Source organism: Papaver somniferum, chromosome 11 (genome assembly GCF_003573695.1).
Source record: "Papaver somniferum cultivar HN1 chromosome 11, ASM357369v1, whole genome shotgun sequence".
Classification (NCBI taxonomy): Eukaryota; Viridiplantae; Streptophyta; class Magnoliopsida; order Ranunculales; family Papaveraceae; genus Papaver; species Papaver somniferum.
In genome coordinates, this window is record NC_039368.1 from 80,268,923 (window position 1) to 80,341,011 (window position 72,089).

A 72,089-nucleotide genomic window follows, 5' to 3' on the forward strand; every position below is an offset into this window, starting at 1 on the left:
AGTTAATTGTTTTTCTGTTTAAGAAAATCCTGAGTTTATATTATATACATTTGTTGCTTATTCTTAACAAAATTTAGGTTCAATTGATATTTATTACATGATATGTGTGTGGATGTGTGTTTCAATTGGTTCCTGTTAAGAAAAACTATTGTTTATTACTATTGTTGTCCTGCTTTATTGTGTGGTATCAATCGTTTAGGCTTACAAAATTTCGGTACAATTGATGTGTGTGTGATTCAATTGGTTCCGGTTAAGAAAAACTATTGTTATCTTGCTTTTGTATGGTATCAACTGTTTAGGCTTACAAAATTACGGTGCTTTTAATGTCTATATTGTTTCAATTGCTTCTGGTTGAGGTGAACAATTATGCAAGTTGATTTATTTTGGTTTGTATGAATTATTTATGTATTAACGAAATAATATGTGTACGGGATGAGTTTTTTAGTCCAATTCGATTCTTGATAAGAAACTAAGTTAATTCTGATATTAGTTTGTCTTTATCAAAGTGAGGTTTTAGTTATTCAAGTATAATCGAATGCCTAAACAAGGAAATGCTAGTTAACTAACCTAGTGTTTGTCTTGTTTAAAATTGAAAGGTCTAAGTTTATGGATAATTTGAACCTGATGAGAAAAATAGAGTTTATCTTTATTTTGGTCTTATAAAATTAAGCGGTTGTTTTTGAACAATCGGTTTAGCAAAGAGACTAATGTGATTAGTTGTTTTTGGTTTTCTAAACTAAATGGGAAAAATTGTTTCGGAAAATTGTTTCCTTGGTAACATATCAAAATAAGACTACTTGTAGTTTCAGTTTTGATAGTGGTTATCATAACATGATGTGTGGAACCTTCGTGCCTAACTCTACAGGTTTGCAAGTCTATTCTGAGATTTGTAAGATTCTTTTCGTGTTGTCTTTTATTTTTTCGTTTCTTTGTCATTTTTTTGAAAAAAGGGGGAGAAATATATGGAGTAAACATGTGGTGCTGGTATTGATTTTACATTGATTGGCATCGCTAGGGAAAAGAACATTGGTACTTGAATGTTTTATCTAACGAAAGAGTGAAAGCACAGACTAAGGGGGAGTAACATGTCATATAGATTGGGTATAACAAAGACATGCGGATTGAATATATACCTATCTTCCTTAGGGGGAGTATTTCCTTTGTTATTATAATGTCAACATCGGCATTTTCAAGGATTGAATGTAAGCAGTTTTACTGTGTTGTTGAATCGGGAATCAAGCAGAGTGTAATGAATTCTTGTAATTTGTTTATCCATATGATGTAAGAGTTTTGTCACTAAAATTGAAAAGGGGGGAGATTATTAGAGCATTGCTCGGTTGAACCCACCAAGTGTTGGTATGTCAAGTTTCGTTGTCATATTTTAGTGAATCGAAACTCATGTTAAGAGTCGCTTGATTATGTACTAGAGTTAAACTTCGTATAGGTTAGCTTGAAAGTATTAGGATATGAGACATTACAAGTATTACGAAGTCTTGAAGATGTGAAGAAGCAAGGAGCTACAACGACAACAATCATCCTTCCACTTGAGGATAGTGATATTTGACTTGAACTGTTTCATTCTCTAACGTATCTTTCAAGTCGTGCATATTGAACACATAACTAGGAAGCATATATGAACTCTAGATAGACATGGTATTAGGGAACACAATACGAGGTTTATTGCTTTACCATTAAACTTTGTAGATAAGATATCGCCATAATCATTTGGATGCTATTGTGATTATGTATGGGTATGAGGTGAGGATTTCATCCTAGGGAACAATGTTTACATGTGTTCTAAGGGAGTAAGTTCATAAACTTGTTTGCGAACCGAAAAGGAAATTGCCAGGAGTTATTGGTTTTGTTATTCATTGCATATCTTATGAACAACCAATATGTGTGATAGAGTATAGCCGCTCACAACTTGTTTTGTTCTTGGTAGAAATATTCACAAAGTGCTGACTTATGTATTGGTATATCTTTTATTAGTAAAACCAATCTTAAGTAATCACCTGTGGTATGATCGTATTATGTATGACCTTGGGGAAAAGGAACCGATCCTTGTAAGGGGTGCAATACATCAAGGGGAACCAATCCTTGTATGGGGTGCAACAAGGTTTATAGCAGAAAGGGGATCCGATCCTATGGACATATGCAATACATATAAGTTAGATACCATATGTATGTGGGGAATCGATCTTAATACCTAGTCAACCGAATCTTTGGGAAGCTAGTGTGACTATGCGTAGTACTTACATGGAGGTAGAACTGAAACTTGTTTTGGTAGAACCGCTAAACCCATGATTGTGATTGAATGTTGGTTTGATCAATCACATAGTTCTTGAAAGTCAAATGAGTCAGTTATAAACTTGTTTGGAAGTGTGGAAAATCGGTTTCAAAGTTGTAAGTGTGAAAGAGAACTTACAAAGTAAAGATGTCGACAAACTTTGAACACGTGCTGTGAATGTTTATTTCTATAATTGTTCAAAGATGTTCCATAACGGCTAAGAGAAGAGAATCCCAGGATCGAAACATAAGTAAGTTAAGAATCTTTTAATTAAGGTTATTAATTTCATTTTGTAGGGAAATTACAGAATTAGTAATGTGCATTTACTAATTAGATTTTCCGAGAGATTTCGATCGTTATTTTTGGACAGAGCATTTCCAGGAATTATGGAAACCGAATTTGTGCTTTAATGAATATCTTGAGAATATTTTCGGATTTGGAAATTCCTTGGTGTCCAAACTTCCTTGTCTATAAATACACGAAGTTTTCCTTTCTAGCAAACTAATCCTTCATAACAACAAATGTACTCTTTTGTTGTTGTTACTAGTGTAGCCACCTATCGGAGAGGAGATTAATCTAATTAGGTGAAATCTCTTACGACCGCTTAGTTTAAAGTCTTCTTTAGGACTAGCGCGACCCGTTGGTGGGAAACTAGATAATTCCGGTTTATCTTTGTTTTCGATTGATTTGATTGACTAAAGGTGGTTGAAATATGATTGCACCTAGTTTGTTTATTCTTGAGAATCTTCTCTTCTGATATAAGATTCACTCAAACTAGTTCAGAGTTTCGACAGGGATCTTTAGACTATTGTTAGTTCTAAAGACGATCTTGTGATAATTCATTGTTAACATACTCCGTTCTGTGCGTGATTGATCACAAGAGATTCAAGTGATTGTGTGCGGGTTTTTATTGAAGATTTAAAAATACTTGAAGACAAAGAAGATATTGAAGATCTGACTTGGGTTTTACAATCTTTGGTGTGCACAATACTTGTTTCGGTAAAATATGATCCAATTAATAATCGGTTTATCTTTGTGGTAGATTGGATTGATTAATTGAGTAGATCGGCATCACCACGGTTCTTCGGATTAAAGGTGTTGTTGGTTTAATCTTAATCGATTACCTTTGGATGATTGAACATAAGATAGATTTAGACCTGACGAAGGAGTTTATGTTGAGATAAACGGAAGAGCCTTTGTCCGACTCATATCACTTGGTTGAATAGAGTTGATACTAAACAGATTTCTTGTTCCATTACTGTTTGGAATATGAAACAAAGGAATTGATCCAAGTACGTGACTTATTTATAAGTTGGAGGCGTGACAATACAGACGGAACTAGGTGAACTATATGGTTAGTTACTTGTTCTCAATTATACGAAGTTAGTGTAATTTTGTGTAGCGGCTTAATCCTGAGAGTATTCAATTCTGGACTAAGTCCCAGGGTTTTTCTGCATTTGCAGTTTTCCTCTTCAACAAAATCTTGTTGTGTCATTTACTTTTATTTTCCGCATTATAATTGTTTTATTATAATTAAAGTAAATTACACAAACGTTAATTCCCATTTCCTTGATAAGCAATCCTATTGTGTTTGGTTAAGTCTGAACCTTTGTATCAAGTAAATATACTTCGTTGTTGTATTGTCTCGATCTCGCATCCATAGACGATCACACGAAGTGTGAACCGATTAGTTGTATTGTATCGACTCATTCCATAAACAATCACTTTCGGAGAAAGGACTTATAGGTAGGAAAAGTTTTAGCTTGAGGTATATTTGGGTACCCTCGCCTTTTCAGGTACGGTATTAAGTTTCATACTTCGACCGTCTATTACCCTCAGGGGAATGGACATACGGAAGATACCAACAAAACATTGTTGAGAATATTAATCTGGACGGTACATGATCATCACAGAAGCTGGCATGACCAGCTATGGCTCGCACTCTAGGCATACCGCATTTCTAAAAGGAGTTTAACTGGGGCATCACCTTATTCCTTGGTATATAGGGAGGACGGAATACTACCAGTAGAGATCGATATTACTTCAACACGATTAGCCATGGCTAGTCTTACCACTCCGAGCGAGGTTAGTTGATTTTCCCATCTTGATACCTTGGAGGAGCAAAGAGCTAAGGCCGAAGGATTTGCGGACAAGTATAGGCAAAGGACAGCGAGATACTATAACCAGAAGGTAAAGGAACAAAGTTTCTCAGAAAATGATATAGTCATGAAAATTGACCTGCACGTTCAACGAGATGCAAAGGCCAGAAAGTTTGCCCCGAACTGGGAGGGGCCCTATATGATTAGCGAAGATGCGGAAAGTGGTACTACTATCTCAAGCGGATGAGAAGATACCGGATCAACACCCCTATCAATGGTAAATGGTTAAAGCCTATTATGCACAATAACTAAATGTATGTTGGATGACTGATTATCAATAATATAAGTACTCTTATCTTAATTATGTGTCAAAATAAATAGCCCCAAGTCTGGCTAGGTTATGTGCAAGACCAATGAAGTGCCCAATAGTCCCGAGTCTGGCTAGGTTCCGTGCACGACCAATGAAGTGCACCAATAATACCGAGTCTGGCTAGGGTCAGTGCACGACCAATGAAGTGCACCAATAGCTCCGAGTCTGGCTATGTTCTGTGCATGACCAATGAAGTGCACTAGTAGCCTCGAGTACGGCTTGGCTATGAGCACAACCCATAAAATGAGTATTAGTCCTGACTATGACTAGACTTTGTGCAATGAAATGCACGATAGACCCAATCATGGCTAGAATGAATAAAGCATCGAGTATATATGAGTATAGCACAATATACCAATGAAGCGCACTAGTAGCCTCGAGTACGGATTGGCTATGAGCACAACCCATAAAATGAGTATTAGTCCTGACTATGACTAGACTTTGTGCAATGAAATACACGATAGACCCAAGCATGGATAGAATGAATAAAGCATCGAGTATATATGAGCATAGCTAGATTGAATAAAAGCCCCGAGTGTGAAAATCTTGGGTAATGATATTGCATAGTAAAGCACCAAGAGTCAACTCGGGTCAATAAGATCGATATATTCATTATAGGTGAACACACTCGGGACAATACATGTGAAGATAAAACAAAGTATTACACAGATAAAAGCTTAATCAGATACTTAAAACTTAAAGAAATGAAGCCAATACTGAAGGTACATGTCTTAACCGTCTGCATGCAATAGCTAACTCATTTTCTCGATACTCCATCCGGGCACGAGCATCATAAAATATTTCAGATGCCTCGACAGAGGCCATAGACTTCTCTACTGAAGGGTCGACCCGATAAGCACTCAGCCGATCTACATATAAATCCATTGCATGAAAGTATTGTGTCTGACTCGCCTCAAACATATCCCCACAATCGTGTACAAGTCGAGCATTCCCAACAACGGTGGCCTGCAACAACTCCATTTTTTGGTTTCTAAGGAACAAAGATAATGCATCGATTAATTCTTCCATGATTTAGAGTTATTCCTATTTGATAATTACAAAGAAGTATATATATACTTTAAAAAAAATTGTATGATGGAAATCCTCTTAAGAACGCTCAGCTATAAATGAACGGAAATGGGCTATGTCTTGATCCAAATCCCGCATCATTAAAATCACTTCACCATATTGAGTAGTATATATGGTATAAGCACTGTACACCTACTCAAACACTTGATGAACCTTCCGCATAACATCATCAGAAGCACGGGCTTCCCGCGCCATAACGAGTGTTTCCTTATGTTCCTCATAAGCTTTACGCGCCTTATCCAGAGCGATCAATCGATGAGTCTGTAACATCCCCACTTCATCGTTCAACACCAATAAACGAGCCAATTCCGCCTTCTTGTCGGTAGAATGAACAAGGGAGGATACGACACATAAAGTCAAAATACACCCGCGTAAATTAGGACTTATCTGTTGAGTGATAAAATAACGGAAGTCAAATATTCCTCGATCAATATCAGTCATCATAATTATCGAATCTTGGAATAATCGCTCAACCTTGTTTCGAGCGGAAATAGTATCGTCTAGCACGCGCTGCACTTCTAGAGTCACTCTTCTGGATGCTCGCATCTTCTGAGTTATTGAGTACGTCTCATACTGTTCATCAAATTGTGCACGGGTGGCTACTCTATTCGCCATCCTGACTTCTCTAAGCATTTCCACTTCAGCCTTTACCAATAGCAAACGAGTTAATTCATAATATTTCTCAAAAGGAATGACCAATGCTGGCACAGGATCCAATGCCAAAACATAACCATGTAAACGTGACAATTTGCAACAAAGATACTGAAGAAAATATGAAAGATACTAAATAAAGTACCATGTCTACCCCAATTTATAGGAATAAAATGCTAATACCACATTAACTACTTCTCAACCGTAATAACAGACAATAATAAATACAAATAACCAGATGACAAAACATCTCACAAACCGAATAAAAATAAAATCCAACCATCAGAGTACTTTTCCAAACCAAACCAAAAAACAAAGAGAAAAAAAGTCATTGTTCAAAGACCACTCATAAATCAAGTAATATTGGTTAATATCCAAAGCAGCAAGCTTTGCTCTCTTTATGATAACGCGCGCGTGGACTTCTTCAGTAGCAGTTCGGGCAGCCTTCAGCTCCGCAGTAGCTCGACCAACATCCGCCATCAGTTGATCATACACCTGCTTTTTAACACGGGAAATATTGAGCAAACGCGCGTACTCTTGATCTAGTTCTTCGATATCGCGGGGCATCATATGGCGTGCGCTGTATCTCTTTTTCGCCACGACCAGTAAATCTTTTAGCCACTGAATTGGAAATTGAAGAATCAGATAGTCTGACTAAGGCTCTCCCACCGCCTCAACATAGTTGGGTTGATAGGAGCCTCCTTCGCATGAGCAAGGCCATCCTCTATGTCAAAAAAATCCTCATTCGTCACGATCAAATAACTAGCATGCATCCCTTCATGAACGCACATATTACCGAATTTCTCTATTATGCTCTGATAGTTAGCGACTTTGGCAGAAGAAACCCTGAACCCGTGCACCAATTCGAAACGACCGTCAATACCAACATTCTCCGCCTCAATGACACGAGGGTATCAGAATTGAGGGTCTTCCGGAGTAGTCATACCAAATCATAATTCAGGCATTGTGATTAGTTATACCAAGATACATAACAAAGTTACGATCGGTTCTACCATCTCACACATATTGGTAATCCAACTATTTTCCATGAATATCCATGCCAATAATCCTAACGATTTCCATTTAGATACATGAATGTACTTCCTTTAAGAAAATGTAAAACATTGTTTCCTAGGATGAAATCTTCTCCATAACCCATTCACATAATCATAACAGTATATACAAGATTATGTCGATGTCATATCTATGAAGTTCAAAAGATAAGCGTTATACTTCGTAGTCTAATTCCCTAATACTGTGATCATACAAATATGACCATATCACATCACTAGAGTATCATACAATATGTACCAATATATACAGCTTCGCAGTTATGTTTTCAATATAGCACGACTTGAAAGGTACGTTAATAATGAAATAGTTCAAGTCAATATTACCAACCTCAAGAGGAAGGATGATGTCGTCGTTGTATTTCGCTTCTTCTTCACATTCTTCAGGTCTCCAGAGTAATACTTGTATGTATCAACATTCCTAAACTTTCTAGTCTAACCTAGACGAAGTTGACTTTAGTATATAATCAAGCGACTTTAGATGAGTTTTGACACACTAAAATATGGAAACCAAACTTGACATACGAACACTTGGTGATTTCAATCGAATTATGCTCTAACGGTATATACTTCCTTGAAACATTGATTATGAAAGAATTATCTAGTTTCTAATATGACAACTAGTATGTTATGTTTTAAATATGAACGACTTGAAAGAAACGTAAATCCAAATGGAAACAAGTATGTATTACTAACCTCGAACAGAAGGATGATGTGTACGTTGATGCCGATATGTTTTCAGGTTCTTCAGAGTAACACGAGTTTGTCTCAACATTTCTAATGTTCCTAGGACCTAACAAAGTTGACTTTAGTAATTTAATCAAGTAGCTTCGAGTTTTGGAGCTAGATTATGACAACCAGACTTGACATACCAACGCTTCGTGGGTTCAACAGAGCAACGCTCCAACAAGCAAGGATTCTAAGTTTAATACAACATTATATTAACATTAATACAACATTGTTTTTGAGAACCATTCACAGTAATTTAAAAATGCATCTTAGCAGAAGTTTATTTGATTTTATGATCATAGGATTTAGGATTTCAAAAATGGCTTCACTTCTATCCATGTCTAGGAATAAAGCCATATGTTTTCTTTTTGCAAAAAAAAATTTAGCAACAGTCCACAGCAAATTAAAATTTTTGAAACAACGGATTTCCATTAATAATCGTTGCTAAAATATGCAACATGGTGTTTAGTAAAGAGTGATTGTTGTTGCAAGCTCATGCAACACAATAAAAAACCATTGCCCAGTTTTTGTGTAATATAAGTGCTGAGAATAATAGATAAAAATTGGGTAAGAAAAACATTTTTGAAAGAATCTAGAACACAAAACAAGGTTTGGACAAGTTAGGCATGATAAAGAGTGGCCAAGATTTGTCGAAGGAGAAGATAAATCCATGATCACGATTTATTCAAATTAAACATTATAAGTGTTACAATTAATTCCTCGTATTATAAATTTTTCATTTCATCATAAATATTTCCTTAATTAATTTATCATATCATATTTCCATCAATAAATTAAATAAAAGGTATTAATTATTCCTAAAACAAAGAAAAATATGGGTTTTACAAAGAAAACCAAACACTTATGGGGCAATCCGAGAATTGAACTCGGGACCTCTCGCACCCCAGCGAGAATCATACTACTAGACCAATTTCCCGTTTGTAAAAATTATTTCAATGTATAATAGTGGTGGTAGTAGTAATGGGTGGTGAAAGCTATGGAGGGTGTTGGTGAGTGGAGGTGGTAACAATGGTGGTGGTGGAAGAAATTGTGGAGGTGGATGGTTTTAATGGTGGTGGGTGTTTATTTTAAGTTTATTTTTCCTGAAGCAAAAAATAAAATAAAAATGACGGGTAACATTGTATTGTGAAAGATGTGGTTGATTGTTTTTGACAGGATTAATAAAGATAGTTACTAAATGATACCAAACCATATATAACAAAATAATTATGAACAATAGATCAAATGGTGCCCCTGCTATCTTTGGTAACTGTTCATGTGAATCATTGTTTTTAGTGTTAAAATAAAATAAAAAAATTGTAATACAAAAGAGAATATAGCAAAAAAAAAACATTAGAGAATAAATTAATTGACGACCTAAGTTTGTTCAACTTTATACATGACATTTGCGATTAATCGCCCAATATCCTTCACGGGATGCGGTTGTTTTGTAGTTATGACGGGCATTCGTGAATAGTAATATACTATGTTAATTTTGTGCCGCCACAAAACGGGTAACACTATAAAGTATAAGATGTGGTTGATCGTCTTAATGCTAAGATAAACTCGATTAAAATACATGACAATTTAAATAAAAAACACTGGGATGTCACGTTATATAACAACTACTCTAAATTACATATTTAGTATCAAGATTTCGCCTTTCAATAGATAAATCTATGGCTGTATTGAGATCCCGTAAGTAGTGCTTAAGTTGGCGATTGGATTTCTAAATGATGATGAATACAATGAAACGCCCCCTCTTGGTTTCTCCAAGAAAAACCGAAACCTTCTCAAAAAAATAAAATAATCAATCGAACAACAGTTAGATGGAGCGCCATCACTACCACTATAAACTTCTCTGAACTGCTACATATCCAATGAACATTCCACATATTAATTTGGTGATTTCGTTCTATCGTAATTATTGATAAGGCATGCTATTAAAACTCTAATGGCGATTTTTGAAGGTATTTTCATATTATGGAATTCTCTTATAAGTGTTGTTTTATGCAAGTATTGGTTCAACTTGGGTTCTTCTATGTTTTTTTATTAACTTGATGATTTTTTGAATTTGAATACATGTTTAGATAACATAATTTTATACCTTTAAGGTATTCTCTTTGTAACACCATCGCTATCCTCTTCTTTTTACCCATTGGCACTCTATAATGATCCCGGGATTGTAGACATTATTTGATCAATGTTGGGGTATTTGTTTAATATCAAGGCTGGTTAAACCTTATGTATTTTCTACAAATTGAAGGTGATAGAAGTTTGTGTCGGATTTTTCTCCGAAACGAATGATATTTCTTCAAAAGGTTAGTTGAATGTATATCGACACAGACATCAATATGACTATATATGTTCTTTAGTGTTCCAAATTACTTGAGTAAAACTATACATGAGAACGCCACTCATGCACTACTTAGCATAGTTGATGCAAAAAAAAAAAAAAATTATCCATGAATTTGTTCAATTTTCTGTCATCATTTTATGTTATCATTATGATTGAGGAATTATCTTGCAAATGTTCTGATTTATTTTTAGAAGTTTATTTTTCATCATGTATATCTCAGTCTTCCAATATCCAAGAGTTCTCCAATTTTATAAAACTATCACATTTGCACAAAAAGAATAGTCTATATTAGGGAAAATATTATGGTTCTTTTCTTCATATCGTAGAGCCGTAGTTATCAGTGATTTTGGAACCCGTGAATTCATAAATGTCATGGAATTGGGTTGGCGGATTAGGCATATTTATTGTTAGAGAAAATATTTTCTTTGAAATTTAAAATTACGTTGGATGAGATAGTAAACGTGATAATATCTATTTTATTTTATTTTTAATTTTCATGTTGGGACGACATTGTTACTCTGGCTGAATACTAAATAGATATAACATGCTTAAGAAAAACAAAAAAGTAACTAATCATTTTCCTGGCCGAAACCTTTTTGAATATCAAATCTATTTTTCATGGAAAAATAAAATAAGCCGAACGCAAATAATGTCGAATTAGATAAAAAGGCACCCCGTGCCGTTACGGCTAGATAAAGCCACTATTGATTATTATCTTAATAATGTTTATACATATTAAAGAGGGAGGTGCAGATTACGGTGAATCAATGCAAATGACTAATACTGGGTGGTACTAAATATAGTAAAAAAAAGTGTAAGCCAAACAAGAAAAATCAGATAAGATAATAAATTATGTTATTCATTATCTCTTTTAAAAAAATCCAAATAAAGTTCGGTAGAAAAAAAATCTTGATTATAATCCGTCAAAAGAATATACTAAGGGTCCAAAAAATTATCTCCAAACCCAATCGGTCGAAACTTAAATTGGTGAGGGCAAGATTTAAACATAGGATCCTGTTAATAGTAACGCTCAGAAATAAATTTTGTTTTTAAAATAATTATTTTAGAAATTTTTATGAGAACTCAATTTTGTGCATATTTTTTTAAAGAGAGTCAATTTGACATTCTGAGTTGATTAGTTAAGTATTTCAGAGCTAGTCTCACTGACACATGTGCTATAAATCATGTCCCTCGATACGTTACTCTCAAATTTAAAACGGTGATGAGATTGAAATATCACATGAACAATCGATAGAGAGTGTACATAAAATCATACTTCCCTTTTCAAGCGTTTTATTTTCTGTTTTTGTATTATGTGTGGAAAATTTTAAGAGATCATTTAATATTATACAGGTAAAGTAGTAATGACTACTTCCCAAAAAATAGTCATAGTAATAGAAACCTAATGGCTATTCTTTTATAAGAATAATGTTCAATTGCATGGGTATTGGAATTAGTATTAACTTAGACTTTGTTAATTAATGCACATGAATTACCATATATAGAAGCTACTAAGTTTTCGTCCTTTTTACTCCAAATTTAAGATGCATGGTTATTGTTAAGTCCAGTTTAATAGAGAGTTTGATGATACTTGTTCTATGTTAGAGTGTGTTATCCAAATATGGAGCAGGTGAAAAATATAATAGTATATCAGATGAAGAAAACATGGAAATTGAAAAATAACTCAGCGTCCTCAACAAACCACCAACCAAGCGGATAATCGTAAGATAATTGCTCCTCATCTCCATGAAATAATCTTGTTTGCATAATGTGAGTTTAAAAACCATCAGAGAAAATTGCGTTTAGAAAAACAACTGTGCATATGTATTTTTTAATCTTCCAATTTCTATTTTTTAACTATTTCTTTTCCTTTATATATTAGAGTAAAATGGATGACATAATTGTAGACTGCATCGACATCTATAAACAACCTGTTTTTGACCATCCATTACTTAAAGATCATAAGATTTAGGTAGTCCATACATATGTAATGATATAATTAACTAAACATCATACTACATATACAATTATCTCTTAGTGCATTATTATTAGCCATTTATATATGAAAAAAAAGATCACCACCCACTAAGTTTCCGATGATGGCATCATATTTGTCGAACCAAAATTTGTTGCGTAGAAGTGGTTTAGAGAAATGAAATAAGTAGAATATAGATCTACAACCTCATTTTGTGCATTATTAATACTGTTTAATAGTAATTATGGATATATACATGCAGGTGGAACCAAGTTATTTTACTGGTGAAGAAACACAGGTAACATAGATTCATTTGACACAAAGGTTTCTTCGACACAAATTAATGAGACTCACGAAAAAAAATTAGGTGCCCAATAGGCAGAGTCCCTAATCGAAGGACCACAAAGCGAGAACTAATCTTTTCTCATTTTCTAAAAAAAGAAAATTAAACAAAATCATACAAACACTTATCCACATAGTTCCATGTATCATCATGCAAGTAATAATTCTTTGACCCTTTTATGTTAAACTTTTTCGTAAAACATGAACTGATAGGTTGTCTTTTAGAAAAATGGAAACCAATAACTTCTCTTTTTTGTTTTATTTATCATCTTGATCTAGTATGTATTGGCAGAAACATCTTATCGTGAAGAAAAGGTATATTATGAAACCATCGCCAGATTTGGAATACATAATCCATCTATAACTCCAGACCAATTTAATACATCTCAAATGTGGATTCAGAATGGCTCCCAGGAGAAATCAATAGCATAGAAACCGGATGGGCTGGAAGTACTTGTAAACGCCCCAATTTTACATAAGCTCGCCGCAAAATCGTATGCGAAATGGTCTAACGTCTCAAGCCCAAACTTTTATCAGTAGGAGCAAACTACCTTAAGTCCATTAAGACCCAAACTAAGAATGATTTTTTAGGGACCATCGTTTTCTTGAGGTGACCATGATTTTATTAGGGCACCTTCCTTATAGTTATATGGGGTGTCCTAAAGTGTTGAAATGACTAACATATTCTTAACCTAATTTAATTTAAAACCAACCTAATAACCACATATATATATAACCACCACCTCCTCCCACCACCACCGCCGATTACCACCACCTCCGGTTATCACCACCACCAACCACCGATTACCACCACCACCTCCTCCCATCACCACTGCCCACTACCGCCGATTACCATCACCACCACCTACGATTATCACCACCACCAACCACCGATTACCACCACCATCTCTGATTACCACCACCACCAACCACCACCGCCGATTACCACCACCACCTCCTCCGATTATCACCACTGCCAACCACCTATTACCACCACCACCTCCGATTACCACCACCACCTCTATATATATAACTTAATTTAAAACATTAACAAAGATATTCTCACAAACCCATTACTTGTCATTCGTTTTTGGTGGAATAAATGAGAAGTAATCATCAAAATGAGTTGAAAATGGAAGTTGCAGAGAGATTTAATGGAGGGTTTTTTTCCAGAAAAAAGTTCGGTTACGTCGCAAAAAACAAGTCTCAGCTGAACTTTTAGTTCGGTTACGTCGCAAAACATTCGGTTTAGTTGCAAAAAGTTCGGTTATCACGAATTAATTTTTTCTTAACCGAACTCGGAGTTCGATTGATTCGAAAAAAATACTTTTAACCGAACTCCTTGTATTAGAACAACACAAGTCCATAAGTTCGGTTCCTTCGCAAAATAAGGATATCACCGAACTTTAAATTCGGTTGGTAGAGCAATTTGATATGTAACCGAACACACAAGATGTACCCATATAAATTGCTAAGTTCAAAGTTCGGTTACCTACCATTTTATACTAGGTAACCGAATATAGCACTGTAATTTTGGGTTTTTTTTTTATCGGTGAGTTCGGTTAGATACGCTTTTGGATAAAATTTTGCGATCCAACCGAACCTCTTACACTTGGAATAATTTTTTTTTAACGTAAAGTTCGGTTGGATAGTTGGTTGGTATGAACTTTGCGTACCAACCGAACTATGTACAGTTGGTAAAATTTTATTTTCACGTAAAGTTCGGTTAGTTATTATTTGCAAAGCAACCGAACTTCTAGACCCTAAAGTTCGGTTACATTGCGGGCAAACCGAACATTACACTGTATGACCAAAATCTCCATTAACGAGCGAGTTCGGTAACCTGCGTGTTTGGAAAACGTAACCGAACTACATTTTCAGGTGTGTTCGGTTACATGTTCTTGACATATGGTAACCGAACTGGCCCAAATCTACATAAAAAATTTCATTTTTTTGAATGTTTGGAGCAATTAAACCAACATTATCTAAGTCTGAAGCATACCTGATAACCCAAATGCTCTTCCTCCGGTTGTGGTTGAACTCATTTTTTTTTTATTTTCCATGTTTTTCTTCTTCATCTTCTCTAACTTTACTCTCTCAATAATTCTACTTAATTATTTCACTAATGATTTCACTAATCATTACCCAACATTAATTAGAAAGGTAGTTTAGGTATTAATATAAATATCAAGATAAGAGATGACCTAGATTTACTTCTAAATGTCTTACTAAAAATAGAACCATGGTCCCAAAAAAAATCATGGTCCCAAAAAATCGTTCCAAACTAATGTCTACTGCCTATGCTTACGAAGTCCACATTATCCAAAATCCGTTCATTTCCTATATACCAGAACTTAAGTTAGCCGTCCACTATGTAGCAATGTGTGCAAAATGACGACACATTTAGCTTTGTTTCCAAGATTTCCCTATTCTCAAAGATTTTAGAATTAATTGATATCTTTTGTAACGGTAATGCTATTCCCCACTCTTTTTGGCACTCTATTCACCACTCACGCTGAGCTGTCAGCCCAGTATACAAACCAGGTCAATTTTATTTCTTTAATGTTTTTATCTCTCTATCCTTCCCTTTTATCGACGAAATGAAAAAAACTTTCACTTCCTCTATAATTCATTCTCCTTCTTCATCTTTCTTATCAACTGGTTTGTGTTCTGACTTCTGAGAACCTTTTCATGTTGTTCTCAAATCTTTGAATTTTAAAGAATTGTTAGTGAGAGAAATAATTTTCAGTGATTTTTTTTTTTCTTTGGAAGTGTGTAGCCATCTGAAAACCGGTGGTGATGAAGCATTATATGATTATTTTTCAAAAAAATTCTTTCACATCCGTGGTGGTAATTTTATACAACCTGCAGCATCACTACAGCAACATTCATCATCAATTGATTCTTTTTCTAACCTTCTCACTGCTGATAGTGATTATCAACATAAACAAATTCATTCACACCGGCACTATTATGATCATCAGATCAAAATTAAAACTCATCATCTTTATCTTAGCCATACATTTATAAAACCCATATTCTTTGATTCCAAAATTGGAGACGAGTAATTTTAGATCTAATGATTGATTTTTTAATTCAAACAAAGTTTCTATATGATGTGTCACTTTCCATGATTATCTTGATACAATGATTAGGTTTGAGCTTTTTTTCTCAATTAATTGTCATTGTTAGTCTGTTAATCAAATAGGAAAAGGGCAGTGTTTTGATTTTAGAGAGGTTCTTGATGTTGTTGCTTTTGTATTGCTAGAGAATTATCCATTGATGTTAAAACCCATTGCTTTTCTATGGGTTTGAAATTTTGAGGATGTTTTGATAGAAGTGTCTGATGGAGGTGACAGAGAAAAAAATATTAGGAAAGGGGAAGAACTGATGAAGAAGAAGAGGAATAACACGATCCGGGAATAGCAAATAAAGATAGAAAGAATCACGTGACTGATTTTTTTTAATTTTTTTTAATTTTGTGTGTTAAAGTAGTTGTCCTCTCGCTTCGGTAAACTGGATACTGGGCTGACAGCTCAGCGTGAGTGGTGAATAGAGTGCTAAGAAGAGCTAGGAATAGCATTACCGTTACCGCTTTTGTAATCTTAAAAAATAAAATCAAATAATAATTAAGATCTTTACTGAATAGAAATAATAATAATTAAATTAGTAGACTATTTAAACATCTATATTAGAGACAGGAGCGATGAGAGAGGAGGGAGCGGCGGCGGAGTTGTGAAAATTATTCAACTTGAAAGAAAAAGTTTTGAGATTTCTGTGGAATCTTTTGGTGACAAAAATTTGATTAAGATATTAGAGAGAGGATGGGGGATTGAGAGTGTGGATTGCGGTACCTAAGAGATTAGTAATCTGGTTGATCTCTCTGTTGAAATCTTTTCACAAAGGGAAGAACAACGCTAATCATGTTGGAAATGAATTTTGGGTTAATGGCTAAATGGGTATTGAAAATGTTTTGAAAATGGGTATTGGAATGACTAAACAGGCTCACAATCACTCAAGTTGGTGTTTAACTAAAACTCAATACCAAAAGTAAGACTAAAAACCAAAAAAATTTGGTATTCTGGATGTTCAAGCGCAGTGGTAGAACACCAAATTTGGTGAAGCGTAACTTATACACATGCCCGATGTCAGACGAAAATTATATTCACGTTTGTTGATTAGGCGGCTTTATATTATGCGTTTGAGTGAAACGTAGGTATAATGCGCGTTTGATTGAGGCGTAGGTATAATTAACGCCGGATATGGGACGGGGATGGAAAGTGCGTCTACAGGGACGGGGATTAAAAGTGCGTCCCATTCATACGGAGATATAAAGTGCGTATGTTTCGGGCGTTAATGGCTTATGCGTCTGGGTGAGACGTTTATACAAGATGCGTTTGATTGGGGCGTTTATAGAAGGAGCGTCTGAATGGGGAGTGCATTGAAGAAGCGTCTGTGTGGGGCGTGCATTAAAGAGGCGTCTGGTTGGGACGTTTTTAATAAGTGCGTCTGGTTAGGACGTTGTTAATAAGTGCGTCTAGTTGGGACGTTGTTAATAAGTGCGTTTCGATGGGGCGTGCACAGAAATAGCGTTTGTGTGGGGCGCTTTTAGAAAGAGCGTCTGAATATATACTTCTTTTATCCTCTTCTCCTCCTCTTTTTACATAACCTACGTTTTTACAGAAGAAAAAAAAACGACGAAACCTAAGTAAAAATCTAGGGCAATACCTAAATCTCATGTGACGGCCATTTGATTGGGTGCGGAGAAACGAGTTCTTGTGAAAGAAACGACTAATCTTATTCGTTAATCGGGTGCGGGCAAATTTGATTGAAGATTAAAGGTATGGTTTGTTTTGGGGTAATCTGTTTTTGGTTGGATAATTTGATTAAAGATTAAAGTTACGATTAATTAGGCTGTGTTTGGGTGGAATCGGTGGATTGCATGTTGATTTCATTAAGCATACCGTGAGGTTACTGTTTGTTTGATTATGTACTGTTTATTTGATTACTGTTTGTTTGATTACTGTTTGTTTGATTAGTTTGTTTGTTTGATTAGTTATATACTTCCGCATCATCATCTAATAGCGAAATAACACACTGTAACATGATTGATAGAATACAATAATTCTAATTTATCACCTGTAGTAGTTCACTCAAATCCATTAAACATGTATTGTTGTTGCTCACACAAGGGGAGATACAAAATTTTAAACAGTTCTGTGATATAGACGGTGTATGTAGTGAGATTCAAACTCGTTTAATGTAATTTTCGTATTTATTTACTTTAAAAATTTTGATCTTCTATACTGTAAGTAAATAAAAAATAATCTTTACTGTAAATTTTTTTGATCTTCTATACTGTAAATTTTGATCTTCTATAATATAGAATAGAACTTCTTATGGATGCTGTAAACTCAGAAAAAACAATTACTAACTTGTATTTATATCGTGCTCAGATGTTGAGCAGAATAACGTCGAGATTTGCACAAGGAAAAAGATGAATAATAAGAAACGCAAAGGTAAAGGTCCAATGGAGCCTGAAATAGACCCTAATGTTGGAGATTTGGAAGTTCCAGATACCGGGTTCGATGAAGATAGCGAAGATGAAACAACACCGTCCGTGGTATCCCTAGATAACTACAATTGCCTGGAAGATAGTGACAAACACGCTTCTACAGATATTACATATTCAAGCGATCCAAAATTCAGGTACCAACATCGTGGTTCACTCTTTTCGGTCATTGTTTATTATAAGGAGATAACAAAACATAGTCCAAAAATTAAATACATTATCGACAAGGCAGGATGGGGACGTTTATTAGCCATGGAAATAGGAGAAGCATCACCCAGTGATTGATTATCTTGTTGAACGTTGGTGGGATACAACGCATACTTTTCACTTCCCTTTTGGTGAAATGGGATTCACGCCGCTTGATTGGGTAGTGTTGACAGGATTGAGTATTGGAATTGGGGATGATGTTCCGTATAACCCAGTCAAGTACAAATTTGATTATGTCCGTGAGCATGTTTTTCCAGAAATAGAAGAACCCTTAGATTATGAAGATCCCCCAATCTCTGGAAAAAAACGCCCCCCGGCACAGTGGATTTCAGATGCAATCACAATTAAATTTTTGACTACGTATTTCAAAGAAGATATCTTGGTTGCAGCTAATTTGGATGACAAACTTGCAGAAAAAGTGGCGAGGGCCTTTTTTATGTATGTTTTGGGAAATTTTTTCTTTTCCAATGCAAAGAACTACATTGATGCGGCTTGGTTAGCTGCTTTTGAGGATCTAAATGCAGTTGATATGTATGACTGGGGTGGTCCTGCTTTTGCAAAATTGTATGTGGCACTCAACGCATCTGGTAGGGGACAGAAGTCATTAACTGGGCCGTTCCAAATATTAGAGGTAAATTATTATTTATTTTTATTTCATTTAAATGTATTTTTTGGCAGTTGATTTATTTGGTTGGTTATGATGGAGTAGTTTTGGGGATATGAATATCTGGGCATATGTAGACCGTGCGACCCAACTAGTGAAGAAAAATGGCCAAGAACTTCCCGGTGGAAAGCGAAGAAAAAGACTATCGATATTGTTCACTGTAGGAATGCGCTTAATCAGTTGACTGCAGACATCGTGACATGGAGACCGTGGGAATCCGCCATTGGTGTTCTTGACTCTGATGTTGGTCGCAGGGCTGTGGAGCTTTCAAACAAAAGGGTTATATTTACTTGGATTGGCAAGGTCAGTTAGTACTTTGTTTTTATATGAACATTATTACTTCAAAGTTATCATTTTATCCTAAGTTGAAGAACTTATTTTCTCTGATTACTGGTAATTTGACAGAATATGTGGTACCTAGGAGAACGATCTTGGAGGCAAAATCATCCTACTTTTGGAATTCCTAGAAATCCACCATTTAAAATTGGCGAGGTCAGTCATGAGAAAGCAAAACTTGTGAAAGAAGCTGGATGGGTAGATGCAAATATGTTTGTGAAAGCTGTTTCATATAATATGTATCTGCGATATTGGCGACATGTAACTAACTTCCATCAATTCGTGACCAAAGTCGATTGGGTAGTTGAATTACACGGGGTTGATGGTGACCGTGTTAAACACCTTATTCAACGACCTGCTCAGCATGTACCTATTCCACCACCACAACAATTATCATACGTAAGTACATCCCGTCATTATATTAAAATATATGGTAATCTCATTTCTTAATTATTTTTTTTTAAACGACAGCCTGAAGCTTATAATCTAGTTCAAGAACATGCCGATTTTAATCGTGCGTTTCGCGAGTTTGTATTATATGAAACGGAAGACAGGATGATACGTTTAAAGGCAAAAGATGAAGTAATACGAGGCCTTGCAGCTCGTAACAATTACCTGGAGGATCAGATGCAATTCCGTATGCAACAAACGCCGCGTCCCCCTATTGGATTCGGCAGTTTTTCTGAAACTATCCCACCAGCGGTGTGGGCTCCAGTGAGTCAAGCATCAACAATGTCGTCTGTTAACCCCCATCCGAGAATGACGTTTATCCCACCACGGCAAACACCATCGCATACTCCTACTGATGAATAAGTAACTTTTTAGCCTCCACTTTGGATACGTACTTTATAACCTCCGTTTTCAGTAAGTCTACAATATCCTATCTTATCTCTATATAGGGTTACTTTTTAGCCTCCATTTTCAGACTCCATTTTCATTCTGACATGTTGATTTCTTTTCAGCCTCCGTTTCGGTACTTGTAGTTTAATTAGTGTTATTTCTTTTTAAGCCTTCATTTTCAATCGGTCAGTGTCGCTTCTTTTTAGCTATAGTCTTAGTCTTTGCAGTGTCAATTCTTTTCACTCGCATTTTCAATCTGCAATGCCATAAGTGTCTATCATGTGTCTATAAAACCAATACTACATATCTCGGTGAATACAAACCAACACTGCAAATATTCTTCTTCTTCGAACTCTCCCAATCACTTCTCAAACTATACATTCCAATGGAATACTGTGACAATAACGCTGAATCTTCTTCTTCTTCGGACTCCGAATTTTCTTCTACTTCTTCTTCTGCGATCTCTGATAACAGCTTTTACTCATCAGATGAAGATGCGGTTGCATTGAGCCGAAATAATCTAGCAGTTAGTTTGGGAACTGCCATTACAAGTATGACATGGTCTCATACTCGTATAAAAATACCAAGAAATCGTGAAGCCGGAGATATACTTCTCTGGAATGACTACTTTTCTGACAACCCCACCTACCCAGCTAACATATTTCGTAGGAGATTCAGAATGCGGCGAGAATTGTTCAACCGAATATTGGCAGATGTGGTGTCTAGAAATCCTTATTTTGCTCAAAAAAGAGATGCTTGTGGCATTCTTGGATTATCCCCTCATCAGAAAGTAACTGCAGCAATCCGAATGTTAGCTTATGGATGTGCAGCAGATGCAATAGATGAGTATTTACGCATTGGAGAAACCACCGTTTTAGAAGCAACCCGTCGGTTTTGCAAGACGATTGTGGTATTATATGGGAAAGAATATTTACGCTCACCAACTGCGGGTGATGTTGAACTGTTGCTAAAAGAAAACAAAGACAGGGGATTTCCTGGGATGCTGGGGAGCGTGGATTGTATGCATTGGAAATGGGATAGATGTCCGTCAGCAGAATCAGGAGTATACACCGCGTATAAAGGGAGTGAAAGTATTGTGCTAGAGGCAGTGGTGTCACATGATCTCTGGTTTTGGCATGCGTTTTTTGGTATGCCCGGCTCCTGCAATGATATTAATGTAATGAATCGTTCTTATATTTTTCGAAAACTTATCAACGGGAAAACACCACCGGTGAACTTTGAAGTAAACGGGCATGCATATGATATGGGATATTATCTCGGTGATGGCATTTATCCACAGATTGCTACTATTGTGATGGCCATTAAACAACCAGATACACCGAAAAAATATAAATTTTCATCGATGCAAGAGGGAGCACGGAAAGATGTAGAGCGTGGATTTGGTGTACTGCAACAACAATTTGCCATTGTCAAACAACCTGCACGAATGTGGAACCCGGATGTGCTTGCCTATATAATGAAAACGGTTATTATTTTACATAATATGATAGTGGAGGATGAGCGTCTTCCCGGTGATTGGCCACATGAATATGACTCACGTAGCAGGTCGGCACCGGTGAATATATCGAGGGTAGGTACTGAGGAACTTTCCAGAATGAGAGCTGCACATCGGCGTCATGCTATACACAATAAAGAAACACATTTTCGCTTGCGTCAAGATTTAATCGAACGCATATGGTCAAATTTTGGAGATAATTATTAAGTTGGGATGGAAATATGTTGTATCGTATTTCTTCATCGGAAAATATGTTGTAACGTTGCTTACTAATGTACTATTTATCATATAAAAATTAAAATTCACTAAAATTGACTAAAACTCACTAATTTTTTTATTAATGATAAATATTAAGGTTCAACTAATTCGGTCATGCTTTAAGATTGGTTTCTTTTGCGTTGTAGTATTTCCATCTTTCGAAGTTCGAAGTACTCTCTTGTTACAGTGTCCAATGTAGAGACATCCTTCAACATTATGGCCAAGTCATCGTCCGCTTCTTTCTTTAAATCGAGTTTTTCTTGCCTAGCTTGTTTCGCCGCAAACTTTGCCGCAGACTTAGCTTGTATTGCTTCAAACTCAGCTTGTCTCTGTCCCATCTTCATTAGTGATTGTGCTTTGTAATGTTCATTGAAACTTTGATGCTCCTTAATTATATCCTCTAGCATTTCCTCCTGGGCATTGGATTTTGCTCTCCCTGTTTTCTTTAGTTGTTTCGATGCTTTCTTCCCCAACTGACGCTTACGTGTGTTCTCTATATCTCCAATATCTAGATCATCACTGGACTCGCCTGGAATTGTTTCCTCAATATCAGCGTTTTCCTCACCACTCTGAGAATCTTCCATTTCTTGGCCTGAATCAAACACAAACGTCGACCGTCCTGAATATTTGATACTATCTTTTAGAATTTCGTAGCACTCTTCGTGCTTAAATTTTTTGTTACCATTACTTTCTTTGAATCGCTTTCTTATCTCTTCAACCTGTTATTATTTTCAATACTCATCAGTTCCAATTACATGTATATAATTATTAAGGGTGCAAAAATTGACGATTACTTACCCTCAAGACTTCATTCCATCCGCTATGATATTCACCATCAACTTCCAACACTTTTGCAGAATAAAGTGAAACCTGTCTACTGATTCCCTGAAATCGACTCTGGATAGAAGTCCAAGTACGTTTTGGTTTACAAGGCAGGGCTTCTTCCAACTTATCTTTGATCCGACTCCATAATACTCTTTCTGGTTGATCGGTTCCGGTAGCAGAATCTTGAGATATGGCTAAATGGATTCTACATATCATTGTATCTTCTTCTGTTGTAAAATTGGGACCTCGTGGTGCCATATTTCTATATTTCTTGAAATAGAAATTATAAATGATAAGATTATGCAGAAATAAGTTTGTCAAATGCTATATATAGATATACGAAAGAGCCGTTGCAATCTATCAAACGGTCGGAAAATCAGAAAACCAAAATCAGAATTCCAAAATATAACCGTTGGCGCACGTAATACATGCGCCTGGTAACAGACGCTCGTAATACATGCGCTCCGAACAAACGCTCATAATACGAGCGTCCGTCCCAGACGCTCGTAAAACATGCGCCCACTCCAGACGTTCCTAATATATGCGCCCATCCCAGACGCTTCTAAAACATGCGCCCACTCCATACGGTCGTAATATATGCGCCTCACTCATACGCCCATAAAACATGCGTCTCACTCATACGCCCATAAAACATGCGTCTCACACAGACGTTAATAATACGTCCGTCTCCCGCATACGGTCATAATACATGCTCCCGGACCAGGCGCTTTTAGTAACTGCGTCCAAACCAGGCGTTTTTAATAACTGCGTCTGCTATGGGGCGTAGGTTTTATCTACGTATGGCCCGGCGGTGTTTATAATAACGCCTAACTCAAACGCTCTATATACATCCGCCCCATTATCATACGTTATTTATACGTACGCCCGATGTGGAGCGTCCACTATACTTCCGTCTGAAATCATACGCCCACTATACTTCCGTCCCACTATTAATCATTTTAGTCTGGGTTGGCGACCACATTTGGTCGCAAACCCTAATTAACTGGACTAAATATGGTTTTAGTCAGTACCACTGCGGCTGAATTTGGGACCAAATTTGGGTATAGTCCCCAAATTTGGTCATGACTGTGGTTGCTCTTAGCCATACATTTATAAAACCCATATTCTTTGATTCCAAAATTGGAGACGAGTAATTTTAGATCTAATGATTGATTTTTTAATTCAAACAAAGTTTCTATATGATGTGTCACTTTCCATGATTATCTTGATACAATGATTAGGTTTGAGCTTTTTTTCTCAATTAATTGTCATTGTTAGTCTGTTAATCAAATAGGAAAAGGGCAGTGTTTTGATTTTAGAGAGGTTCTTGATGTTGTTGCTTTTGCATTGCTAGAGAATTATCCATTGATGTTAAAACCCATTGCTTTTCTATGGGTTTGAAATTTTGAGGATGTTTTGATAGAAGTGTCTGATGGAGGTGACAGAGAAAAAAATATTAGGAAAGGGGAAGAACTGATGAAGAAGAAGAGGAATAACACGATCCGGGAATAGCAAATAAAGATAGAAAGAATCACGTGACTGATTTTTTTAATTTTTTTTAATTTTGTGTGTTAAAGTAGTTGTCCTCTCACTTCGGTAAACTGGATACTGGGCTGACAGCTCAGCATGAGTGGTGAATAGAGTGCTAAGAAGAGCTAGGAATAGCATTACCGTTACCGCTTTTGTAATCTTAAAAAATAAAATCAAATAATAATTAAGATCTTTACTGAATAGAAATAATAATAATTAAATTAGTAGACTATTTAAACATCTATATTAGAGACAGGAGCGATGAGAGAGGAGGGAGCGGCGGCGGAGTTGTGAAAATTATTCAACTTGAAAGAAAAAGTTTTGAGATTTCTGTGGAATCTTTTGGTGACAAAAATTTGATTAAGATATTAGAGAGAGGATGGGGGATTGAGAGTGTGGATTGCGGTACCTAAGAGATTAGTAATCTGGTTGATCTCTCTGTTGAAATCTTTTCACAAAGGGAAGAACAATGCTAATCATGTTGGAAATGAATTTTGGGTTAATGGCTAAATGGGTATTGAAAATGTTTTGAAAATGGGTATTGGAATGACTAAACAGGCTCACAATCACTCAAGTTGGTGTTTAACTAAAACTCAATTTTATTGCACTCAATCTTGGTCGTACACAGACCTTTACAAAAGATTCCTACTCCTTACACTCAGCTATCTATACCTCACTTTGGTTAGCCGCTCTATTACACAAGTAGTCGCTCAACTACTCACTCCACCTATACCATTCTATAGGCATTCACTCGATTACACTTTCAATTGGTACCTCAACTGCCCTATATATAGGGAGTAACAACCGACTCTAACTATTCTAGCCATGTCTAGAACATTCACTAGTCATACCCATTTTACAACCGACTTTGACTCATCTAGATATTTCTTCTCTACCGTACAGACTCTAGATATTTCTAGGTGCCAAGCTAACCGACTTCAATCCCTTGTTTTACAAGGACTCTAGACCTTTCTACTAGTTACGAGACTTCTTCATATCTCTATCGTATTTTCTTAGATAATACAAATCAAGTTTACTATTCCAACACATCCCCTTAAACTTGATTTGTAGTAACTCCAAGAATTTCTCGTAATTTGACGAAGACCTCGTGTTTTAGAGGTTTTGTGAATATGTCCGCAACTTGGTCTTGAGACTTTGTATATTTCAGTTGTACCTTATTCTCCGATATGCACTCTCGGATAAAATGGTACCGTGTGTCGATGTGCTTGCTGCGGTCGTGGAACACTGGATTCTTTGCTAAAGCTATTGCTGACTTGTTGTCCACAAATATTGTAGTCGGTTCTTCCTGCTCCATTTTAAGTTCCTTCATTAAACTCCTTAGCCATATCGCATGACAAACACACGATGCTGCTGCGACGTACTCAGCTTCACAAGTGGAAAGTGTGACGATCGATTGCTTCTTCGAACTCCAAGTGAAGCCCGTATCTCCGAGGAAAAATACAAAACCAGTAGTACTTTTCCTTTCATCTAAGTCTGCGGCCCAATCACTATCACTATATCCAACGAGTTTGTACTTGTCTGATGACGAGTAAAATAAACCGAAATCAAGCGTACCTTTTAAGTAGTGCAGAATTCTCTTGGCAGTCTTCATATGGGTAACCGTAGGTGCTTCCATGTAGCGACTAATCAGTCCTACTTCATAGAGAATATCTGGCCTTGTACAAGTTAAGTATCTCAAGCTTCCAACAAGGCTCTTGTAAAGAGTCGGATTGACCTTCTCGCCTTCATCGATCTTTGATAGCTTGATTCCGCATTCCACGGGAGTAATTGCCGGATTACACTCCTCCATTTTAAATCTCTTAAGGATTTCCTTCGCATATCCTTCTTGAGATATAAATATTCCATTTTCTTGTTGTTTTACTTCAATCCCGAGATAGTATGACATAAGACCAATGTCCGTCATCTCAAATTCTCTCGTCATCGTTTTCTTGAACTCCTCGAACATTGTCAGATTATTGCCAGTAAAGATCAAATCATCCACATATAGGCAGACGAGCAACATATCTCCCTTTTCATCCACCTTCACATAGAGAGCATGTTCATGCGGGCATTTCTTAAAATTATTTTCATGGAAGTACTTGTCGATTCTGCTATACCATGCTCTCGGCGCTTGTTTTAGGCCGTATAAAGCCTTTTTCAACTTCAGGACTTTATTTTCTTGTCCTTTTACTTCGTACCCCGTCGGCTGCTCGACATATACCGTCTCTTCAAGATTCCCATTTAGAAAGGCTGACTTGACGTCCATTTGATGAACTTTGCATCTATTTTGGGCAGCTAAAGAGATAATTAATCTTATAGTTTCAAGACGAGCAACAGGAGCAAATACCTCATCATAGTCGATGCCCTCTCTTTGTTTGTAGCCTTTTACTACCAATCTTTCCTTGTATCTTTCAACCTCCCCTTTAGCGTTTTTCTTGGCTTTGTACACCCATTTCACTCCAATTTCTCTTTCTCTTTTCGGAAGTGTTACAAGCTCCCAGGTGTTATTTTTCTCAATAGCCTGGATTTCTTCATCCATCGCCTTTCTCCATTTCTCGCTTTTGACTACTTCTTCGAAATTTATTGGTTCACTTTCTGCAAAGAGACAAAAAAGAGATATATTGTCTCCATAGATGTCATTTAAACTCCTCGTCCGTAAAGGCCTTTCGCTAGAACTTTCATCTGCTGATAATGGATCATCATGATGTACTGCTGGAGGTGATGGTGGTGGTGAAGTAGCTGGAGATTCTGGTACTGGTGGTTGTTGTTCTTCTTCTTCTACGATAGGGAGAAAATTGTAATCCTTTTCTTGAACACCGAAATCCCAGACGCCTTCTTCATCGAACTCCACATCTCTGCTTGTGATGACCTTTCTATTGATTGGATTGTACAACTTGTATCCCTTGGATCGAGAGTCATAACCGATAAATATGTACTTGGCACTCCTGTAATCCAGCTTCGTTCTCAGCTGACTCGGCACATGAGCATATGCGATACTTCCGAATATTCGTAAGTGTGAGACGCCGGGTTTCACTCCGCTCCATGCTTCTAAAGGAGTCATGTTCCACACGCTTTTTGTGGGACATCGGTTTATCAGATAAACCGCACAGTCAACCGCTTCATCCCAAAATTCCCTGGGCACTCTCTTTGTCTTCAACATACTCCGGGCCATATTGAGAATTGTCCTGTTTCTCCTTTCGGAAACTCCATTTTGTTGAGGTGTATATGGAACCGTAAGAGGCCGACGGATTCCATTGTCTTCACAGTAAGACTCGAACTCCTTCGAGGTAAATTCACCTCCTCTGTCTGATCTCATAGCCACAATTTCGAAGCCGCTTTCTTTCTCCACAATGGATTTAAATTTCTTGAAATTGGAGAAAACCTCCGATTTTTGTTTCAAGAAATAAACCCATGTTTTTCGACTAAAATCGTCGACAAATATGAGGAAATAGTTATTTCCACCATACGAGCTTGGCTTTATTGGTCCACAAACGACCGTGTGAACTAACTCCAGTGGCTTTGTGGCTCTCGTCAGTGTTTCCTTAGAAAAACTTTTTCTGAAATGTTTTCCAAGTAAACATCCTTCGCACAATTGATCCGGGTGGTCTATTCTTGGCAAACCTCTAACCATATTTTGTTTGGACAGTAACTTTAATCCTCCAAAATTTAGATGTCTATATCTAAGATGCCAGAGCCATGACGAGTCTTTCACATAAGCAGTCAGACATCTCGCGACGTCATTTTGAATGTTCAGATAGAACATCCTATTTCCCGTCATTGGCACTTTGGCAATTAGTTTTCCTCTCCTATCTCTTATGAAAAGACTAAGGTTTTCCATGTTCATCCTATATCCCTTTTCTAAGAGTTGTCCCAAACTTAATATATTCATTTTTATGTTAGGGACATAATAAACATTAGAAATAAATTGATGGCTTCCATTTTTTAATCGAATCAAAATTTTGCCAAGACCACTCACCGGAGTTTTCTCTCCATTTCCGAACGTCACATTGCCAGAAACTGATTCATCAAGCTCCACGAATTTCTCCTTCGTGCCGCACATATGGTTGCTTGCTCCCGTATCAAGCACCCATGTACAGTTTTCATCATCGTCACCTCCTTTTCATGCCACCAACAAGGTCTGGTCTTCTTGATTTTCTTTACTAGCGTAGTTTTCTCTCTCCTCGACATTATTTGAAGAAGATCGACAGTCCGAAGCATAATGACCAAGCTTATGACAGTTATAACATTCGACTTGAGATTTGTCATACCTTGGCCTATTATTGTTGCGCCATGAATTATTTCCTCTGCCACGACCTCTTGTGGAGCTCGACCTCTGGACCCTCTGATCATCGTTATTTTGCTTGCCTCTTCCTCTTCCGCCGTAGTAGCCGCGTCCTCTTCGTCTAGAATTACTACTAGAGCTCTCTCCTTTGTCTTTTAAAGTAAGCTTAGTTTGTAGAACTTGTTCTACCGCTCCCTCTTTATTTCTGTTTCTCATTCTTTCTTCATGGGCTTGAAGAGATCCCATGAGCTCATCCACGGTCATGGATTCGACATCTTTCGACTCCTCAATTGCAACGACGATATAATCGAATTTTGGAACAAGTGACCGTAGTATTTTTTCGATCACACGACTATCACCCATGACCTCGCCATTTCTTCTTAGTTGATTAACAACAACTAAAACTCTTGAAAAATAATCCGATATTAATTCGGACTCTTTCATGAAGAGAGATTCGAACTCACCTCTTAGAGTTTGCAACCGCACCTTCTTTACTTTGTCCACGCCTTTGAATGAATTTTGCAAAATCTCCCATGCTTGCTTTGCATTAATAGCTCTCGATATCTTCTCGAACGACGACTCATCCATTCCTTGATAGATGAGGTAGAGAGCCTTCTTGTCTCTTTTTCTTGAAATGCGTAGCGCATCTTTTTCATTTTGCGGAAGCGCCGCTTCATCATCCGGTTCAACATAACCTTTCTCTACAATTTCCCATGCATCTTGCGATCCTAATAACGCCTTCATTTGGATACTCCAATTTTCATAGTTATCTTTGGTGAGTTTAGGTACATGAAACGGAAACATTCACTAGCCATTAGAATCTTATGGCTCTGATACCACTTTGTTGGGAATGAATTTTGGGTTAATGGCTAAATGAGTATTGAAAATGTTTTGAAAATGGGTATTGGAATGACTAAACAGGCTCACAATCACTCAAGTTGGTGTTTAACTAAAACTCAATTTTATTGCACTCAATCTTGGTCGTACACAGACCTTTACAAAAGATTTCTACTCCTTACACTCAGCTATCTATACCTCACTTTGGTTAGCCGCTCTATTACACAAGTAGTCGCTCAACTACTCACTCCACCTATACCACTCTATAGGCATTCACTCGATTACACTTTCAATTGGTACCTCAACTGCCCTATATATAGGGAGTAACAACCGACTCTAACTATTCTAGCCATGTCTAGAACATTCACTAGTCATACCCATTTTACAACCGACTTTGACTCATCTAGATATTTCTTCTCTACCGTACAGACTCTAGATATTTCTAGGTGCCAAGCAAACCGACTTCAATCCCTTGTTTTACAAGGACTCTAGACCTTTCTACTAATTACGAGACTTCTCCATATCTCTATCGTATTTTCTTAGATAATACAAATCAAGTTTACTATTCCAACAACCAAAAAACAGAACAGGATAACAAATGGAACAAGATAGAACTGGACCGAACTGGACGGACCATATTGAACCGAACCTGGTGGACTGGACTGGACCGACCGAACCGGGTGGACTGACCGAACCGAACCGGGTAGACTGGACCGACCGAACCCGTTAGGATGGACCAAAACAGAACAGGGTGTACTGGATCGGAACAGGATTGGACCAAACGGGACCCGACGGGAAACTTTCATTAAGATCTAGAGTCGTGCTATCACGCGAATGCTCGCGTGATAGTTTAAATGAACTCGCATATAGGAACCGTTAGATGCACATCAAAACTGTTGATCCGTAAATCACGGAAACTATATTATTTTCTATACATTTTATTATTTAAAAACCCACAAACTTTATATTTATTTTACATTCAGCCCTTGCACATTAGAAACAACTAACTATTATTCATTCATGGAGGTCAGAAACAACAAAAAGATACAAATATCTCCCCTTCCTATCATGAAGTTCAAAATGAATTATACAAATTTTCCAAGAATACCGAGTTAAATAAGGTGGTATGCTTTTCATTTATAGGATTTAAAAGTTTTGATCAGAACATGCATGATTATTTTTTCAAATCACGACCTGTATCTTAATGAAATAGTTTATCGATTCAACACCCAGTCTTCTCAAATCGATTTGGTACCCAGTCTTCTCAACACATCCAAATAATCATAAAGCTTGTTCAGGTTTGCAATTATAATTGTGGATTTTATTTTTCAGTGATTTCGTTGATTTTAATTATGGTTGAGATTGTGTTTCTTTATCTTGAATGGAAGATGATAGGCAGTTGGGGACTCTGGACATGAACAGAAGAATTATAAACCAAATAAGGGGTTCGAGAGCACAATGATTAGAAACCTTTTCTTTTTTTCTTTTGTGGTGGTGGAAATATTAGATTTCCATGAAAGTTCTTCACTTGCAGATGATGTTGAACGAGAAAGAGATTCATATTAGCTAACAGCCTAACACCTAGCACGGAGGACTGAATACAAAATTTATGTAGAGTTTATGGTTGCTATAAAAACTAAAATATAAAAAGAATAATAAAGTTTCATTGTTTCGGAATCACCAACTGTTGTACAGATCGAACGGCTCCAATACGCGACTTCATTATAGCTATCACGCGGATGCGCGCGTGACAACAGGATTCTTAAGATCTTCCTAGATTTACGTGGACAGACAGACCGTTTTTTTTCAGCAAGTTTTCTCTCGCGCATTAAGGCGGACTGATTTTTCCTCACACGATACAATAAAATCCATTCGTCGTCCTCATAAATCTATTCTATTATATAAATCCAACTCCCCTTACTGTAGGGGAGTGAAGCTACAAAATTTTGGACTACTTTGCCCCTGTTTTTATTTATCATACATACACAATAGACATGTCTGTTAGGGCAGAATAGTAAATAAAGCTACAAATTCACAGTATTACACATTTACTCCTGACAATATATTTCGAAGGTACATTTGTATAAAAACATAAGGGCATTACAGTAATTTAAGGCTACTAAAAAGGAATCCTTCCATCCTCACTGCAAAATTATGATCAGAAATTTCTCAAGTTCATCTTCTCTTCGCCAACACAAATCATCCCCAATTTGTGAAAATAACATATCTATATTGGTTCAATCGAAGCCTTCCACATCTCTATTGATCCCTTTTTTTACAGATCGAATTATAAATCCCTCATTTCAAAATAACAAATGTTGGTGGTTAAGATTTTAATGAAAGAAATGGAGCCGTGTACTAGAGGGAGCGCATAGAAGAAAAATCACGACTAAAGTAGAGGAGGAAGGAAAAACAAAAAGGAAGAAGAAAGTGGTGGAAGTGTGCAGCAGAGGAAGGAGGCAGATAAGAACGAAGAAGATGAAAAATGTGACAATATTTAAGTTTTTAGGGTTATTGTACCAATTAATGGGCAGGATCAAACATAAGTATTAAAATGCACGGCCAAGATAAATTCATATATAGCACGTGCAAAGCACATGCAGTGAATTCTTGTTTAATTAAAAAAGAAAAAAAAATATCAATCATCAGATCATCACGGATTCATAAGCATATCAATCAAACATGTGATAAGAATAAAATAACAGAAAAAATATAGCTATCGATCAATCGAAAAAAATTAATCTATCTACACATCAATCATACTATTTTGACAACAGATTATGAAGTAAAGTAATAATGTACAATATCAAAAGAAGAAGACTATTGTTGGATAATTTTCAACATAGAAATCACTAACAAGTTGGTTAGGATAAGAATAGGAAATACATGAAGTTCTAAGAATTAGGAGCTAGCTAGTTCTAAGATAAGGAAAGACATGTAATAAGGGAATATAACTTAGAAAAGGAATTCATACTTCTATGTATATATGATCACCAAAGTTGTGGTTGATCATATGAGCAAGATTAGAACTTGTGTTTAGTTTTGAGAGATTTTCTAAACATCAATAAAGAGAGTTGTCTTTATATAAGCTAAGATTGATCTTGCAGTTGCCATTAATTGGTATCAGAGCTTGTCCACACCGAGCCATGGGAGACGAGAGCACCATCATATGTGCAAAAGATTTCACGCGACCATCAATACAAGTTCCAATCCTCAACGCCACAAACTACACAGTATGGGCCATGAGAGTGAAGGTACTGATGAAAATCTACAAAGTTTGGGAGACAATTGATCATGGTACATTGGACCCAGACAAAAACAATGTTGCCATTGGATTACTCTTTCAAGCAATACCAGAATGTCTTGTTATACAAGTTGGTGAACAGGAAACTTCAAAGAAAATTTGGGATGCAATAAAGGCACGTAATCTCGGAGCTGATCGAGTTAAAGAAGCCCGTCTGCAAACCTTAATGTCTGAATTTGAAAGAGTGAAAATGAAAGAAACAGATACCATTGATACTCTTGCTGGAAAGCTAACAGAGATAGCCTCAAAAGCTGCGTCACTTGGACAATCCATTTATGAAGATAAACTGGTAAAGAAGTTTCTCAATAGTTTACCAAGATCCAAGTATATTCATATCATAGCTTCTCTCGAACAAGTCTTAGATTTAAAGAAGACTAGCTATGAAGATATAATTGGAAGATTGAAAGCATATGACGAGAGAATCCTTGATGAAGAAAACAATGGAGAAACTCAAGGAAAACTCTTGTACACAAACTCTTACCAACAAAACTCTGCGACAATAGGAAGAGGTCGTGGAAGAGGTGGTAGAGTAAATAGAGGCCGAGGAAGGGGAGGAAGGTTTAACTCACAAGATAGAACAACAAGTCAGAATGATCAAAACCAAGGGAAAGAAAAGAAGGATAGATCAAACATTATTTGTTACAGATGTGATAAACCAGGATACTTCTCCTCTGTATGCCCTGAAAGAATACAAAAGATGGAAGAAGCAAACAAGGATGAAACAACGGAAGCGGATACATCCCTTTACATGCACGAAGTGGTATTCTTAAACGAAGAGAAGTTAATACCAAAGAACTATGAAACAAAGAAAGGTGAAGAAGGAATTTGGTATTTATATAATGGAGCCAACAATCACATGACTGGTAAGAGACACTACTTTTCTGAACTCAATGAGAAAATAAAAGGACAAGTGAAGTTTGGGGATGGATCTTCTGTAGAATTTGAAGGGAAAGGATCAATTCTCTTTCAGAGCAAGACCGGAGAACAGAAGCTTGTCACAAACATCTACTTCATCCCAAACTTACAAATCAACATTCTAAGTTTAGGACAAGCTACAGAAGTTGGATGTGATATTAGAATGCGACAAGACTATCTAACAGTTCATGATCCAAGTGGAAGACTTTTGGTTAGAGTCTCGCGATCAAAGAATAGACTCTACAAGATAAGTCTCATGATTGGAAGGCCATTGTGTCTGAATATGAGACTGGAAGATCAGACATGGAAGTGGCACGCAAGGTTAGGACACATAAGTTTCAGAACCTTAAAAACTATGTCTCAGAACAAGATGGTTCGAGGGAAAGATCTGAAAGACATGACTCCATATGAAAGTTTGCGAAAGAGAAAACCAAACATAGATCATTTAAGAGTGTTTGGTTGCAGAGCATACGCAAAAGTCGATTCTGCAACTGTTAAGAAGCTGGATGATCGATCACAGGCCCTTGTGCATCTAGGAATTGAGCCTGGATCCAAAGCTTACAGATTATTCAATCCAACAACGAAAAGACTAATAGTGAGTCGAGATGTGGTATTCGATGAAAAAGCAAACTGGAACTGGAAATAAATAAATGATGGACCAAGTAGGGATCCAGGAATGTTTCACATGAGATGGGGTCAAGTAATTGATGAATGCGAAGGACCCATAATCATCAATACCAATGGAAACAATGATGTTAATCAAGAAGAAGAAGAAGAGAATAATGAAAACACTGAGAATAACGAAGAAGAAGAAGAGGAGATCGATGAAATAACTCAACCCATTCCACTGTGAAAATCAACAAGACAGATACAAAAGCCACAGTATCTGGAGGATTATGTTCTTCAAGCTGCAGAAGAGTGTGAGATTATGCTACTTTCTGTTAATGATGAACCAAGGAATTTTCAGGAAGCAAAGGTCTCGACTAAATGGACACAAGCATGTAGAGAAGAAATTATTTCAATCAACAGAAACAAGACTTGGTTTCTAGTTGATAAGCCAGGTGGGGTAAAAGTGATTGGCCTCAAGTGGATCTTCAAGGTTAAAAGAAATGCTGATGGAACTATTAACAAATATAAGGCAAGACTTGTAGCCAAGGGATACGTTCAAGAATCAAGCATAGACTTTGATGAAGTTTTCGCACCAGTTGCTAGACTAGAGAAAATTCGTCTCTTAATAGCAGAAGCTGCATCAAACTCATGGAAATTCACCACTTAGACGTTAAGACAACATTCTTACATGGTGAATTGCGAGAAGATGTGTATGTTGAACAACCAGAAGGTTTTGAAGTAAAAGGACAAGAGCATAAGGTTTATAAGTTATCAAAATCTCTATATGGTCTAAGACAAGCTCCTCGATCCTGGAATACAAAGTTAGATCAACTCTTAAGAGAAATCAGATTTGTTAAGTGCTCTAAAGAAACATCAGTATACAGAAGAGAAGAAAAGGGAACGCTTCTTGTGATTGCAGTCTATGTAGATGATCTATTTTTGACTGGCAACTCCCTTAAGGTGATTAATGAGTTCAAGAGAGAAATGTCATCAAAGTTTGAGATGTCAGACCTCGGAAAACTCACTTATTACCTTGGCATAGAAGTCCATCAAGGAGTAGATGGGATTCAGATTAAACAAGAAGCTTATGCAAGGAGAATTCTGAAAGAAGCAGGACTTGAAACTTGTAATCCAACTAAGATACCAATGGAGTTTGGACTTAAAGTTTCAAAGGCACAAGAAGAAGCAGAGATTGATTCAACGAGTTATAGAAGAAATGTTGGATGCTTAAGATACTTATTACACACAAGACCATATTTGGCTTTCTCTGTGGGAGTAGCAAGCCGTTATATGCAGAGTCCACGCAAGTCTCATGGTGATGTAATAAAGTAGATATTGAGATATCTAAGAGGAACAATCAGCTGTGGATTGAAGTATGGTCGAGGAGGATCAAAAGGAATTGTTGGGTATAGTGACAACAGTCATAATATTGACCAAGATGATGGAAAAGGTACAACTGGTCATATATTTTATCAAGGTGAAGCACCTATTACATGGTGCTCACAGAAGCAAGACACAGTAGCTCTGTCATCCTGTGAAGCTGAGTTCATGGCCGCAACAGAAGAAGCTAAACAATCAATATGGATTCAAGAACTGTTGGGTGAAATCAAAGGAAGAGAACCTGAAAAAGTTTTCATCAAGATTGATAATAAGTCTGCAATTGCACTCACTAAAAATCCAGTGTTTCATGGGAAGACGAAACACATTCACAAAAGGTATCATTTCATACGAGAATGTATCGAGAAGGATATCATCAACGTTGAACACATACCAGGAACTGAGCAGAAAGCAGATATATTGACAAAGGCATTAGCTCGGATCAAGTTTGAAAAAATGAGACAACTGATTGGAGTACAAGATATGTCATGGGTAAGGTTGAAGCTTAACGGGGAGAATGTTGGATAATCTTCAACATAGAAATCACTAACAAGTTGGTTAGGATAAGAATAGGAAATACATGAAGTTCTAAGAATTATGAGCTAGCTAGTTCTAAGATAAGGAAAGACATGTAATAAGGGAATAAAACTTAGAAAAGGAATTCATAGTTCTATATATATATGATCACCAAAGTTGTGGTTGATCATATGAGCAAGATTAGAGCTTGTGATTAGTTTTGAGAGATTTTCTAAACATCAATAAAGAGAGTTGTCTTTATATAAGCTAAGATTGATCTTGCAGTTGCCATTAACTATATGAGGACAAACCCTAGTGAATAGTGATGGGTGATGGCTTACTAATTGATACGGTAATATGTTTCAGAGAAGCATACGAAAAAAATAATCATACCCAATCAAACATATCACGTCACTCGAGATACATGGGATCGATTAGCATAGATGTGTAAATTAACTAAACAAATCATGAAGAAAAAATGTACAAACAATACCCAAACAGAAGAAAATCATACCCAATCAGATTATACAGGACAGGACATGGTTTTAGGTTTTTTTTTGGAAACCTTATGTGAAATGAGGTTGCATATTATCAAAGAGAAATAAATATATTTGATTAAGATATACCTTTTAAAATTTTAACGGTGATCGAGAATAAAACCTTTTTTCTTTGCGGAAGCAGCTGAGCTTGTGCTCTTAGGATCTCGCATTTGATTTAGAAAAAAATAAATCAACAAATCCAATTGAGCTCCGGGTATAGCTTAGTGGTTTTGATGGAAAAGTTAAAAAAGAACAATCATCGATTCCAACTTTAGCTTCACGTTAGAACTCGCGTTGATGACGTGTTTTAGGTGAATTAGAGGCGAAACAGGGAAAGATAAGAGGAAGGTAAAGAACAATATTATTAGGAGATCAGATAAGAATGATTACATAATTTCTTTTATATACAACCCTAGGAATCTAGTTGGACCGCACATCCAATGGGCCGTAGGCCCTGTAACATAGAGGACAATCTTCGGATTGGACGGGTTAGGTGCCTCACACCTTCCTAACCCGTATCTTGATTCCCAGAGCTTTATCTGTAAATTGGACCAGTTCTTCTTTTGGGTCCCAACTCCCTAAGTTGGTTGGAGGCTTCTGCAATAATTATTCCAAGTGTATTTTTCCATTTTAGATATTTTAGAAATCTTAACGGATTTTGACGGTATCTACAGTGGCGACTTCACTAGGGACTTTGAGAATCTAACTCGAAAAATAATTGAGATTTTAGGGTTTTCTGACACTACTCGGTATTTGCACACACACGTGCACGCATCCATGTCATCTTGCATTTTCATTTAGCATCGTCCGAAGTCCGAATCTTAGGAAAATCCATGGCTAGTAAGCGGAACGCACTGGGCGTTATCATCCTAACCACCAAAAGCCTTAGCTTAGTACCAAATAAGACTAGTTTCGACTACGTCTGAGGTATATTTTTCTTAGGTATCCTAAGCCTATCCGAGAATTAGTTGAACCTGCATGCACTTGCATTAATTAATTGTATTCATTGTTGCACAAAATCCGAGACATAAGCACCCCATGTTACCAAATATTCTTTTTTTGTTTTATTGAAAAACAGGAACTGGAAAGTTTGCACAGAACATGAACGCATAATCTGAAATGGCAGGCGACACTGGGGCATTGGCCTGGTTGTGCGAACAATTGCAAAAGATGTTGGATACCAAGTTCACCGAATTGAAAGCAGAGATGAAAGCCGAGACCAGGAAGTTGACTCTCGAAACCATTACTGGAAAACATGATGGGTCTGAAATGGAGGATGATAAAAGTAACCATAATAGTAATGAAGATGTTAAAGTGGATAATTTTGAAGAGGACATTTTTGAAATGGAAGAAACCACAACACGAGAAAGGCAATTAGCTCAGAGACTTAAAAAAATCGAAAGGACCCTACAGAAAATGGATGTGGGTATAGTAGGTATATATGGGCTATATCCTTATCGCGATATTCGTTTGCCTCTTGGTTTCAAATTTTCGGATATGGATAGATATGAACAAACTGGGTGCCCGAAAACTCATATTTTTATGTATGTTAGGTACTGAAACCATTGGGTATTGGTGATGGGTTGTTAATACAGTTGTTTCAGAGAAGTTTGACCGGAGCGTCCTTAAAGTGGCTGATGAAGACAGACCCAATTCTAGTTTCGACTTGGCAGGATATGGTTGATATGTTTGTGAGGCGGTTTATGCTGGTTACTGAAATTCAGTTTACTCAGAAACACTTAGAGGCGGTCAGACAAGAGCCAAATGAGTCATTTACAAAATTCTTTCCACGTTGGAGGACTAAGTCATTAGAACTCGATGAGAAATTAACTGAAGAATAGATGGCAGATATTATAATGAATTGTTTGAACCATGAATATTGGAATCGGATGATATCATCTTACCATTCAACATTACACTCTTTATGGAAGGCGGGTTCACAGATTGAAAATGCATTGGACACAGGTAGAATGACAAGGTTGACCAACCCGAAGGATTCTAATTGGAATAATTGAGGAAGGGACACATTTACAGCTGAAAATCAAGTGAATATTGTGCCAGTTTCATCAGTAATTGCAATACCCATAGGACCACACCAGGGGCAGAGCCAGAGTTGGAATCAAGGAATATATGAATGTCCTCAGAGGAATTTTTCAGAGTAAAAGCACCCATTACACTATCATCAAAGGGAACCGATGGTCAATTTTGTCTTGGCAGAAAACCATACAAATGTAGACGACTCAATCTACAAGAAAGAATCTGCTGTCAATCGACTTGTTCACATTAGTGAGCTCTTCGCAGATCATGACAAACTGTGAATTCATTTAATTCAATTAATCGCCCTGTTTTTATATCTGAATTAATGGCAGATTATTATGGAGTTGAGCAACCAGGGAAAGTGCCAAATTTCAACAAATTCCCAGCAGAGCCTGTGCATATCTCTGACCTTCTACCAAAGAGGGAAGCACCCATTAAGCCTTTCATATTTCAGAGATCTTGTATTATCCCGTTCAACCACCTGCTAGTCCAGTCTACCTCTCAGATGTCTTGCTCGATCCGGTACATCCAACAAATAAATCTTCGCATAGGTGAGTGGATCCGTTCAAAAGTGGGGGTGGTGATGAAGTTCAAAATGTAGCAAGAAGCAGACCCATTTACAAGCCACCTCATCTCAGGGATAAAAATACAATGCCTCCTACACAACCATCACCCAGGTTAAAGTGTACAAGACAATATGATAAACAAAATGTGGTAAGAACAATAGATGTTGAGTCAGGTAAGTCTCTAACTCATTCTACTGAGTTAATATAACTAATTAAGGGTCTTGAATCACCTGAATTTGTAAATAAGTCTTCTTTTATTTCCAATTTTCAAAATATTTCAAATAATCCAAAAAAATTTAAAAAACTAAAAAACCAAAAAGATATGTTTTGAAGAACAATATACTTGGTATAAATAAAGTGTTTGGGAATACTGGCAAACTGTGGGGACTGTGGAACCACCAAAAAGAAAAACCGGAAGTGACTAAAGAAGTAAACTTTGTCAATCGGAGAAAGGAGGATCAATTTTTAAGGGAACCTCAGAGAAAAAAGATGGATACAGTGCAAGAATGTGCCAACACAAAAGAAAAAAGTAGTGAATTTAGTAGAAGAGAAACCGTTGCAGTTAATCCCACAATGGATATTGAAAACCTATGATAAGAAGGAAGAGAGATACAAAATACACAAACATGAGATTTTTCTACCATATAAAGGCAAGACGACGAATCCTTTATCTAGGTAAACGACTTCTTAGAAGGACGTATTATTAAATTTGATAAATGATGGAGCAACTAATCAGAAGGCAAAGAATGATTTTTCCAACATAAAGAAGTAAGTGAATGATTTGCCCAACAGAAGGTTCAAGAAGGAAACTAATCGAAAGACAATGAATAATTTTCTCAGCACATAGTTCAAGAAAGATATTAATTAGAAGACAACAAATGATTTTCCCAACAAAATGTTTAAAAAAGCAATTAATCAGAAGGCAATGAGTGATTTTCCTAGCATAAAATTTAAAAAAACAACTAATTAGAGGAAAATGGATGATTTTCCCAGCATAAGGTTTAAAATGCAATTAATCAGAAGGTAATGAATGATTTTTATGACATACGGTTCAAGAAGATGAAGCAAGCAGAATTTCGAGAAGATCCAAAAATCATACAGAATAGAAGAATTGTTCAACCTATTGATCGGGGCAGCCAATATGATCCAGGCCCAGCAAGTGTTACTCGACCCAAGAAATACCATACCTGGTGCTCAAATCTATCCAAGGGTGGCGAACGCTCATAAATCTTAAGGAAATTTTTTAGAAGTCCAATATATATCTCTCTAAAGAAAATTAGGTAGGAAATAACTAGGAGCAGAGTCGTCATCATGTTTGGCTCCTTTAGTCAATACAAAAAAAATAAGGAATTATTATTTTCAGTATAGTGTCAAAAAAAGGGCAAAGTCATCATTATGTTAGGCCCTTCACAAAAAAAAAAGGCAAAGTTGTCTAAACAATGGTGATCACGCATTTCATTATGTTAGTGAGGTTGGTATTAAGTTTCGTCATGATCTTGTTAGAGATACTTTTGCGGATATTTGTTATCGTGATAGTGTACCTTCTAAGTGGAAGCAGCTTTGGGGTTCCTTTTTGGTGATGGTGGTAAAGCTAGGCCGGCAGATATCTTGGTTTACAATTGGGAAGAGGGTCGTGATACTTGTTTTGATGTGACTGGGGTTTCTTCCTTTGCTGGAGGTGGTGTGCAAGCGTTTACACCGGGACTTGCCTTGGCTAAAGCTATTGAGCGCAAGCGTGTTAAATATCTTGAAGTAATGCTAATGGTTATAGTTTTGACACCCTAACTTTTACTACTTTTGGTGAACTTGGTATTGAAACTATCGAGTTTTTGAAAAGGTTGAAGAACTACATAACTAGGCATGATGCAAATGTAAAAGTTGGTAATTTTCTTTTCGTTAGATTAGGTATAGCTATTCAAAAAATGTTGTAGCCCAACTTGTTTCTGGGCTTCCAACTAGTTTCTTGTAATAAATAAATATTTATAAAAAAAAAACTACTAGGGGCACCACCATCATCATACTGACCCACAAATAAATTTCAGTATTTAGTGTGTTGAAGTATTTTCAAATAAATAATTTAGAGAGAGAAAAATGTTGGTCCACTTGTATGTCATCATTAGTCATGTATGTCATCTCCTAAAATTCTATGGACAATGGGCGTCCAAACGGATATATTTAAAGAAAGAAAAAAATTTAAAGATTTTAAAAAAAAAAAAAATGAAAAGAAAAAAAGAAGGAATAAGAAAAAGTGAATGCATGCAAACCCAACAACTCCGGAATTCTATTTTAAGTTTCATTGATAGCCCAACACCTTGCCGTAGCTTCCAGGCTGCTCTTTCCAAGTATACGCAAACATGTGGTTTTTCTCCTTCGACTTTCAATATCAATTCTGTCGCCCCACATCCCATGAAGAAATTGGCGGCACAGTATTTTGAAGTTGTGAAGAGAGAGCTTCCCTCCAAGTTTGCTATGTCCGGCAGAGATGCAGTCCTATGGAAAAGCAATAAGATCGATCATGTTATGGACTACTTGAAGGCAATTCCCATTGTCGGGCTGAACCAAATCATTGGTGCACGTCAGTTTAGGGCCGTATCCCAATACCATCTAGGCATACCCATGTTTGACGAAGGTAGTATTTGTGCCTGCTGCAAAAGAGACACAGACATCTTCGGAGATCACGCCCTCCAAAGTGCTAGTGATAGCAGACTCAAGTTTCTTCATGATTTGGTTAGAGATGTCATCTTGGACATTTGTTATCGAGCTGGTGTAGCAGCTAGGAAGGAAGTGGATCTAGGATTTATGTCCGACGGCTCGGCACTAAGACCCACTGACATAATAATCCACAACTGGGAGAATGGCCTTGATACATGCTTTGATTTTATTGGGTCTCTCCCTTCTCAGGAGGAGGAATCCGTGCTTTCACATCCGGACATGCAATCACTGCGGCTATGGGACGAAAGCGCAATAGATATCTGGATAAATGCACGTCCCATAGATACAACTTCAGTGTTCTGGCCTTCACTACTTTGGGCGAGCTTGGTGAGGATATGATCGTCTTCTTGAAAAGATTGAAGAACTGCTTAGTTAATTACGACGTTAATAATAAACTAGGTGGTTCTCTCGTTCATAGGGTAGGTTTGGCTATCCAGAAAGGAGTTGGGGCACATATTGTTGCTCACCTCTCATCCATTCATGTACAAAATGATATTTGATTTTCTTTAATAAAAGCTCCTGGAGGCAAAAAAAAATGTGAATAAAAAAGATCTGAAAAAAGAAAAAAAAAAGAAAGAAAGAAAGAAATGGTTATTAAACAGCCACTTGGTAAAATTGAGTAGCACTTAAAAGAGATAGAGGAAAGGAAGAGTTGCAAGGAGAAATTGAAGACTCGAAGCATCGAACAACAAAGTCTTGAATTGTTTTTACAGTTTGAAGCTAATAGGTGAATCTAATTATAGCTGGGAGGTTTGACAGATTTGAAAATTTGGATGGAGAGAGTAATATTTTTGGTGGCATTTATCAGACAAGTGGCAGGTCAGAACTCCTAAACCTTTGTATATTGAGTATTTTGTTTTTCACCTTTTGTTTTTTAAAATTATTTTCTAGGATTTGTTTCTTAATAAAAATAATTAAAAAAATTAATACTAAAAAATAAAATTAAAATAAAAATTAAAGATGGAGGTTTTGGTGTTTACACCATGGCCGATATCTCCAAATACAGCTACTTAGCCTCCTGTGTGCGAACGCGACACCTATAGGATATCATCTTAAAGGGTATAACCTCCATTGATGCCGGACAAAACTACCAGTACGCCTTGCAGGTATATACACAAGCATGTGGGCTCTCTCATTCTTCCTTAAACATCATTGATGTCGCCACACACTTTATGAAGTCTCTGGCGTCCGGCTACTTTGACGTTATCAAGAAGTAGGAAATATCAATTGGTCCTACAAATAATATAATAGAGAGAATCTAGTCCAATTAACCTAGTCAATTGTCTGTTTGGTCCTATTTGTTAATATAAATTATCATTTGGTCCTAGGGTGATGTCATGGATGATGTAAATGTCATTCTGTAGTGGAAAAAATATCCTTTTGGGACCATATATATAAAAAAAAATCCTAGAAAATATCTTATTTTTATATTTCCTTTCTCTCTCCTCCTATTTTCAGATCTAGTTTCTCTCTCCCTATTTTTTCTTTTTTCTGTTGCTGCTCATGAAGACCATGAAGAACGACGAATTTTTTTGGTTTATTCGTGTCACTATTTGTTACTGTTGCTGTTGAATATGATGATGAAGACGATGGAGATGATGAATACGACCGAGATTTTTGTGTTTCTTCATCACTATTTGTTGCTGCTGGTGTTGAAGAAGATGAAGATGATGAAGACGATGGAGTTTTTGAAGATTTTTCTGTTGTTGTGTATGACGACGAAGAAGAAAAAGATGAAGAAAACGATGAAGGAAACTAATATAACCTTCAATCTTCATCTTAGATCTTGATTTTTTTGGTGTTGTTAATGAAGATTTGAAGTTGTTGCTACTGGTGAAGTCGATGAAGATGATGAAGAAGATGAAGATTTACGCGTTTTGTTGTTGTTGTTGCTGCTGCTTAAAATGAACTTTATTCCTCGAATGAACTTCATTACTGAAATGAAATTCATGGAATGAACTCTGTTTTTATATGGAGTTCATTTCCGGAATGAACTCTGTTTTTTTTAGGTTTTTATATGGAGTTCATTTATGGAATGAACTCTGTTTTTTTAGCTTTTTATATGGAGTTCATTTCTGGAATAAACTCTGTTTTTTTAGCTCTTTATATGGAGTTCATTTCTGGAATGAACTCTTTTTTTTTTTGAACTTTTTATATGGAGTTAATTTCTGGAATGAACTCTATTTTATATGTTTTCTGAAAAAATAAGTAGACATTAACAGGAGTTCATTTTGACGAATGAACTGCTACAAAAAAATAAGTAGAAATTAACAAGGAAGGGTATTTTAGTCTGTTTAATATTTTTAAATAATTATGGACCAAACTGTAAAGGAGTTTTCCCAAAGGACTAAACAGACATGGGCCCACCTAAAAAAGGACCAAACGATTATTTTCCCTATCAAGAATGAGTTTCCCACCAAATATCCCTTATCTCCCAGAGAACCCGTGCTTTGGTAATTTAACAGAAAAACGCATGCCATGGACTTCCTCAAGGCCATACCAGTTCAGGGACTTTAACATACTGTTGGACCTCGCCAGTTCTGCGTCGTTCTAAGTTATAGACTGGGTATTCCCATGTTCGAAGAAGGCAGTGTATATTCGTGTTGCAAGCGTGCCATGGACATATACCGGGACGATGCCATACACTGCGCCATCGAAGTCGGGCTCAAGTTTCGACATGACCTAGTTCGTAATGTCTTGGCAGATATATGCTATAAGGCCGGTGTTTCCTCTCGCAAGGAAGTTCTCATGGGGTTCTTATATAACACTGTGCACGTTGTACGGCCTGCAGAATTACTCATCTACAATTGGGAAAATGGCTGTGACGTCTGCTTTGATGTTAAGAGTGCCTCACCCTTCACCAGCGCTAGCACTACCGCAAGTTTGGAGAAACCCTGTAATTGATGACCTTGCAAAAGAGCTATTAGTAGAACATGTTCCTAATAAATACTAATTTTTTTTTTATTTAATAACGTTAGGTAATCCGTTTTATTATTATTTTTATTATTATTATTGTTTAATGGATAACGATTATTACATGAAACTAGTTAGAAGCCTAACAAGCTAAGCTCCAATGACGTACTACTACATTAATTGAACAGGTTGCCGTACTAGCCCACCAGCGAGCCTCATAAGGAACCAATTAAGGGAGCCGAAGTGAATAGGGGGCTGATATGTCACAAGAGGCGCAAGCTAACTCTACCTTTCATGTCAACTTCTGCAATACTGCGCCATCAGAGACTCGAACCTGTGACCTCATGGAGTGCATCAACCTTTGAGGAACGGGGATGACCAGCTGAGCTAGCTACCCATTTTTATTATTATTATTATTATTATTATTATTATTATTATTATTATAAAAGGAAGCCACTAAGGCATTTACTAATCAAAAACAATATTACAAGAGATGGTGGGTAGCCTAGCAACAAGTTGGGAACCAACACCTTTTTGAATAACGATTCCTAGCCTATGAAAAAGAGAATTGCCTATCTTAAAGTTGGCATCATGTCCTGCCATGCAATTCCTTAATCTCTTCAGGAAAGTTAATAAATTCGTACTAAGCTCGCCAAAAGTGGAGAAAGCCAAAACACCGAACCCATACCCGAGAGAAGTGCAAACATCTAAGTATTTAGTGTTCTTGCGAGTAATTGCTGCAGAAATGGCATGACCTGGTATTATTTATTTTATTATTATTATTGCATATAACTTTATTTTATTATTATTTAATTGCGAGTATTATTATTATTATTTATTTTTTTTATTTTTTTGTTTTTAAACAACATATAACTTTATTTTCTTTGATAAAGAAAAGAATTACACAGGGTCAATTTGGAGGGTTAGCAACCTAGTAACAAGCTGGACACTCACACCTCTCTGAATAACAATCCCCAATCTATGAAATAGAAAACTACTATGACTACTACATGCATCAAGATTAGCTAAACAATTCTTAAGCCTTTTCAGAAAAACAACAAAATCCTTACCAAACTCCCCTAAGGTAGTGAAAGCCAAATCCCCCAAACCATAACCATGAGCTGCACATTCTCCAGATATTTGTTACGTTTACGCAAAACAACATTGGCAATGGCTTGTCCTGGCTTAAAAACAGTACATGCACCAATGGTGAAAGGTGAAACACCAGTGACATCTAGACACACATCCTGCCCATTTTCCCGGCTACAGACAAAGATGTCAAGGGCTATTTATTATTATTTTTATTATTATTATGAAAGGTGTCGCAAAAGGCATTTATTAACCAAAAGAAATATTTACACAGGAATGGTGGGAATCTAGCAACAAGCTGAGCACCCACGCCTTATTATTAAAAAAAAAGATGCCGCAAAGGCTGTCATTAGAAAAACATCATAATAAGAAGTTGATGGGCAGCCTAGCAACAATCTGGGGCCAACATCTTTCTGAATAGTAATACATATTCTATGAAAAAGAGATCCTCCAATTTTGTAGTTCGCTTCTTGCCTAGCAAGACAGTTCTTCAAACTTCTCAAAAGTACTGAGTATCGTCGCCTAATTCACCAAGGATTGAAAAGGCTAAAACACCAAACTCATATCCATTTGCTAGGCTCATGTCTTGTTATTTGTTGCCCTTGCGAGTGACAGTGGCAGAAATCGCATGTCCGAAAAAAATATGGAATGTTCAAGCAAAACGAAACCCCAAAAGAGGGGAAACTAAATCTAATTATAATTTTTGAACGTGCTTGATTTTGCTTGTACTATTATGATAGAGATGACGATGAAATCCAAGCCGAGGAAGTAGCAGTGGTATTTAACGACAAGAAACTTAAGCATGCTAGAAATTAGGAAAACTATAATCATGATCAGTATATATATATTGCTTCGTTAACCTCTTGCCGCTATGCACTTCTTCTACTAGGAAAAATATGATAAAGTATATATTCTTCTTCTGCTAGGAAAAATAAAGTATATATACATCTCGCAAATGATTGATAATATGATCACTGTCTATTATTATGTGAAGAAGATGAATTGGGATGATAACATACTCCACCTTGGAAGCCCCGAGAAGTTTGCTAAAGAATTAGAGATCCTCGGTGGTTGAACAATTCCAATGTCATGGTTCCATTGGCGTATGGATTGACTGTTGATAGTGCTTATCTCTTTTATTTTACGAGTATGGTCAAAAGGGCACTTTCTTTGAGGTTCTTTACGGTAACTTGGGAAAGGGTTTGGACTGGACTAGTCGTGTTATAGTATATCTATTGGAATATCTCAAGGTCTGTCTTTTTTATCACGGGTGCAATAGTGGTTTGATTCTCGTTCTTGACCTTTGATCAACATGAAGCATCTTCCTAAACCTAAAGACTTTAAAGGAGCCTCAGATGGGAGACATTGAGCTTCTTGAGTTGATTGATCCGTCAAAAAATATTGGGAGCCTTCCAACAATTGCTGGTTCCGTTGGCTACAATCCTACAGGAAAAGTAGTACGAAACCTCATCTAAATACAATTGTGCTTGAATTAGCAATAATGGTGTTGAGATGATTGGTGAATGTCAAGTACCGCTGTTCTTTTACACGACCATCTTGGTCTGGACAACAGGAATATTCTGTGGTTGTCCAGAAATCGATGACCAGTTCAACGAAAATTAAAATAAAAACAAAGAAAAACATTAAACAATAAAAATGGATCACTTACTTCTAAACCTTAGGAATGTCCTTTTAGTTAAATTAACATAATCTTGTTAGAGGTTAGATTTATCTAAATTTTAGATATTTTGCCTAGACCATTAATCAAAGAATCTTCCATAATTATGGATTATTTGCCGATTAAATTATTGATTCGTTGACGAATTAAATGATAAAAATTAATGAAACAATAAATTTAAACATAAAGTGGACTAGTTAAATAGAATTCTAACCTAGGATTTAATACTTTTTAAATGGTTTTTTTAATTTTTACTGAAAACAGGTTAATGTAGAAGAAGACAAATTAGAGTGATGATATCCATGATCAAACTTGATTTTTCTTTTGTAGGTGGTAAATAGTGAAAAAGCGGGGGTCTAACGACCATACCCAATATTTCGATTAGCAATCTGTATGGACTAACTCCAATATACTTTTAAGAGAATCAACTAGACAGTCAGAGTCAATCTTAATAAAAGTATATCAAAGAGTTATATCTCCCTTTCTCGATTCAATACTTACTCAAGCAAATAGAAATCTGCGAGTCTAATTGAATACAAGAGAAATCACTTGAACGGTATATCAAAGACCAATGTTCAAGTATCAATCAATTTCAATCAACAACCAAAGGTTGGATTTCCCAATTGATTGATTCAAACGCACAACCTGTGATATTTCAATTATATAACAAAATATAATACGGAAAAGAAATAACACAGACACCAGAATTTTGTTAACGAGGAAACCGCAAATGCAGAAAAACCCCAGGACCTAGTCCAGATTGAACACACATTGTATTTAAGCCGCTACAGACACTAGCCTACTACAAACTATCTTCGCTCTGGACTGTAGTTGAACCCGGATCAATCTCACACTGATCCAAGGTACAGTTTCGCTCCTACGTCTCTGATCTCAGCAGGATGCTACACACTTAATTCCCTTAGCTGATCTCACCCACAACTAAGAGTTGCTACGACCCAAAGTCGAAGACTTTAATAAAAATATCTGTATCACACAAAAAAGTCTATGGTAATAGATAATCTGTCTCCCACAGAAATACCTATGAGTTTTTGTTCCGTCTTTTGATAAATCAAGGTGAACAAGAACCAATTGATAAACCAGTCTTATATTCCCGAAGAACAGCTCAGTATTATCAATCACCTCACAATAATCTAAATCATATGATGGCGAAACTAGATATTATGGAATCACAAACAATGAGACGAAGATGTTTGTGACTACTTTTATATCTTGTCTGTCGGAGAAATCAATCTCAAGACAATCCTTACGATTGTACTTAGTACGATAGAAACAACAAGATCAGATCACACAACTACGAGAAAGTAGTATCTGTCTGGCTTTACACTCCCAATGAAGTCTTCAAGTCGTTAACCTACAGGGTCTCGGTAGAAACCTAAGGCTAAAGGAGAATCGACTCTAGCTAATACAACTAGTATCACACAGAAGGTGTGGGGATTAGGTTTCCCAGTTGCTAGATGTAAAAGCGGGGGTCTAACAACACCACCCAATATTTCGCTTAGAAATATGTATGGACTAACTCCGAAATACTTTCTAGAGAATCAACTAGATAGTCAGACTCAATCTAGGTAAAAGTATCTCAAGAAGTTAATATCTCTCTCTCTTGTTTTGATTTACTCGAACAGAAACTGCGAGTACTAATCAAATACAAGGAATAACTTGGATGGTACCAAAGACCAATATCCAAGGATCAATCAATGACAATCAACAACCAAAGGTTGGATTACTCTAATTGATGATCTAGCGCACAACCTGTATTATTTCAATTATAAAGATAAAACAATATAATGCGGAAACTGAAATAACACAGACACTGGAAATTTTGTTAACGAGGAAACCGCAAATGCAGAAAAACCCCGGGACCTTGTCCACATTGAACACACACTGTATTAAACCGCTACAGACACTACCAACTCCAATCTAACTTCGTACTGGACTGTAGTTGAACCCCAATCAGTCTCCCGCTGATCCAAGGTACAGTTGTACTCCCTACGCCTGTGATCCCAGCAAGATACTGCGCACTTGATTCCCTTAGCTGATCTTACCCAAAACTAAGAGTTGTTACGACCAAAAATCGCAGGATTTAACAATAAAAAAATCGGTTTCACACAGACAAGTCTATGAAAGGATCAATCTGTCTTCCACAGAAAAACCCTAAAGTTTTTGTTCCGTCTTTTGATGAACATGAACCAATTGATAATCCGGTCATATATTCCCGAAGAACATCCTAGATAAATCAATTACCTCACAACAATCTTAATCATATGGTAGCGAAAAAAGATGTTGCGGAATCACAAACAATGAGACGAAAATGTTTGTGACTACTTTTTATATCTTGCCTATCGGAGATATTAATCTCAAGCCAAAGATGATTTGATTCACTTGAATCGGTTCATGAACTTTATAGCCACAGTTTTCAATTTGCATTCCTTAGACTTTATAAGTTTAAGTTCAGAAATCATCTTCAGATATATAACCTTCTTAAGTTCGCACACTAGGTTCGCGGACTTAAGCAACCAGGCAGAGTTTACAAACTCCGGCAGAAAATCTCGGCAAAGACTTTCCGCTGGTTCGTGGACTAGGTTTGGGGACTGGTACTCATATAACAAGTTTGTCAACTGCAACAGAATTTCTCAAGATGAGAAGTTCGGCAGTTCGCCGACTTGGCAACAAGCCATTCTTCCAGTTTCTTTTGATCAACAAAGTTCGCAAACTTTGGTTCAAGGAATAGGACTTATGCACATATGTGTTTCCACAACAATACTTATGTCCATCATAGGTTATGTAATCTAAACTCTCATTCCAACCATTGAAACATTCTTAGAGGACGTTATAGTTGTTACACCATTTCTCGTCAAAGCAAATTTCAAAGTGATTGATTGAAACATATCATGACTTTCGTCACTAGGTAAAGATAAACATGGTCGAAGCGAAACGCTTACCAAAACATATATCGAGGTATAGATAGGCGAGGTATACTCGGCTCGAAATACCAAATGTGTATAATCTAAGTCTATATATAACATACGACTTTTTGTCTCAAGAAGTAGGAGATAGAGTAGATAGACTTTTGAGTGACAGATAAGTTCAAGTCTTCACATACCTTTTTGTCGAGAAGTTCCACCGGTTCTTTGAGTAGTTCTTCTTCTTGTATGATGAATCTTCATGAAGTCCTTGAGATCAACTACACTTTCTATCCTAGTACGAGACTTAGCTATAGTAGACTAGAAATCAAGACTTATAGTTTTGATCACTAACATTTACAAACATGCTTGAGATAGCAACGCATGCGAGTTCGATCGAGCAATGCTCTAACAATCTCCCCCTTTGTCAATTTTAGTGACATAACTATCAATACATATGGAATACAAAAAGATAAAGAAACTTTAGTAGCTCCTATTCCACATGTCTAATCTTCAACATTCCTCGAAATCTTCGTCACTTCCAAGTACTCCAATGATCCCAAAGGTTGTAAGTTTAGCATCACCATTGTTGAAGATCCGTAGCTATAACAATGAGAAAGCATCGGTCTCGATCATTGTTATATAGTGTCATAGTATTATCACACAGTGTCAAAGTCCAATTGTATCACAACTTCAACAATAATACTATGGTGATATGTATCACTCCCCTTTAGTCAATATTCTATCTCACATGGAAACCACTCCCTCTTACACAATGATCCGAAAACCATATGTATTTGTAGTGTGAACTATATATTAATTTTTCCCCTTTTTTTCAATAAAATTGGCAAAGGTACAAGAACGGGATCATAATGAAATTTCCGTAAGAGACATTTCATGACTAAAAGAAAAAAAATACATACCATCTAATTTAGATGCAATCATATAGCAGAAGCTAATAGCATTCATCAAGGAGTTTAAAAGATATAAGATAACCCCTTTAAAATTTCACAGACGCACACCCCTCAAGATATGACCATTAATCACAAGTTCAAAAGAACTCTCCCCCATTTGATGTCGTTCTCAAGGGAACAACAAGAGCGACCATAATTTCAAAAGAAAAGAAGGATTTTTATTGGACACCAAAAACCATGAGAATGATTTTCTATATCCAAAAAGTCAATCAAATTTATCACAATTAAACCCATGATTAATTTAACCTGAATACACAATCAAATTAAACACAAAAGTGATCAACTTAATTGATTGTGCTCCACATAAGAGAACTTACGGAGCATACGACTAACATACCCATTAGAAAATGAATAGGATAGTCGTTCATATACTCATCATAAGAGGAATCTTACGGAGTAAGGAAATACCCAACTAGATTAATTACAAGAGAACCCATAATTAATCTAATTGGATTACACAATCAAACTAATTACAAAAGTAATCAATTTATTTGTCATTTGTTTTGCTCGACATAAAAAGACTTATGGAACAATAACTAAATAACCAAACAAGATGATTAATTTAGTTCAAGAATGCTCAACATAAAGGACATTACGGAACAACCAACAAAGATAATAAAAAATTAATCAACTTGGTTGTATCGTGCTCAACATAAGACACATTACGGAGCTTCACAATATTACATAAAATATGGATCATTGAAGATCAATACTGTGGAATACATAAGGATTAGTTCTATCTTCCATCACTATTTGCATAACAATCTTTAATAGACATAATCCTTGAACACAAAATATTTTAACCTATCTTCCATCAAATAATTGACAATATAGGATTAACTTTTGTATATGTCAAAAGTCTGTTCATCCTTAAACCAATACATGAATACCGATCATGAACGACTTTACTTTTGACAAAATATGGGACAACATAGTTCACGGACGTAAACACCAATATCCCATAAAAAATTGCAATATAACAAATCATAAAGATTAAATACTGTAAACCATCATCCTCCAAATATTTTTAGAATTTAATACCAATAAACCTAAAAAAAAGACGAAAAATAATAGGTATGTGTAGTCACAATCATTGCTATTCAAGCACTAGTTATTCTTCCAACTAAACCAAAAAGAAGACATTGAGAAATTCCTTATCATTCCCGAACTCCTTGTCGTCAACATCTATTGGAATATAAGGTTCGTGGAGGAAGGAGTTAATACCAACAAATCGTCTTGGCTGATGATATCGAACCAGGGCCTTCTGAATTTCCAAATATCTTAAAACACATGCCTTTATTTCACTAATCTCCTTTCTTACTTCCTTCAACTCATCAAGAACATCGGAAAACTTCTGAGAAATAGAAGGGACATCTCTTGGCTTTCTTGTATTCCTCCACTTTCTTTTCAAATAAGGAGTTACTGGAGATTTCTCTTTTTCCTTGATTGATGGCTTAACAATCATATTGACATCTTTTACATCCAAAGACATGATGCTTATAGAACAGTTATAAACAACTGGTTTTTGTGAGTGGAATTCACAATCTCATCAAGCAGTCTTAAGATATAAAAGATATCAGAGAGGAAAAAGGAATGTAGGGTTCGCAACCTTTAAACAGGTTCGTGGATGCCCAATTCGAAACCTTATAAAGAGTAGAATTGTCGATAATAACCCTTTACTTTATTTGATAGACAGGAAAAACAATCCTAAGAGAAAAAAAACTTTTTCTAAAGCCTGAGCGGTACACAATCTTATCTCTTTTTTATCAGGCACATGAGACAAGGTTTACCAAACAACACAATTAATTTGTGTTGTGGTGAACAACAATTTGTCCACCATTTTCCTCTTGAGAGTAATCCTCAGACTTCTGTCTATCAAAGCGATTTGACCATACCTTCTACTCTAATGGTCTTATTTTGTCTTTGGAAACCAACTTCTTAGACGAAGATAAAATCCTACATACCTCAGCAGTCTTCTGAGCAAGTTTAAGCTTCCTTGCCAATCGATTTGATATTCGTTGAGGTTTGTTGGTGTGCCTCACTTTATGTTTGTACTTGTAACATCTTGATAGTTCATGACCCTTCTGAGAACAAAACGAACACGTCAAACTTGGATAGTATTCAGGCATCTGTGGTGTGAAAGCATCCAGACACATAGTAGATCCTGAAACATTCTAACCAGAGTTTCCAAAGGATGGGTCAATTGATTCTTCCATCTTGATTGGATTCTCTTCTTCATCGAAATCATGAAGGTTGATATATATATTGCTACAATTATCAAAATCAATGTTTTCACATAGAAGACCAACACTTGATTTCCTATCTTCATTAGAATCATAGATCTCATATATCTCATCAAGTGTTACAGCAAGACCTTTGTTCCCACTGTATTTTCTGCGATTTGGGTAGTCGTTTGCAAAATGACCAAAACCTTTACACTTAAAGCACTGTGGCATATCCTCGTCATCAGCCTCGTCAGCATCCCTATTTTTAGGAGGAACGCGATTGTGAGGTTTATCTGACGACCTAAGTTTGTCTCTTGAAAATCGTTTACTTATCTTCAATAGAAGATCCCTAATATGTATTGTAATCAAGGAGACTGATTTGTCAAGATCTTCATCCGAAAAATCACTCTCAGACTGATCATCCTCAGAGACATAAACACTTTTACTTTTATCAAGTAACTGATGAGTGCCAAATAATGTATATATTTATCCCTTTTTGTTGGCATTTAACTCATCTTTTATGCATTAATTCTATATTTTATCCCATATTCTGTATTTTCATTGTTTTCAAGAATAAATATTTTTATTAATTAATTTTGCATTTTTAGGTAATAAATAAAGTTCGGATGAGTCGCGGAGCGAAAAGAGCAGAAAAGTAGTGAAAAGCCGGGAGAAATCACGCAAGGAAGCCGCGAAGAATGGTGCGCACAACCTCATTTTCTACACACAAAAACGCCTCCGTTCTCAGCCATCAGATCAGTTCTCAGAAGCATCCGATGGTCGCTCCTTCATAGAGCATCAAAATCTGAAGTCTCTGCCAAGCACCACAGCGCTGAAATTCCAAGCCTTCAGATTAGATGGTAGTTGAATCCAACGGTTGCTCCCTTGCTGTTCATCAAAGTTTGATATCTCCGCCTTACACTACAGCACCTAACCTAATCTTGCACCGTTCGTTTCGTTGTATCCCTTCATCCGACGGTCGCTCCTCGCTTGCCTCCGCATCACCGTCCGATCTACCTACCAGCTCCACATCTCACGGCTTAGTCTCGCTGAACATCAAAAATCGATGAACTCGCCTCACACCAAAACAACCCTAGGATATATAACCCAAAAAAAATGAAGAAACCCTAATATTTTCACTTCTCCTTCTCTTTCTTCCTCTCTGCCCGTACCACCTTCTCCACCGAACACCATGTCCGCCACCGTACACCACCACCTTCTCCACCATACGTCACCACTTCCACCAGATCCAACAACCACCCTACTTCACCCTAGAAACGTACCCATCACCCTAGTTAGCCCATAGCACAAACCCTACCCACTGCTAGGGTTTTGATATGGGAAAACAAGGTAGATGGCTATGATTCATCACATGCGCATGGAGAGAATGAAAGAAGAGAAGCATAAGACACATGGGTTCGACAAGACCAAACGAGTTAGGTAAAAATAGAAAACCTAATTTCATCTTTTTGATTTTTGGGGAATTTTGGATGAACCCTAATTTAGGGTATAAATACTGGGGTTTGTAGAACTAGTGAGGGTGTTCTTGGGCTAGCCGAGATTCCCCCAAAATTGGGTTAGTTTAGGTTTAATTTCAGTTCTTAAATTTCAATTAAATTTCAATTTAGGGTTTCAATTTTAATTCCCTGTTATGTTTTAAATTTTAATTTCCTGTTGTGTTAAATTTTAATTCCCTGTTGTGTTTTAAATTTTAATTTTTTTTTACCTCAATTTTAGTATCCTGTTTAGGTTAATTTTGTTCATTGTTAATGTTTGTTTCCTGTTAATGTTAAATGTTGTAATGTTCCTGGTAATGTATGTTGTTTACATGTGTTGTTCTTGTTTTGCCATCCTAAGTTGTTCCTGTTAATGTTAATCCTGTTAGTGTTTACCCTGTTAATGTGCTTGTTTTGATGCATTGTGTTGATAAGTTCCTTTGATTGCTTTTTTCCTTTGTTAATGTTCCTGTTATGTTCATGTTAATGCTAGGCTAGAAGCCTTTGAAGCACTGAATTGATTGAGTAATGGAAGAAATCAGTGCTCATAGCAAGCTGATTATCTTACCATTCCATTTTTGTATGCTTAGGATACACTGATTTGATTGAGCATTGGGAGAAATTAGTGCTCATAGCAAGCTAATTCTCTTCCCATTCTTTTTGAATGCCCTAGCTTTGCTTTGTTACTTCTTCTCCACATCCCTGCCCTTGGACTTAGGCCTTGGTTCATTTATCTTGTTCACACTGTTTTCTTCATTGTCATCTTTCTTTTGCTGTTTAGTTTTTAGTCTGTTTAATCTTTGCTGTTTTTGCCATTCTTTTGTTCTCTGGTTTGCTTCCAATTTGGCCTAGAGCCACTGTTTACACTCCTCTTTTGCTACTAAGCCAGAAGCCCTTGTGCTGTTGCTTTTGCCCTGTTGTTGCTTCCCTACCCTGCTACTCAGTGCTTGTGCAGCTGCTTTCTTTGCACTGCTGCTGCTGTTGCTGCTGTTTTCTCCAGCTTTGCTGCTGCAGTACTGCTGTTTTCTTGGCCTTGTGCTGCTGTGCACTGCTTGTGCAGCTGCTGCTGCAACCCATCTGCCCTGCAACCCTGCTGCTGCTGCAACTGAGCCCAAAGCTCACTTCAACACTGAGCCCAAGTTCAGTTTACTTAATCCAAAAGCCCAAGTTCATTAATAAGGCCCAGCCACAGTTTAGGTTAAAGGCCAAAGCCTAGTTCACTACCAAGCCCAGTTCACAAGTGAACTGTTAAGCCCAGTCCACAGTTCTCTCCAAAAGCCTAGTGTACTGATAGGCTAAAGCTAAAGCCCAGTTCATTCCCAAAGAACACAAAGTCCCAAAGTACAATCATAACCCATTGGTTACCAAAATCCATTGGTATCCAAAGCCCAACAATAGCAACTAGAACCCAAAATAGCTAGAAACACTACAAAACACTCCCAATCTCTGTGGATCGACCCGTACTTGCACGAGCTACAACTGACAACCGTGCACTTGCAGTATTACTGTAGGCCCGCGTTTCATTACGCTTCATTTTATACACTTTCCCGGGCCCACCAGTAACTTAGTGTTCTTCTGTGCTTTAAAGGCATCATCCTTTCCGATTTTGGATGTATGCTCATGATCAAAGATCTTTAGCTTTGCAACCAATGTATTTCTGGAAAGATTATCAAGGTTATTTCCCTCAATGATGGCATACTTCTTAGAATCGTATCTAGATGGCAGCTATCTGAGAATTTTCATCACAATGTCCTTTTCAGGAATAGTCTTACCCAATGCAAAAGATGCATTAAAAATTTCAGACACTCTGTGATTAAACTCATCAAATGTATCTTCATCTGCCATACGAAGGTTCTCCCAATCAAAATTAAGGTTTTGAAGCCTAGCTTCATTTTTACTGGAGTTTCCTTCAAATACGGTTTCTAATATATCCCAAGCATCTTTAGACCTGGTGCAATTTGACACATGGTATTGAAGATTTGGGGTAATGGCATTCAAACCGTCAGAATTTTTCATTGCAACAAGTATCTCGGCAGGATTATATTCACCAATATTCTTGGGAACGTTTACATCTCCAACTGCCACAATGGGAGCATCATAGCCATTAAAAACATATACCCATGATTGAAAATCACGCGCTTGAAGAAAAGATCGCATAGGAAATTTCCACCATAAGTAATTAGAGTCATCGAAGACTGGTGGTACGTTAATAGAGATAACACCTCTTTCCATAGAGTCAGATCGCTACAAACACAGACTTGTAAGGTCTTGAACGTGTTTGCCTGCTCTGATACCAATTGAAAAAGCGGGGGTCTAACAACACCACCCAATATTTCGCATAGCAATCTGTATGGACTAACTCCGAAATACTTTCTAGAGAATCAACTAGACAGTCGTACTCAATCTAGGTAAAAATATCTCAAGGAGTTAATATCTCTCTCTTGTTTTGATTTACTCGAACAGAAACTGCGAGTACTAATCAAATACAAAGAATAACTTGGATGGTACCAAAGACCAATATCCAAGGATCAATCTATGACAATCAACAACCAAAGGTTGGATTACTCTAATTGATGATCTAACACACAACCTGTATTATTTCAATTATAAAGATAAAACAATATAGTGCGGAAACTGAAATAACAAAGACACTAGAAATTTTGTTAACGAGGAAACCGCAAATACAGAAAAACCCCGGGACCTAGTTCATATTGAACACACACTGTATTAAGCCGCTACAGACACTAGCCTACTCCAAGCTAACTTCGGACTGGACTTTAGTTGAACCCCAATCAGTCTCCCACTGATCCAAGGTACAGTTGTACTCCCTACGCCTCTGATCCCAGCAGAATAATGCACACTTGATTACCTTAGCTGATCTCACCCACAACTAAGAGTTTCTACGACCCAAAATCGCAGGCTTTAACAATAAAAAAATCTGTCTCACATAGACAAGTCTATCAAAGGATCAATCTGTCTCTCACAGAAAAACCCTAAAGTTTTTGTTCCATCTTTTGATAATAATCAATGTGAACAGGAACCGATTGATAATTGAGTCTTATATTCCCGAAGAACAGCCTAGATAAATCAATCATCTCACAACAATCTTAATCGTATGGTAGTGAAACAAGATGTTGCGGAATCACAAAAAATGAGACGAAGATGTTTGTGACTACTTTTTATATATAGACTATAGGAGATATTAATCTCAAGCCAATCAATCTGATTGTACTCGTAAGATAGAAGATGCAAGATCAGATCACACAACTACGGTAAAAGTAGTATCGATCTGGCTTCACAATCCGAATGAAGTCTTTAAGTCGTTAACCTGGTTTTAGAAGAAAAAAACCAAAAGTTAAAGGAGAAACGACTCTCGCAAGCAAACTAGTATCACACGAGAGGTGTGTGGATTAGTTTTGCAGAGTTGCTAGATGTCCCCTTACATAGTCTTTCAAATTAGGGTTTCTCCTTGGTCACAAAGCAAACAATATCCACCGTTAGATGAAAACCTAATTTAGATTCAAGCTAATATTTCTTAACCGTTAGATCGAAAACTTAGCTTGTTATACACAAATGAAATGTACGTTTCTAAGTTTGTTAACCGTACCCAAACGTGTACTTTATTGGTTAAACAAAAAGTTAACCAAAAGGTTAGCCATATGAGCATTTCATACCAACCATATTCTTCTTCACCATAACTAGTTCAAGTGACTCAAATGAACTATTTAGAGAGTTTTTCAATTGCAAGGAAATCTTATTATTACACAAGACGCAATTGAAGCAAAGATGATTTGATTCACTTGAATCGGTTCATGAACTTTATAGCCACGGTTTGGAATTTGCATTCCTTAGTCTTTATAAGTTTAAGTTCAGAAATCATCTTCAGATATATAACCTTCTTAAGTTCGCACACTAGGTTCGCGGACTTAAGCAACCTGGAAGAGTTTACAAATTCCAGCAGAAAATCTCGGCAAAGAATTTCCGCCGGTTCGCGGACTGGGTTCGCAGACTGGTACTCATGTAACAAGTTTTTTAACTCCAGCATAATTTATCGGGATAAGAAGTTCGGAAGTTCGCGGACTGAGTTCGCGAACTTGGCAACAAGCCGTTCTTCCAGTTTATCTTGATCAACAAAGTTCGCAAACTTTGTTTCAAGGAATAGGACTTATGCACATATGTGTTTCCACAACAATACTTATGTCCACTATTGGTTATGTAATCTAAACTCTCATTCCAACCATTGAAACATTCTTAGAGGACGTTATGTAGTTGTTACACCATTTCTCGTCAAAGCAATTTTCAAAGTGATTGAAACATATCATGACTTTCGTTACTAGATAAAGATAAACATGGTCGAAGCGAAACGCATACCAATACATATTTAGAGATACAAATAGGAGAGGTATACTCGGCTCGAAATACCAAATGTGTATAATCTAAGTCTATATATAGCATACGACTTTTTGTCTCAAGAAGTAGGAGATACATTAGATAGACTTTTGAGTGACAGATAAGTTAAAATATTCACATACCTTTTTGCCGAGAAGTTCCACCGGTTCCTTGAGTAGTTCTTATTCTTGAATCGCCATGAAGTCCTCGAGCTCAACTAAACTTTCTATCCTAGTCCGAGACTTAGCTATAGTAGACTAGAAATCAAGACTTATGGTTTTGATCACTAACATTGAAAAACATGCTTGAGATAGCAACGGATGCGAGTTTGACCGAGCAATGCTCTAACACTAGAATTCTCCCTTATATAATCTTTCAAATCAGGGTTTGCAATCAATGTTAGCTTAGTAACAAAGCATTCAATATTCACCGTTTGATGAAAACCTGATTAGATTCAAGCTAATATCTTTCAACCGTTAGATCGAAACTTATCTTGTTACACACAAAATAAATGCATGTTTTAGGTTTGTGTAACCGTACCCAAACTTGTACATCTAGTTGGTTCAACAGTATTTAACCAAATAGTTAGCCATATGAGCATTTTCATATCAACCATATTCTTCTTTACCACAACTAGTTCAAATGACTCAAATGAACTAGTTAGAGAGTTGTTCAATTGCTTAGATATTTGTAATAGACACAATTGAAACAGAAACGATTTGATTCACTTGAATCGATTCATGAACTTTATAGCCGCGGTTTGCAAACTTGCATTCCTTAGTTCATATAAGTTTAAGTTCACAAATAATCGTTTTTAGAAAATAACCAACTTAAGTACGTGTACTTAAGTACCCGGAATAAGTTTGTAAATAGTTCACAAAATCTAGAGATTTCTCGGGAAGAGAACCTCCGACAGTCCCGAATTGGATTCGTGGACTGGGTTCACGGACTTTGTTCCGGTTTTCCTGAGCAGCAAATTACGCATACTTTGGTTCAAGGAATAAGGACTTATACATGTATGAGTTACCACACAATGGTTATATAATCTAAACTCTCATTTTAATCATTGAAACATTCTTAGAGGACGTTATATAGTTGTTGTTCACAAACCATTTTACGTCAAAGCCATTTTCAAGTGATTGAAACTTAACATGACTTTCGTTACCAGTAACGATGAACTTGGCCAAAGCGAAATCTTACCAACACATATTTTGAGAAATTGATAAGCGAGATAAACTCGGCTCGAAATAGCAAGTGTGTATAATAAAAGTCTATATAGAAAAAAAACTTTCGTCTCAAGATAGGAGATAAAATAAGTGGACTTTTAAGTGATAGATAAGCTCTAGTCTCCACATACCTTTTAGTCGATGAATTTCCACCAGTTCCTTGAGTAGTTCTTCGTCTTTGTATGATGATCGCCATGGAGTATTGAGCTCAACTACACTTTCTATCCTAGTGCGAGACTTAGATAATAGTAGACTAGAAATCAAGACTTATAGTTTTGATCACTAACATTGACAAACATGCTTGAGATAGCAACATATGCGAGTTCCACCGAGCAGTGCTCTAACAATCTCCCCCTTTGTCAATTTTAGTGACAAAACTATCAATACATATGGAATACAAAAATTGACAAACAAACTTTTATAGATTCTCTTCCACATGCCTGATCTTCTTGGTTCTTCAACATTACTTGAAATCTTCGTCACTTCCAAGTACTCCAAATGATCCCAAATTTCGTAAGTTTAGTATCACCATTGTTGAAAATCCGTAGTTATAACAATGAGAAAACATGAATTCTCAATCATTGTTATACAGTGTCATAATATTATTATACAACATCAAAGCACAATTGTATCACAACTTCGACAAAAATACTATGCTGATATGTATCACTCCCACTTAGTCAATACTCCATCTCACATGGAAACCGCCCCCCGTACATAATGATCCGAAAACCATATGTATTTGTAGTGTGAACTACACATTAATTCTTCCCCTTTTTTTCAATAAAATTGGCAAATGTACGAAAACTAGTGGGATCCTAATGAAATTTCCATAGAGACATTTCATGACCAAAAGTAAGCACATATCAACTTTTTAGATGCCATCATATAGCCGAAGCTAAATGCATTCATCAAGGAGTTAATTAAGATACAAGATAACCCCTATAATATTCAAGAGCCACACTCCCCACAAAGATTTGGAAATTAAGCACAAGTTCAATTAAGAACTCTCCCCCATAAAATGTCATTCCCGAAAGAACAACAAGAGTGACCTTACTTTCATAAGAAAAGAAGGATTTATTTGGACATAAGAAATCATATACAAATATGAATTTGAATCCAAAAATACTCAATTAAATTACTACAAGAAAACCCATGATTAATTCAATCGGAATACACAACAAAATTACCACAAGAGTGTGATCAATTAAATTGGTCATGCTCGGCATAAGAGAACTTACGGACCCGCACAGTATATACATAAATTATGGATCAGGGAAGATCAATACTGCGTAATAGACAAGGACTAATTCTATTTCCCATCACTATTTGCACAATGACATACAATAAACATAATCCTTGTAAACAAAAGTTCATCCTATATTCCATCAATATTTTCATAATGACATAATAGGCTTAAAACTTTTGTAATGTCAAAATCTCATTATTTTATCAGTATATGAATATCAACATACGAAAGACTTAAATTTTGATAAAGTATGGGACAATCATAGTTCACGGACACAAACACACATATCCTATAACAAGTTTTCAATATATAAAACCATAAAGATTAATACTGCAAAAATCATCTTCCAAACAACTTTTTAGAATTTAATCAAATAAATCTAAAAACAGTAAAGATGAGAACGTTGGACATAGCTATGTGTAATCACAATAATGGCTATTCCAAGATCTAGTTATTCTTCCTAAAAACACAAGAATAAAATTCTCATAAGAAGATTTACTAGACATTAATACCTTTGAAGAATTCTTTATCGTCCCCGAAATCCTTGTCATCAACAGTCATTGGGACATAAGGTTCATGAATATACGAGTTAATATCAATAAACCTTCTTGACTGATGTCGAACTAGGGTCTTCTGAATCTCAAGAGTCTTGACTACAACAACCTTTATCTGTTGAATCTCCTTTCGTGTCTCCTTCAATACTTCAAGAACATTAGAAAACTTTTGAGAATTTGAAGGAACAACCCTTGGCTTCCTCACATTCCTTCCTTTTCTTTTCAAAATTGGAGGCAACAGAGATTTCTCTTTTTCTTTCATGATTGATGGCTTGACAATCATATTAACCTCTTTTCCATCGAAAGACATAATACTTGGAGTATCCATAAGCGTATGGGTTTGTGAGAGGAAATCACAATTCATCTCAATAAGCAGTCTTAAGATAGAAGAAGTTTCTGAGAAGAAAAAAGGAATGTAGGGTTACGCAACCTTTAATAGGTTCATGCACACACAATTCTGAACCCTAGAGAGAGTAGAATTATCGAGAATAACCCTCATTTATTGATAGACAGGAAATTCCAATTTTACATCAAAAAAAAAACTAAGAAAAAATACTTTTCCTAAAGCCTGAGAGGTGCACAACCTTGTCTCTTTTGATCAGGCACGTGAGACAACATCAACAAAACAACACAATCAAGTTGTGTTGCGGTGAACAATAATCTGTCCACCATGTTCTTATTGAGAGGAATCCATAGACCTCTGTCTATCAAAACGATTGGACCATACTTTCTTCTGTAATGGTTTTGTTTTATCCTTGAAAACTAACTTGTTAGACGAAGATAAAATCTTACATACCTCAGTGTTTTTCTGAACAAATTTGAGCTTGTTTGCTAATCGATTTGCTCTTCGCTGAATTTTGTTGACATGTCTAAATTTGTGTTTGTACTTGTAACACTTTTATAGTTCATTACCTTTGAGATAAAAATATGAGCATGTCAACCTTGAATATAACTCAGGCATCTGAGATATGCAAGCTGCTAGAAACATAGTTGAACCTGAAATATGTGTTGGTAAAGCTTTCACTTTAGCCAAGTTCATCTTTACCTAGTGACGAAAGTCATGTTATGTTTCAATCACTTTGAAAATTGCTTTTACGAGAAATGGTGTAACTATATAACAACTATATAACGTCCCCTGAGAATGTTTCAATGATTGAAATGAGAGTTTAGACTATATAACCATTTGGAGGATATAAGCATTATTGTGGAAAAACATATATGTATAAGTCCTTATTACTTGAACCTTAATTTGCGAATTTTGTTGATCAAGTGAACCAGAGAAGTGCGTGAGCCAAGTCCGCGAACTGGCGAAGTTCTCAAACTCAAGAATTTCTGCTGGAGTTTGTAAACTCCATCCGGGAACTTAAGTCCGCGAACTTCAGTAGGTTACGTATAAAAACGATGTTTAGTGAACTTAAATTTATAAACTAAGCAATGAAATTGCAAAACGTGGCTATCGAGTTCATGAACCGATTCATGTGAATCAAATCGTTTTTGCTTCAATTGTGTCTTGTGTAGTACATGAGATTTCCTTGCAATTGAAAAACTCTCTAACTAGTTCATTTGAGTCATTTGAACTATTTACGGTGAAGAAGAATATGGTTGATATGAAAGTGATCATATGGCTAACCATTTGGTTAACTATTGTTGAACCAACTAATGTACAAGTTTGGGTACGATTACACAAGCCCAGGAACGTGCATTTCATTTGTGTATAACAAGATATGTTTTCGATCTAACGATTGATAAATATTAGCTTGAATCTAATCAGGTTTCCATCTAACGGTGAATATTGAATGCTTTGTTACTAAGCTAACATTGATTGCAAACCATGATTTGAAAGACTATATAAGGGAGAACTCTAGCAAATGGGAAAACTAATCCCCGCACATTCTGTGTGATACTAGTTGTGCTAAGATAGAGTCGATTCTCCTTTAACCTTTGGTTTCTTCTTCTAAACCAGGTTAACGAATTAAAGACTTCATTGGGATTGTGAAGCCAGACCGATACTACTTTTCTTACAGTTGTGTGATCTGATCTTGCTGTTTCCATCGTACGAGTACAATTGTAATAATTGTCTTGAGATTTCTATATCCGATAGGCAATATAAAAAGTAATCACAAACATCTTCATACCATCGTTTGTGATTCCACAATATCTTTTTTCACTGCGTCGATTAAAACTATTGTGAGGTGATTGATAATACTAGGTTGTTCTTCGGGAATATAAGACCGGTTTATCAATTAGTTCATGTTCACCTTGATTTATCAAAAGACGGAACAAAACTCATAGGTATATTCATGGGAGACGGATTTATCTATTATCGTAGACTTTTCTGTGCGATACAGATTTGCTTTTTTAAAGTCTTTGACTTTGGGTCATATCAACTCTTAGTTGTGGGTGAGATCAGCTAAGGGAATCAAGTATGTAGTATCCTGCTGGGATCGGAGACGTAGGAGCATAAATGTACCTTGGGTCAGTGTGAGATTGGTTGGGGTTCAACTACAGTCCATAATGAAGTTAATTGGAGTAGGCTAGTGTCTGTAGAGGCTTAATACAGTGTGTGTTCAATCTGGACTAGGTCCCGGGGTTTTTCAGCATTTGCGATTTCCTCGTTAACAAAATTTCTGGTGTCTGTGTTATTTCTTTCCGCATTATATTTGTTTATATAGTTGAAATAATACAGGTTATGCGTTGTTCGATCAATTAGAATATCCCAACTTTTGGTTGTTGATTTAAATTAATTGACACTTGGATACTGGTATTTGGTACCATCCAAGTTTATCTCTCTGGTATTTAAATTGAGACTCGCTGTTTGCTTGAGTAAGATTTAAATCGAGAGATAGAGATAAAAACTCTTTGATATGCTTTTTATCTAGATTGAGTCTGACTGTCTAGTTGATTCTCTAGAAAGTATACTGGAGTTTGTCCATACAGATTGCTAAACGAAATATTGGGTGTGGTTGTTAGAACCCCGCCTTTTCAATTGGTATCAGAGCAGGCAAACACTCTAAACCTAATAAGTTTGTGTTTGTTCGTTCCTTAAAAATTGTACCATGGGAAATTTCTTTGGAAAACTTGCTCTTGGCATCTGTAATGCACGCCATAAATCCTTAAAGATTGCTCAAGGATTATTATGGTTAAAACCTCTGATTCCTCAAGATAATCTCAATTCATCTAAAAGGGAAGATTTAGATGTTAGTTATAAATCTAAAGGAAAAAATAAAAAGAAGGAAAGATTGAGGAAACGTTCGTCACGCTCAAGGATATGGAACCTCACCATATTAACTCTTCATCTCTTTGAGGAATACTATCGTAATGGATCAGTTGACAAAGATCTATTCAGAGATTTCGAAGACGTTTTCAAATTCTTAGAAAAACTTAATTCTGTTACGCCTAAGATCAATCCGAAATAGGTTCTGTACATGTTAGACCATGTCATAATATTGCACATCCCAGGAATCGGAAGAATCTTCCTTCTAGCCAGTCAAACGAAGGATAGAAAGCTCTAACTTCCCTGATTATAATCATTACGTTGATTACATCACGGGAACTTTCCACACGTATCAACTAGAAATGTTGCATGAGAATTCCTCTGCATATAATGCCTCTTGGTAACAAGCCTGGCAATACCCCATTTGTATATATCTTGAAATAGGGAAATAAATGGTTTGAATTGTGTATAGTTTCTTTATTCTCTTTTTTGAATACCAAAAAAAAAAAAAAAAGGTTTTCTACTGCATCCATCGTCTCTCATAATTTGAGTTGTTACGGGATGCATAACCTTTGATGTGCAAACGTCTAAGAAAATCCCACTTTTCTTTTGTGGGTCGCGGTTCACAAACGAGTCCAAGCCCATTATTGATCTTATAACGAAGAATTTCGCACACTCTCTTCTTCATCCCATAAGTCCGTGTACGTGAACCTCTAGGGTTTTGTGTGCTTCCTCCATTGAAGTCTTTTTGGAGAAATCAAAAGAAAGGGTGTTCAAGATTCACTACAAGTAAGTAAATTCCTCTTGTTCCCTTCAATTTCTTAGATCTCATGATGAATTCTAAGGGCTCAAAAAGAAGTTCCAAAATCTCAAATACCTCTAGCATGGATTTTTCTTGTGACCAAAATTTTCTTAAGATTAGGTTTGTGGATGATTCTTGTGCTAGAATTTATGAAAATATTTCATCTAAAGGTTTTATCCTAGAAAATAAATTGGATCTATCTAGTGGGCATGAAGAGGATTTAGTTTGCTTCAAAAAATTCAATCTTGGAAACATCTTTGATGGTCTTGGTCAAGGATTCGATTCTCTCACAAGAATTTTCTATGCCAACATTCATGATGTTGATCTTAATAAGATGAAATTAAAATCTATGATAAATAGAAAAAGATTTCTTGTTGATAGAGAATTAATTTCGAAAATTACCAACATTCCGTTGGGAAACGTGCGTCTTCCTAGACCAAGTGACGAACGTCCATCATGTGAGGAAATCTCTCTTGGGATTTGTGGCAAGAAGGTAACTTGGAATCAAGGAAAGTTTCCTACTAATGATCTTAGTATTGCATTGATGGCATTTGGAAAGCTTGGTATCCCCAATCTTTGTCTCCCCACAATTGATAATTCTTGGTGGAATCATGAATTTCTATTTCCTTGAATCGGGTGTTCAAAGTGTCGATATTTGTGGATTTATCATTTCTCAAATGACTTCGATGACTTCACCCATCAATATGTTAGGTTACCCTTGCTTGATTTGTCAAATTTTCCGTGATCATGGTTTTGATTCAATTGGCAACTCTCCCGGGGTTCCCAAACAGGTTCGTCCCTGTACCTTCAGACGCATAAGGGAGAATGTCCACAAAAGACAAAGTGATGCTTCCCTTAACAATTATGACCCTACCACCTTGAGTCTTCTTCAAAAAATTCATAAGGGTGTGTATAAGGTCAACTTAAGGGTGAAGTGTGTCCAAGAATAATTGTCACTAGTTGCAACGAAGTTTCCCGAGCTCAAGGAAGAGTTGAACACAATTCAAGCATCTTGGAGTATCTCCGATGAGGAAGAGGATGAGTAAATTGAGATGTTGTTTGCTTAGTAAATCTTATATTTTTCTTGTTTTTCTTAGAAGAATAACTAGAGTTTGGAATAGCCTCTATTGTGATTACACATAGCTATGTCCAACGTTTTCATCTTCATGTTTTTAGATTTATTGGTTTAAATTCTAAATTTGTTTGGAAGATTATTTTTGCAGTATTAATCTTTATGATTTCATATATTGCAATATTGTTATGGGATATGTGTGTTTACATCCGTGAACTTGATTGTCTCATACTTTGTCAAAAGGAAAGTCGTCGTGAGTTGATATGTATGTATTGATGAAAGAATGAATTGACTTTTGACAAATACAAAAGTTAAGCCTATTATGTCAATTTTTTATGGAAGATAGGTTAAAATATTTTGTGTTCAAGGATTGTGGCTTTTGGATGTCATTATGCAAATGGTGATGGAAAATAGAATGAGTCCTTGATTATTCCACGGTATTAGGTCGATCTCCGATCCACAAGTTTTGTGTACATACTGTGTTGTTCCATAAGGTGTTTTATGTTGAGCTCTATCGACTGAGTCATTGTTTTGGCATAGTTGTTGTTCCATGAGATAATTTGTGTCGAGCATGACCAATTAAATTGATTACTTTTTTGATTATTTTAGTTGTGTATTTCGATTAGATTAATTATGGATTTTCTTGTGATTAATCTAATTGAGTTTTTTTTTTACGCCTCCATAAGTTTACTTGTGTTGAGCATTTCCGATTAAGTTAATCATGGGTTCTCTTATGATTAATTTAATATTTTGGATTCAAATTCATACTTGTATGTGACTTGTTATGTCCAATGAAATCCTTCTTTTCTTTTTGAAATTAAGGTCGCTCTTGTTGTTCTTTCGGGAATGAAATTTTATGGGGGAGAGTTCTTTTGAACTTGTGCTTAATTGCCAAATCTTTGTGGGGAGTGCGACTGTGGAATATCATAGGGGTTATCTTATATCTTTAAACTCCTTTATGAATGAATTTAGCTTCGGCTTTATGATTGCATCTAAATAAGAAGATATATGCTTTCTTTTGGTCATGAAACATCTCTTTCGGAAATTTCATTAGGATCATGTTCGTGTACCTTTGCCAATTTTATTGAAAAAAAGAGGGAGAACTAATATGTAGTTAACACTACAAATACATATGGTTTTCGTATCATTATGTAAGGGGGAGCGGTTTCCATGTGAGATGGAGTATTGACTAAGGGGGGGGGGGGGTGACATATCACCGTAGTATTTTTGTTAAAGTTGTGATACAATTGAACTTTGACGCTGTGTAATGCTACTATGACACTGAATAACAATGATTGAGAACTCTTGTTTTCTCGTTGTTATAGCTACGGATTTTCAATAACGATGATGCTAAACTTACAACCTTTTAGATCATTGGAGTACTCGAAAGTGATGAAGATTTCGAGTAATGTTGAAGATTAGGCATGTGGAATAGGAGCTACAAAAGTTTATTTATATATTTTTTGTATTCCATATGTATTGATAGTTTTGTCACTAAAATTGACAAAGCGGGAGATTTTTAGAGCATTGCTCGGTCGAACTCGCATGCGTTGCTATCTCAAGCATGTTTGTCAATTTTAGTGATCAGAACTATAAGTCTTGATTTCTATTTTACTATAGCTAAGGGCTCAGACTAGGATAGAAAGTGTAGTTGAGCTCAAGAACTCCATGGCAATCATCATACAAGACGAAGGACTACTCAAGAAACTGAGGTATCTTCATCGACTAAAAGCTGTGTGGAGACTTGAACTTATCTATCACTCAAAAATCTATTTATCTCCTATCTTGAGACAAAAGTCGTTTTGCTATATAGACTTAGATTATACACATTTGGTATTTCTAGTCGAGTTTACCTCGCCTATCTATTTCTCGAAATATGTGTTGGTAAATCTTTCGCTTTATCCAAGTTCATCTTTACCTAGTGACAAAAGTCATGTTATGTTTCAATCACTTTGAAAATTGCTCTGACGAAAAATGGTTTGTGAATAACAACTATATAACGTCCTCTAAGAATGTTTCAATGAATGAAATGAGAGTTTAGACTATATAGCCATTTGGAGGATATAAGCATTGTTGTGGAAACACATATATGTATAAGTCCTTATTGCTTGAACCGAAGTTTGCGAACTTTGTTGATCAAGTGAACCGTAGAAGTGCGTGAGCCAAGTCTGCGAACACAATCCGCGAACTGGCAAAGTTCTCAAACACGAGAATTTCTGCCGGAGTTTGTAAACTCCATCCGGGAACTAAAGTCCGCGAACCAAGTCCGCGAACTTGAGTAGGTTGTGTCTAAAAACGATGTTTAGTGAACTTATCTTTATAAACTAAGGAATGCAATTGAAAACCGTGGCTACAGAGTTCATGAACCGATTCATGTGAATCAAATCGTTTTTGCTTCAATTGTGTCTTGTGTAGTACATGAGATTTCCTTGCAATTGAACAACTCTCTAACTAGTTCATTTCAGTCATTTGAACTAGTTATGGTGAAGAAGAATATGGTTGATATAAAAGTGATCATATGGCTAACCAATTGGTTAACTATTGTTGAACTAACTAATGTACAAGTTTGGGTATGGTTACACAAGCCCAGGAACGTGCATTTCATTTCTGTATAACAAGCTATGTTTTCGATCTAACATTTGATAAATATTATCTTGAATCTAATCAGGTTTTCATCTAACAGTGAATATCGCATGCTTTGTTACTAAGCTAGCATTGATTGCAAACCTTGATTTGAAAGACTATATAAGGGAGAACTCTAGCAACTGGGAAAACTAATCCCCACACATTCTGTGTGATAGTAATTGTGCTAAGCTAGAGTCTATTCTCCTTTAACCTTTGGTTTCTTCTTCTAAACGAGGTTAACGAATTAAAGAATTCATTGGGATTATGAAGCCAGACCAATACTACTTTTCTTGTAGGTGTGTGATCTGATCTTGCTGTTTCTATCGTACGAGTACAATTTTAATAATTGGATTGATATTTTTATCTACGATAGGCAAGATAAAAAGTAATCACAAACATCTTCGTCTCATTGTTTGTGATTCCACAATATCTTTTTTCGCTACGTCGATTAAGACTATTGTGAGGTGATTGATAATACTATGTTGTTCTTCGGGAATATAAGACCGGTTTATCAATTAGTTCCTGTTCACCTTGATTTATCAAAAGACGTAACAAAACTCATAAGTATATTCGTGGGAGACGTATTTATCTATCATCGTAGACTTTTCTGTGTGATACATATTTGTTTATTAAAGTCTTCGACTTTGGGTCGTAGCAACTCTTAGTTGTGGGTTAGATCAGCTAAGGGAATCAAGTACGTAGTATCCCGCTGGGATCAGAGACGTAAGAGCATAACTGTACCTTGGATCAGTGTGAGATTGGTTGGGGTTGAACTACAGTCCAGACCGAAGTTAATTTGGAGTATGCTAGTGTCTATAGCGGCTTAATACAATGTGTGTTCAATCTGGACTAGGTCCCGGGGTTTTTCTGCATTTGCGGTTTCCTCGTTAACAAAGTTTCTGGTTTCTGTGTTATTTATTTTCTGCATTATATTTGTTTATATAATTGAAATAATACAGGTTGTGCGTTGTTCAATCAATTAGAATATCCGACCTTTTGGTTGTTGATGTAAATTGATTGACACTTGGATTTTTGGTCTTTGGTACCATCCAAGTTTATCTCTCTTGTATTTAAATTGAGACTCGTAGTTTGCTTGAGTAAGATTTAAATCGATAGATAGAGATAAAAACTCTTTGATATACTTTCTATCTAGATTGAGTCTGACTGTCTAGTTGATTCTCTAGAAAGTATATTGGAGTTTGTCCATACAGATTGCTAAGCGAAATATTGGGTGTGGTTGTTAGACCCC

The 72,089-nt window shown here is 36.4% G+C and overlaps 4 protein-coding genes across 4 annotated transcripts; 2 read left to right on the forward strand and 2 right to left on the reverse strand.

The window, feature by feature from the left end:
- The first annotated feature begins 18,886 nt into the window (after window positions 1–18,886).
- LOC113324647 lies at window positions 18,887–20,568 on the forward strand. Its single transcript, XM_026572945.1, has 4 exons — window positions 18,887–19,381; window positions 19,460–19,717; window positions 19,820–20,149; window positions 20,222–20,568. Exons 1-4 carry the CDS (start codon window positions 18,887–18,889, stop codon window positions 20,561–20,563), a joined length of 1,425 nt encoding a protein of 474 aa, XP_026428730.1. The 3' UTR covers window positions 20,564–20,568.
- Window positions 20,569–21,143: 575 nt separating this feature from the next.
- On the forward strand, window positions 21,144–22,313 carry LOC113324648. The gene is made up of 2 exons (XM_026572946.1): window positions 21,144–21,540; window positions 21,646–22,313. Exons 1-2 carry the CDS (start codon window positions 21,144–21,146, stop codon window positions 22,311–22,313), a joined length of 1,065 nt encoding a protein of 354 aa, XP_026428731.1.
- A 170-nt stretch (window positions 22,314–22,483) lies between these two features.
- On the reverse strand, window positions 22,484–24,245 carry LOC113324649. The gene is made up of 3 exons (XM_026572947.1): window positions 24,221–24,245; window positions 23,163–23,459; window positions 22,484–23,083 (listed from the first exon to the last, which is right to left on the reverse strand). Exons 2-3 carry the CDS (start codon window positions 23,445–23,447, stop codon window positions 22,484–22,486), a joined length of 885 nt encoding a protein of 294 aa, XP_026428732.1. The 5' UTR covers window positions 23,448–23,459; window positions 24,221–24,245.
- A 4,594-nt stretch (window positions 24,246–28,839) lies between these two features.
- On the reverse strand, window positions 28,840–29,745 carry LOC113324650. The gene has a single exon (XM_026572948.1). The coding sequence runs from the start codon at window positions 29,743–29,745 to the stop codon at window positions 28,840–28,842; it is 906 nt and encodes a 301-aa protein (XP_026428733.1).
- Window positions 29,746–72,089: the final 42,344 nt, after the last annotated feature.

Bases quoted from the DNA above. Each gene is read 5' to 3' on its own strand.
- LOC113324647 (XM_026572945.1), top strand. From the start codon at position 18,887: ATGGGATTCACGCCGCTTGATTGGGTAGTGTTGACAGGATTGAGTATT. The intron at 19,382-19,459 runs GTAAATTATTAT...ATGATGGAGTAG, and splicing joins GGCCGTTCCAAATATTAGAG to TTTTGGGGATATGAATATCT. The intron at 20,150-20,221 runs GTAAGTACATCC...TTTAAACGACAG, and splicing joins CACCACAACAATTATCATAC to CCTGAAGCTTATAATCTAGT.
- LOC113324648 (XM_026572946.1), top strand. From the start codon at position 21,144: ATGACATGGTCTCATACTCGTATAAAAATACCAAGAAATCGTGAAGCC. The intron at 21,541-21,645 runs GTGATGTTGAAC...GTCCGTCAGCAG, and splicing joins TTTACGCTCACCAACTGCGG to AATCAGGAGTATACACCGCG.
- LOC113324649 (XM_026572947.1), bottom strand. From the start codon at position 23,447: ATGGCACCACGAGGTCCCAATTTTACAACAGAAGAAGATACAATGATA. The intron at 23,084-23,162 runs GTAAGTAATCGT...AAATAATAACAG, and splicing joins GATGGAATGAAGTCTTGAGG to GTTGAAGAGATAAGAAAGCG.
- LOC113324650 (XM_026572948.1), bottom strand. From the start codon at position 29,745: ATGAAGGCGTTATTAGGATCGCAAGATGCATGGGAAATTGTAGAGAAA.